Source organism: Diadema antillarum, unplaced genomic scaffold, assembly GCF_040938485.1.
Source record: "Diadema antillarum isolate AM-2024a unplaced genomic scaffold, OU_Dant_1.0 seq00001042_RagTag, whole genome shotgun sequence".
Lineage (NCBI taxonomy): Eukaryota > Metazoa > Echinodermata > Echinoidea > Diadematoida > Diadematidae > Diadema > Diadema antillarum.
This window is the reverse complement of record NW_027271873.1, coordinates 779,902-851,990: the sequence shown is the minus strand read 5'-3', so window position 1 is coordinate 851,990 and position 72,089 is coordinate 779,902. Positions and strand designations below refer to the sequence as shown.

General features: G+C 39.4%; 1 pseudogene; it reads right to left on the bottom strand.

Moving 5' to 3' along the window:
* Positions 1-32,569: 32,569 nt before the first annotated feature.
* On the bottom strand, positions 32,570-57,322 carry LOC139743024 (uncharacterized; annotated as a pseudogene).
* Positions 57,323-72,089: the final 14,767 nt, after the last annotated feature.

The following is a 72,089-nucleotide window of genomic DNA, read 5'->3' as shown; positions in this document are numbered from 1 at the left end:
AGGTCAAACTTGTTGGAAGTGTTGATTGTCTGAATAGGGTGGCGCTTGAAAGTGCAATTTCGCACCTGGTTGAATACAATAACAGCAGAAGAACAGGAGTTTACGAAATATTAAAGTTTACCATATTTCACGCATTGGTAATTCTAGTGGCTAGTTTCCCATGGAACTAAACACGAATCTCCTCTAATTTTCCTTTGTAGACATAAAATCATGAAGGACAAGATACATCTCCATCTTATAATTTGCCTTTGATAGTACTGGAGGGAGTGGAAGCTAATGAATTACAAATAAGACCAAGAGAGAAATGTAAGGGCATTGGGTATTTGTTCAAACATAATCGTTTCACTGCCGCGAAAATGGCTTCAGCTCAGTAGGATAGCTGCTGCCCGGACCCTGACAGGGAGTGTAGGTGACGTGTGTTCAAATCCCTGGCCATAGTTGCTTCTTTTTCACTTCGTGTTTTAGATGATACAGATCGAACATACGATTATATTCATGGAGACATAACAGCACACAAAAGAAACCTTTGTAAGATACATCCCTCGCATCAAATCATAATATAGTCTTATAATAACTAAGCAATAATGACTTGTAAAGGAAAGAGGTTGTGCAGTTTCAAATTAACAAATCCCACCCCCCCCCCCAAAAAAACCACACGATATGAATATGATATTTTTGTTGATAAAACCAATGGGGGATTCGTAAGATGATGCCATTATAACCTTCTCCGCATTGCGTGTACACGGAGAAATATTGTGAAAAGCTGAAATGCGACAAATTTCCTAATTCATATCAAATTTTGATAAAATTCCATCACACTTTTCATCTTTCCACACATGCACAATAAGCAGATACTTGTACCAAGTATGATTTGTCAACAGCGTAACTTCAAGAAATATATTTCACTTAAAATCATAGCGCGCGGAGTCACAGTATTAAAGAAGAAAAGGCAACTTCCATGAACGCAGTAAAAAACATGCAATATCATGATTAAAAATAGTGCATGATCTCTATTGGATTGTGACACTCACGACACGACTGTAATTAGTTCAAACGCAGATTTATTCCTATGGCTCCGAAATAAACAGAGTAGCAAAAGGTCAGTTATGCATCTAATGTGTTCATAAATCTAGAGTGGCGCAGAATAAACGATACTTGAGTTATTTTGTAAATGAAAAACATTATTTCCATGCAATAGGTGACATGTACATAAGATTGCACGACTGGCACCTTGACAAAACAACAAAATGTCATCTGCCAAGACAACAAACCGTGTTACAATGTTTCTATGTGATAAATGTATACCGTGGATCTATCGGGGGCTATTTTGTGCAAACTGGACTTGTTTTCTCTTGAAAATGTGTCATTGAAGTGTTCTGTAGGTCATCTTATCTCATACACTGTGGAAATCTTGCAAAGTCGTTTCAGGTCACGTGCCGATCACGTTGTCTGTCCCCATTTGCTTTGTTTCATTGATTGCACATATCTTTAAAAGTCATTTTTCGAAAGACTCTTCTCAATATATTGCCAAGTAGTAGGCCTACACAGTCAAACAGGTCCTGTCTATAGTGGCCACCCAAAGGAAACGAAAAAAAAAAAGCCGTCATAGACACATGACTTTTCTCTCAGGGGAATTTTTAGTGGCCGTGACGGCAGACGACCGTTGTAGACAGGTGGCCGTTGAGGCAGGAGTGACTGCATTATTCTCTTACTTACATCTTTTTTGCTGTTGTTATTGTTGTTGTTGTTGTTGTTTTTTTACCTTTTGTTCATTTGGTTGTGTGTTTCTGATGGCAGATATAAGCTGCTACCACAATGGTCGTAATCATGGTAATAGTGACCCTTCCTAAGAGATTTGCTCAAGCGTTCTCTGTCGATCTGACGACGGTAGGTGGCAGCATTCTAACTCTGTTGCTGTTGACAGTCTCTTCTTGTCATTTAGTAATCTCCCGTCCTGCACGCGGAAGGAGAAAGTTGATATTCGGTTGTGCCATATATGCGCGTGTGCGTGTGTGCGAGAGAAAGAAAGGCAGAGAGTAAGAGAGAGAGAGAGAGAGAGAGAGAGACACACACACACACAGAAAGAGAGAGAGAGAGACAGAGGGGAGGGGGAGGGAGATAGTGATTATTTTTATATGTGTTTTGGGATGGGTGGGGATGGGTGATATAATTACGATCGTTCATGACATTAGTGGAGATTGGAGAGATGATGCTGATAAGACTACATACACCTTTGAGATGATACGTATGTATTTATTCCTGCCGGACAATGACAAGCATAGCTTTTACTAGGTCGGCCATATTAAACTGTAGTACTCTTGTCCTTACAGTATAATGGTACATAAATACTGACACTCATGCCCTAATGTGCAGAGCGCATTTTTTCCCTTCCCGTCTTTTATTTCCTAACGCGAGAATCAACTCACATATTTAAGTGTGATTCCTGCAATCAAGATTCGGTAGTCGAAATGTTATCTCAGTGGCAAGTGAAAGGGTACGTAGCGCCATCTATAGGCGACAGCCTGTATAATCAGGTGATTTGCAGTTCAGTTGCAAGCAGCGTTTTTTAGGAAAATTAATCGGAATGGAATCGAACGTGAGGAATGATACATCAACTGACGAAAAATGACACATCACAGGAAGTGTGCTCATCACTTTTAGCTTGGCTTCCCCTATGCGAAGACAGGGGAGTATTACCTTTAACTTTCAAATTGATGAAATTCTGTCGATTTATTTACGTCTTTTCCGTCGTTATGATTAGGCTACGATCACAACTCGGAGCGGCGACCGACCGATTTGTAGACTGTTCGGTCCCCGCTGACATTTTGGCACCGCCCAGCAGTTTTTGGAGATGTCGAGCAGGCTATAAAACCCCAGCGATGCCCGAGCGATACCCTGTCGATGGGCCGTCGGTCACCGGTCGATTTTAGGTCAAAATGTGCGCATTAAGGGGATCGTCTCCGCGCAGAGACTAAGCAGTCACCAAGCAATGCCCCGTTGGCAACTGGACGATCTCCCACCGGCCACAGGCCGATTTTTACGAAATCGCTCAGCGACCGACGGGTAATCGATAGGTCATCTGCCAGTGTCCCGTAGGCGTGCCGGCGGCCGCCCGCCGGTCTCTGCCGGAAATTTCTCACGAGCTACCTGGGTTTGTTCGTGTACCTATGTATGTGATTTGTGACGTGATAATCAAATAATTAATTAAGATAAAACTCAAGGCTAAGGATGTTAGTTAAATGACCAACTACCAAACCTCAGTTATGTGAAACCACAGATAATTAGAAATTAGGAAATCAAACAAAAGGGAAAAAATCCAAGTTGAAACAAAGATTAGAATTAATTACGATTTCCGAAATATCTTTGCTTGCTTCTGTTCCTATTTAAATTTATATCTTATTTCCCCATCTCTTGTCATTCATGAATTCTTCATTCAATATGTCTTTAACAAATGATAAAATAACCAAACATACTAAGTCTGCATATATCGACACTAACTTTTAGTTTTCATCTCTTTTGTCCCAAAGTAGTTGTTCCTATTTTCCATGTCCCTCATGTTGGTTGCCGAGGTGTTGAGATGCTGAGATTTTGGTGAGGTTTCCTTGCCTCTACCCCCCCCCCCCTGCTTCTTCCACATTGCCATGGTTTCTCTTCCCCATGTAGTCCCTGGTTTCCTTCAGTGCTTCTGTCATTTTTATCTTTATCAGTTTTAGTCCCGAAATCGCTCGACGGCGACCGCCCGATCTATTCCCTTGGTTTTCTTCTGTGCTTTTGTCATTTTTGTCTCTATTATTTCTGTTCCCTAAATCGCTCGGCGGCGACCGCTCGATTAGGTCAGTGCCTTGGGCGGTTGCCGCTCGGACACGGAGCGTATTTTCGGCAGCGAGTGAAAACTGGTCGGTCACCGTTGAAATTTTAACTCCGCGTTAAAACTTCAGCGGCGACCGACTGATGCCCTAAAAATCAGTGGTGCCTGGTCGGTCACTGGTCGATCACCGGTCCTTGTCCGACCGATATTGGCTAAAAACTCGCCGACCGGTCGCCGAGCAGGCTGATTTTGGGGGTTGTGACCGTAGCCTTACTTACCTTTTTTGTTACCATGACAAAGTGTGCAATGTTTTTTTTTTTTATAATATCATTCGTGCATAAACTTTATATGTTGTATTCGACGTACTGTCCTTATCAGATGAATGAAAGTCAAATTGACAACTTGTACCGCTTTGAATCATGTTTTCTTTCTTTCTTCTTTGATGGAAATGAATAAACTATTGAATTGAATTGAATTGATTATTTACTTTGAAGTAGAGCAATTTGTCAACCAGTTGTATGATTAACTTACTACACAGAGATGATGGCGGAGGGAGCTGTATACACGTTAAAAGACACATCAGTCCATTACTTTGTGACGTCACAGAGGCGACGTCAAAAAATGCAAAATGTTCAAAATGAAATTATAAAAACACAAGAGCATTCGGAAGCTAATAAAATTAATTTTGTTTGTTATCTTAAAGGTACTTTCACATGAAAAACATACCAAGAACAAACATACCGGGAGAAATTTTTTTCGAAAGTTCCGGTACTCCAGTGTCTGTTTAACACAGTTTGTCTTCAGGAGTCTGATAGACACGTCATATATCATATTGACATACGACATACATGACATGATAAACAGAGAATGGACTTTCGTGCTTCCATTTTGTTCCAAATTTTGATTGTACCAGATCAACCTTTTGCGCACTCTTCTAGTACTGAACAGTTCCTGGAAGGCCTATAGTAGCTGATGTTATCTTCATCGCCATATCCCTGAGAACAAAACACAAAATATGAGATGCTTCGTAACCAAAAACGTCCATCAAAATGACCCAGTTGCTCATAAACTATCCGACACTCTCGCCATGCATGTAACAACCTCCCCTTGTGTAAAGAGAGATGTTTCCCCCTTTCTCCTTCAACATCCTTCCCCCGGCTCTCTTTCTTTGCGTGGGCTCTTTAGCGCAAGTGCCTTAACTTGTCTGGACTGTAGACTTCATCGTTTGTTTTACACTCACTTACCAAATGATTGTTGAATCTCGTTCACGCCACTGGAAGCTTTGACAAGTCAGAGACGGTAAACAGATTTAAAAACTGAGCAGGGAAACAAGAGTGTGAATGCAAAGAGAAGAAGAAGAAAAAAAGAAAGATATTAGAGAAGTTAAGACTGGAGCAGTAGCTAAACGATTTCCGAGTACGTAATTGTGGGCAGATTCGGGCGATACGAGAGAGCAAATTTGCACTCGAGCAATTAGGTTCGTACAGGAACCAAACAGCGATCTCGACACCTTAAAGGTGTGATTCATAGTACGTTGGTGGCACCTTCTCCTCCCATCTCTCGCTGCAGTCTACATGGTTGTCTCTCTCCTTTTTTTTTCTCTCCCTCTCTATATATATTCTATCTCTCCCTCCCTCTATGTCTACTCGTTACTTCCTTCTTTTCATCTCTCACTTTCTCTGTAAACTATCGTATTTGATATCTCTTCTACGATATATATATATATATATATATATATATATATATATATATATATATATATATATATGTATATATATATATATATATATATATATATATATATATATATATATGTATATATATATATATATATATATATATCTTTCTCTCGCCCCTCTTTCTCCTTGTTACTTCAGACGCTCAGTTTCTGGTGCATCTTAATTTCTACGTAAATAATGTTTGTTCATCTCATCTCTCTGTCTATCTCTTCTATCTGTTCGTTCATCTGTTTCTTTCTCTTTATAAGGCCCATTTTGTTTTCACTTAAGTTTTTGAATAAGCTCATTACTGACTCAAACCATGGATATCTGAAAACAACGGGATAGGTCTATTTTTCTCTCTGAGTGCAGAAATACAAACATGATAATATCATGTATATATTTCTCTTCATCTTTAAGATCATATCATGATCTTAAAGGTGAAGAGAAGACAACCTTGAAAGATAAGTAAATAGTAAATGAATTGCAAAGGTCTATCTCCTTCCGTTTATTCGATGTTGGCAGCAGTTTTAAACAAGTCACTCTGATTGCCAAAACTGCACAAATACAATAATCATAATGGAAATGACAATGGTAATGTTGTACATGTCATATTAACACTTTATGTTCCAAAATATTATCATATCATGCATTGGAAATAACTACACGTATAGGCGCTGTTCCTTTTTTTTTCTCTCTCTCTAAATTGTGGTGCTTGGTCCAGAGAATTGCTGTCTTGGCGTCGTTCTATCCATCGTCTGCTGTTCAGCCGATCCTTGTCAAGGCGCGGATCTTTAACGGGCCACGGGGTAAAGCTGTCTAGCGGCAAGTGGTGCGCAGTTTCTCGGGCTCTTAATACTAAAGTGTATAATGATCATTGTCCTTGTAGGTAGCGTCAATGAGCAATCGGCCATTAGCTGATCACACACTGGAGCTTATCGTTCCATTCATCCCCGGTGATAGACCAGTCCACTTCACGGGTCCTTAAAAGGCAACGGGATCCATTACATACTAGCAGAAAGCGGGTAAAACGGTGAGACTGGCGATTAACGAATTTGCCTGAGCAAACAATTTTCTCTTTTTTCCCCCTCCCCTTCTTCCTCTCCGTCTCCTACCCCTCTTTCTTTTATTATAATAACACACTAGTAACAGTGAACTTGGTAAAATTAATATTGAGGTATTCAGAAGTGAACAAGGTTAAACCACTCACCTGTGAAATGTAAGCCACAAATCAGATTGTATTAAAAAAAGTGAGCTATTGTGATACTCGATTCTCGCTCGCTCCCTCTACGTTGAAAGTGGTATAGTACAGGATTGAAAGGTTCATTTTTATATTACGTCTCCGTAGCCTAAGATAAACATGGTGGCAACATCACTTTATCTTGTCGTGCATGGATAAAATACAAAGAGGGAACGACTTCCTTCACTCAAATAGAATCTTAAAGTGTCTAAATTGATTATAGTTCTTCAAACTTCGCGCAATATTACCAGGGAGGTCCTCCCTGATATTACCAACTGAGTCATCTGAAAGCATCGGCAGCAATTCTGAAATGAAAATAGAACAACTCAAACCAAATCACAGGAGATCTATACATCAAGTACCTACCACAAAGATCAACAGTTTTGATTTCTCTTCTGGATACCATTTACCACTCCTGTATCTTCTTGTAATCATTCACCATCACCATCCTACATAACAGACTCAGAGCACTAAAAAGTTTTTCCGGTTTTGAGGCTGCTTTTGAAGAGCTCTTAATATCAAACTCTTTGTGAGAACGGAAGTCTTGTTTATTCTGTAATCATAAAATTATATAGGCTTACACTTTTGCTATAGAGATCCCACGTGACCAGCTCAAAAGTCTTAGACATTCTGATTTTTGACCTTCTACCTAGAAATTTCTTTCTTTGCTTAGTGCGTCAATCATATCAACTTGCCTTGCGGACAATTAGGACATTGTTCTTGCATTACAGCGTCCGACAACACTTTATGCATGCGAGAATAAAAAGAGGAAGAACACGAACATGAGTGACATTTACGAGTCTGCATCGAGCTCGGATATTTACCGATACCTTTTGTCGACGTCGTTTACTTAACTCCTAAGTTATCAAATGGCCGGGGAGGTCGTTTTTGAAGTGGGTGCTCAGTAAATACTGTTTTATTCATGGGGCCATCTCCGTCCATTTTGTGGTAAGCTATCGATTCTGTATTTCCCTTGTGGATTCGAAAGAAAAGTAGTCCTCGATTCTTCAAACACCTCTTTTACTCTGGATGGAGAGTTTGTTGTGTTGTTGTTGTTTTCTTCCATCGGGGACAGGAAGAGGAATTTCGTAGTTAGAAATCGTCAAATTGGAAGGCAAACTCCATGTGTCAACTTGTCGTAACTCCTTTTCATATCCAAGTGTTGGCGGCTAATTGTTAGGCGGGTTTGTTTACAGACGAGGAGAATTTACATACATTGCCACATCAGAAGGTCGCGGTAATGGTTCTTGAGTCGTGGCTAGGACCTATAGCAGTATAGCTCGGCAAAGTTCTGAACTATGGCATGGGTGCCGATTTAAGGATGATGTCATCTAAGCTATTACAGTATCATATAACTCTGTGTTCAAGTTGAGCTAAAAGTAATGTAAAATGAAGCGAAGAAAATAAAATACTTCAGTTTTCATATGATCGCCAGGGCCCGAAATTAACTCTTTCCTACACTTGTCCATTGGGCGAATGAAATCATACTTTTTTAAAATTTTGACTAGCCCCTATAGAAAAAAGAGCACTAGCTACTAAAGTGGCACAAATGTATTATATGACTTCAGGAGCTTTTGATTTTTCAAACTAAAAGTCAAACTTGTACTCGGGTAAGTAATTTTTTGCATTTTTATATTTCACTTGCCCGATAAGTACAATTTTGCTTGCTCCGGGCAAACGGGCAAGTGCTAATGTCTAACTCTGAGATCGCACTTAAGAAAGTTAATGGAATCTAAAACTTCCACGTGTTACACAAGTTTACTGTACTATCGGTCACAATCACGCATACAAATGGAATTTAGAAATGATTTTAATGCGTCACAATCAAGGTTTCCATAATTCTTCATTGAATTTCCCTTTTTGATATCAAAGCATACGAAATAAATTGCATTCCTTGCGGAGATGTGATAAATCATCATTGGAGATCTTTTAGGTGAAGAAGCTGGCAGGTGCTAAATCATTTGCAAAGAACGCGAGATTGGAATTTGGAAGATTTGGGTTCTGTGTTTAAGCCATATTTCCCCTAATCAGCGTGATTACAATCACCAATACTACTGTAAATTTGAGTGTGAATTGAAATAGAATTGGTAAATGGAATTTTCAATGAATTTGGATTGAAATTGACCATTACATCTACCGTGTGTTTTCATATTGGATTTGTTGATATGCACATTAAGACGAATGTTGCACCAAATTTTTGTATTAGGTAATTTTTGTATTTGTACAATTTTAAGTTGATTGTATGCAATTTTCTTAAGGAATATCAAAAGAAATTGAATTTGAGATTGAAATCGATGAGGTGACAACGCAGTCACGTCGTCTTATTTAACCCGTTCCATACGGGAACCTGGTGGCCTGTGTATTAAGTCTATGGGGATTTCAGAATTTATTACGGAACGGGTTAAATTTGTGGTTGCCATCCAATCTACTATTTTGTGAAAACATATTGAAACATTCAATTTCACATCCTTATCCCATGACCCAGAATCCCGACACCTCAACGATTCTGTTGGTATGGTGTTATACATTTATTTATACAGACCACTACTGACGTTTCACTTAAAAAAGTTGTAGCATCATTCTGCATTGTATAATTCTTGATATTTTTTCCTTTCCAACTTCACATATATTTTCATTGATTTCTTTTTTCTTATGCTCGCAGAGCTAGTGGTCAGAGCTCTGGCTGATAAGGTGTGGAGGTTGCTGTGAGTGTATTCACATCGACCCTCCGTCTCTCTCTCTATTCCATATGTACACTATGTTATTCATCACTGAGTTTATTTTGTACAATGCTAAAATACTACTCTGTCAACATCATACAAAGTATCCATGTATTCAACATTTATCCACTTGTCTTAGGGATTTTTTTGTCCGTTTTGACTGTAAATCAATTCCGTCTTTGTTATTTCATTATTGGGTATATATTTCAAAGTGACGAAACTTCTATTCTCATGACATATGCCTACCTGATGTATTCCTTTCCCCCTCAAATTGAATCTTTTCATTTGTTGTAATCTAATTTCTGCATTTGATCAAAACTGCAAACTGAAAATGACAAAGTACAAGAAAAGAAGATAGATGTTCACTGTAATCGGAATTGTATGTTTTTGTATAATCTTTTCATTTTTTGAGCGCATAGGGACATTATTACTTTGTGTTATGCGTTATATAAGCACTGTCAATTATTATTATTATTATTATTATTATTATTATTATTATTATTATTATTATTATTATTATCATTATTATTATTATTATTATTATTATTATTATTATCATTATTATGTCTATTATGTTTATTCCAAATGAAATAGAAATAATTAATTTCGTATCACCGTGTCAGATTACACACTGAGTAAAACAACGGAACTAATAGCATACTATCTCGTATAGGGGGTGATCTTGGAGTGAGACCCGTTTTGCAAGAAGAACATTACCTCGTTGACTGACCACCATAACATTAATTATGATCAATTAATTAAGCAGAAAAGAAATGGAATAATAACATGTACACATGTACATTCATTCACAAGACTGTAAAATCATATAAACACAGCATATGAGAAAGAAATAGTATGGTCTAATCTTATCTATTTAATGTACTTTCATTCTATATTTTGCCCTCAGGGCCAACACACTATAGCAAAGTTCTCGAATTTCGTCGAATGGGAGGTGTATACGCTAAACTGGACGTTAAACACGAAACCCAATTAGAAACCACGCAATACTATACGTGTACTTGACTTCGACTCAGTGAAAAGATGTGGGCCTGACTTCAAACAGGACTAGTGGCAGTTGGTACTCACGTTCGTGTGCCATGAAATTGAAATACAAGAGGACAGTGTCTCCTAAATGTATTTAACTCTACCACACCTAAAGGCAGCGACAGCATGAACAATAGCGATGAAGTTTTGATGGAATGGTATGGGGACTGTTAAGGGCTCACTCTGATGAGTTTGAACAACTTAAGGATGCTAAGTGTCACTTAGCCTGCCACTTGATTTAGACTCCAGCGTTGTTTGTTGACGAATAATTACGAAAAAAAGTAGGTAAACTTTATCTTCGTAACCCTTTCCGAGTTAAGAGCTCTATTGTTATTTCTGTGTGAGGAGGAGGAGGGTTGCTTGCTGTAGAGAAAGTGGAGTTTGAAAGTTTGTGACACCTGCTTTGTCTCCCTCCCTCTCTCCCCCTCTTGATCTCCCTTTCTCCCTCTCCTCTCTCTCTGTATTTTATATCTCTCTGTGTCTGTCTATTTATCTCCCCTACTCTCTCTCTCTCACTCTCTCTCTCTCTCTCTCTCTCTCACAGTTCGTATATTTCTTTCTTTCATTTTTATTATTACATTCTGCAATAATTTTCAATTCAGCTATCGGTCATCCAACATATCACATCAGCGACCAACACTGACACGGTTTAGATTGTGTGTGAGTGCATAATTGTGTGCGTTTGTCTGTCTGTTTGTCTGTCTGTCTGTCTGTCTGTCTGTTGGTTGGTCTGTCTGAATCTGTGTTGCGTTTTGATTATGGGAATTGTATATACGTGTAAATTATCACGGCTATTGCCCTTATTTTACTCTACTGCTTCTTTCATTATTACTCATCAAAGTATATTCTTACTCTCTCCATATTTAGGAGAGAATTCTCTCTAATAAAACGTAGTTGTTATGATAAGTTGCGGCTCGTCCTTCTACATAATGATGAAAAGGATCAGGTATAATCATATTAGTTGCTTTTTCGTCATGAATTTCAATCATTTCATTTTTTTTCTTTAATTCAATTCAATTCAATTCAATTCAATTTTAGTCAATTCAATTCAATTCAATTCAATTCAATTATACTTCAAAGTTTAGTTGAATCAAATGTACTGCCTTTTTGTATTTATATGAAACCATAAATGTTTTAGCATGATTTTTGTATTGTATTTTTTGTATTGCTCCTTTGTCATTTGATTATGTTTTGATAAAAGTTTTCACAACCATGTAATTCATTTTGATTTGATTTGAGAAGCAGAACAAATACGAACGAACGGAAAAAAAGTCCATCTGTTTATTTATTTTTTTTTTCTGATAATATCACGCTCTAAATACCACAATAACCTTGGAATTCGTCGACGTGACGGAACAAAGAAAAAAATAAAAATCGAAACTATTTCAAATATTTTCATGGCGTTCCATTATTATATTCGGTGGTACAGTGATATTGGGAAGTGACGCGAAATCAACATGTGTTTGTGTAAAATCAATTCATCACCGTTCGACCGGACACCGAATTGGTACTGTGTGTGGGCACCTCACGCATTAGATAATGAAGAAGTATGCCAAATCAATACCCATGACAAGATGATTATGACGATAGAATAATTCATTATCGCGGCCGGTTGCCGGAAATAGGCTCAGCTGAATAGATTGCCACGATAGTGACACCGCTCCATGAAAATAATCGTCCGAGGTGTTCGAAACTAAGGACACAGATTTCTTTTTCCTCCCTTCCAGGTGCACATGTTTGACACTTTTAAACAAATCAATTGCTTAGTATGAGATCAGTTTGACTGTCGAGCTAGGAGAAGAAAGAGAGAGAGAAAAAAATAATCTTATGAAATGTCATAATGAGCATAACATTTCCCTTGTTTGTATGTAGGCCTATCATTGTACGATTGTGTGTATGTATGTATGTATGTATGTATGTATGTAATGGCGTATAGGTGTATGTAAGGTGTATGTGTGTGTATATGTAAGTGAGTATGTATGTGGGTATGTACTCTCTAAAAAAATCGAGTGAAAATTTTCACTCTTAAAAGAGTGAATACAAAAAAGAGTGAATTTCGAGTGAAATTGGAGTGAATTTTGAGTGAAAATGCTCATTTTCACTCATTTTGGAGTGACGTCAGGGATCACTCCAAAATCTTCGAGTGATCCCTGACGTCACTCCAAAATGAGTGAAAATGAGCATTTTCACTCAAAATTCACTCCAATTTCACTCGAAATTCACTCTTTTTTGTATTCACTCTTTTTAGAGTGAAAATTTTCACTCGATTTTTTTTGAGAGTATATGTGTATATAGCCCTTTAAACAAGCCAGCATAAATGTCTCCGAGATACAACAGACATGGATGAAGAGTTTTTCATTCTACGCTTCCATCTAGCTTGCGACATTTTACCCCTTCCCTTCTGCTTCCCTCCCCCTTCCCTTCCCATTTTCTTCTTTCTCTCCTTATACATTAAATGCCAACTCGCAGATAAAGCTGTCAATCACAGTCTGAAGCGACGAGGGGAATGTCAATTCCGGGCCGTCCGGGGCGCTTGTCAGTTATTCTAAGCCGCCCATTAACACCTCCGAGGAACAAAAGAACGGGAAGAAGGAAGGGGGGCTCCAGCCATCCGAGATCGTGATGGTAACGGAAAATGGCGACTTATCCCCGCCGCTCCTGCCCCGTGGTGCGCGCGTGGAAAAATTGCAACACCTCGCGCAAACGGGGAAGGCATAGGAGTAGTGATTGCACTACAAAAAAAAATGTATATGAAATTCTTTTTTTACTCGCTCTGACTCTAATATTCCCCTCCCCTCTCCATTCCTCCCACATCCCATCCCCTCCCTTATCCCTCCGGATCATCGATCGACACATAACATATGCCAATCTGGGGAGCTTGTTATGTACAAAGAAGAAGGTTGGTTAAAAAAGAAAGTTTTATGGTTAACAGGCGGAATTGTTAGATCCATTCTCGTCAAAGCCTTGTGGGTGCTTTATCGAAGAAAAAAAAAAGATGGTGCCCTTCCATCAGTGCTAAAAATGTAAAAGAAAAAAATGATAATTCAGAGCTGGTGGCCGTTACTACTCTTAGTGATACTGCAATTAATTGCAATCTATATAACAATTATAATGTATATCATTAGAAGATAATTTCAATGTGTATTTCCCACATCACCCTACTGCACGAGGTAGTAATTTGAAAAAGATAAATACTGGTAGAAATTTGAATCTATCCAAGCATCCTTCCACGCAAGATGTAGGCCCTAATTCAATGTAATTAATCCCGTCTGTTTTAATCCATTCGACCGACAGCGAGCATAAGATCTGCGACGCTAAAGTTTATGATGCACCCCTCCCGGGTAGTATAACGTCAAAAAAGTGAGACACATCCACATTTTTCTAACTCAAAAGATTAATACTTCTTCCCATTTTGACATTTTCACTCAAAACCATGCCCTATACATATAGCCATGATTTGAAAGGATGGAGAAAATATGATTTTCTTATTTTAATCCATATCTCACATTGGACGAAGATCGCATGGAGCTGGCAACTTTTATCGAATCTGCGCGTCAAAAAGAGATGTAGAAACGAAAGGACAATCGGTACGACAATCTCGGAAGAGATGCTCGTATTTCCTATGTTGATCTGTTTTTGTTGTTACAGTTTTTCGTTGTCGTAGATGTGGCTAACAGAACTTTGGCTTGTGGGAAATTCGTTTTCCAAATATAATCTATATACGCATACTTATGTGATTTGATTTGATTTAATTTTATTTGATTTGACTTGATCTATTATATGATGCCTTCTTCCAGAAAAAAACAAACAACAAAATCAAACAAACTTGAGATACTCTCGCAACTCCGCAGTATTGTGGGAGTGGGTTCCACTGTCTATGCTTATAGTTTGCATGCTTGTTGAACCAACAAAAAGCTATCATCCTGAAAAAAGAAGAAGAAGTCGTCATCGCCTTTGAAATTTCCATTTCCTTCATCGCAGAAGACATGGAATGTAAAGGGCTATGCCAAACGTATTAGCCCCCCTCGTCAGGAATCTCGGCTCACCTTTCGTCAGATTTCACACCCAAGCCTGGTGTAATCCGCACGAAGAGTTGATCGGTTCCCTCCCGGTGTGATCGGATATGAACCCGATTCGCGGGTTAACGCTGTCGTCTGCGCGTCCACACGTATCCGCTTACGCAGGCCGCCGAGCGCGTGAGCGTCGCAGTGCGGACGGCAATCACTGAGAGTGATAAAAGCCATTTCGTACAACGATGCTCGCTTTATTTGCCTCATTTGAACCTCGTTACGCAGGACAAATATACAAATACGCTTCATTTCCATACATAAGCCTCCAAAGTGACGGTTTTGACAGCCTTATGTTTTTTCTGTTTTTACTTCTTCTTCTTTTCTGTGCAAAGTTTAAAGCGGATCAGTTTACGTGGATTGCAACTGGATTGAGAAGGTAAACATCCTTCGAAAAAGAAGAGCCTTTTTTACCCTATATCATAAATCCCATTTGCTCCTTCTTTCGTATCGTGATTAAACAACGAAGGATATATCGATTTTTCAGAGCCTTCCCAGTAAGGAGTAATATCTTTCTGTTTTGTTTTGTTTTTGGTTATTCGAATGTGATATACCTGTTACGTCCTTCTCATAGTCAAACGAAGCTCAAAATTTCCCATTTAGTTGATAGAATTTCTCCACTAAGAAAAGTCTCGTCTTTTTACAATATCGCCAGAAAGGAAAAAAAAAAGATATTATATAATAAAATTTCAAACGTGTATTGACTCCATTCAGGCACTTAGAATAACACGATGAAGCAGTCAGTAAATTGCTTAATTTTTGCTTCGCCTTTGTCAACTGTACAGTGACACAGCCATATAATAGCTAGAAACTGACACAAGTATATATATAGTTTCATATTCTTTTAAGATTGTTTTTTAAAATCCTCGAAACATTCTCTAGTCTGATGTACAGGATTCTAAGTAAGGTTTGTCCACAAAGCAGCGAAACAAAAACAACAACTCTGGAGAAAGATACCGACCATGTCAAAATCCCGAGTCTAACTGAGCAATGTTGTGCGTAATCATACCGTCCCCTCTAAACACATAGTCATGCTAGTAAGAGGAAACACACTCTGTCCCTCGGATAGGACATAAATGGCGGTCCCGTGTGTGAGAGAGTCACAACTCATGCACGTAAAAGATCCCACTTCATTCATTCATCGCAAAGAGCAGGGTGTTTAATCCGGTGAAGTAGTCAAACCTCACATCAAACTAGACCCCATGAAAGACCAGGTAGTGCAGCTGAATATGGGCTATCTGTATAGCCATCTTCTCAGATGGAGAAATGAAACAAACAAACAAACAAACAAACAAACAAACAGAGATCTTGCTATAACGATAATTTTCATGATTGTATTAATAACGATAATAGTAATGATAAAATTATATTGTCTAATCAGGGTAGTCTCTTCATTGTTATCAAAAGCTCTACCAGGTGAACGACAGAATACTGTTTCATCAAAATCAGGCCTGAAATAAGAAAGTTATGACATCTTTAAAGTCTCACATGTTTTCCGAAGAGGTGATATCAAGGGGTTCAACATACACTAAGTGACAGAGGAGTTGGTGTTATTAGCTTCACAAGTCTCGAATCGACCTAACTGTTGAAAAAAAGGTCATCCCACGAGACCGACACCCACGAGTCATCTTGCCCATGAGTTTCGACACTAGGCAAATAAGGTCCATGAATTCGACACTAGGTAAAAACAGCCCACGAGTTCGACATTACAACACTGGGCCTTAATCATGTTAATTGCTTATAGTGTTGAACTCATGAGCTGTATGACTCGTGCGTAACACTGGTGGGTTGTATAACTCGTGGGCTGTATGACATAGTAATGGACTGTATGACTCGTGGGCTGTATGATTCGTGGGTGTCGAACTCGTGACGTGCTTCCGAAAATACAAATCCTCATTAAATTCCTCTTTTCGGCGTGGAAAGCGATAACAATACTTTGTGTGCTTTGAATCATCGAAGGCTCTATATGACTATGGCAACAATGACTTTGCTGTGGAAAGATCGAGGTCAGAGTGGCTGTTTTATCGACCAAAATCATGATGTTTAAGGTATTCTTTCAAATCAATGAGTTTGCGTCGAGTTGTTTTTATTGCAGCTGATTGACGAATTGCCCTTCATCGACGTAAATAAGCACCTGTAATTCAGTGTTTCAGTAGCAGCCATGAAAAAATAATCACGATCTGGTTGGACTCGAATCAACAAGCTCATTATTTCTAGAGAAAGCGTCGTATCCATTAGACAAACGAACTTCGCCCGACAACCGGTGCTTGTTCTTATCCCAACGGATATTGCGCATTCATTCACATTAATGAGAGATTTAAGATTTGAGATTTATTTACCAAACAAACAAACATCGTCAACAAAGTCACAACAATTAATAGTTGAGATATAGTTTGGCAAAAAAGAACTGGCAATAGCGTGCAGGCTAGTCGAGGCCAGTCCTTTCAATGACATAGATTATAATATAACGTATTTACAATATTCACAGAAGAATTGTTATATGTACATAATTATTTACATGATTTCATAGGGGATCATTATTATATCGATAACAGATACTTTCGCATGAATTGCGTTAAGTTGTTTTACTGCAACTTCGAGTCCAACCTGAGTATGCATGCGCATTTTTTTTTAAATTATTGTTATTGCTACTCTTACAAAACTGAATAATCGATACTTATTTACGTCAATGAAAAAATATTTGTGTATTTTTTTAATCAGTTGCACTAATTTTTTGTTTGTTATTTCTTATTCTATTTTGGTTCTACTACGAATCAGTAGGTAAGCCACCTGAGTTGTGAGCTGATGATACCATGACCTGCTCTATCTGTAGTGTCGGGAGGCACAGTGGTATAGTGGATAAGTCTCTTGACATTGATAGGGAGGTCTAGGGTTTAAGTCCTACCGAGTGCGCACATACTCGGACAAGATGTTTGTACACACGATGTCCCTCTCGACTCATGTGTCAAAATGGGTACTTGCCTATGCTGGGGTAATAATGATGGTAGAGCCCACGGAAAGAAAAGTGTTAACACTGAATATCAAGAGGCTACCGTGGGTAAATAAGACCTGTCTTTGTGACCACTGATATTTTTTCTGTGGTCAAACACTTAAAAATTCCATAACTCTCTTAACACAAGTCTGAATCTGATGAAACCACTACCATTCTTTCCGCTTACTTTAACTTTGTATCTCTTACAGTTTACTTGAACGCCGCACCTTAAAGTAGATGCGGATACCTTTAGTAGTCAAGGAAACTTTTCGTCATTATGAAATAAGATGAAAATAAGGAAAAAAAAATGAAATGAAATGAAATTATGCTCCGCGAATGAGCTGGTATAAGTGAAACATTACTCATCCTAGTCCAAACGAGGAGAAGAGGAAGTGGGGGGAGGGGGGGGGGGGTGACGGAGCGAACATGTTGAATCGAAATGAAATGCCGCGGCAATGGAAAGGTACCATCCATCTTTGACACTTTGTAGAACAGACGGTTTCCGTGATTTCCTCTGGTCCACGAGCTGTTCAAATCATACACACATCATGTTGAACGCGATGGCCCCCGGAGGGGGGGGGGGGTCGGGTCGGGGCTCCTCGCTTTATGCGTACTCGCTTTGTCATGAAATAATCATCGTCAAATTTTATGGAATTAAAATAAAAAAAAGGAATTGATGAAACGGAGAAAGTATGTTATTGTGGTTTTGGCTGGTACACATCGTGCACATTCGTACAGAGCTCAGTAACTACGCGAATTACGTACACACCAGTTGGGTCACTACTGGAGTATGATTGATTCCAATCTAGCTAATATCCGTCGCAGAAAATCTGCGACATTGTGAGCACGACTTCCACATGGCAGATGCAATCGTACGTGATCCTCTTCCCGGAAAACGAGGCGCTGATTGTCCGAATGACACTTTCAGGCGATATTTTAATCCTCTCGCTAGCGATGAAATATTAATGCTCTTCTCACACACTTCGAATTCCACATTTGTGCACCCTTTTTTTAATTTCAAGCTACTCACCGTTGTAAGAGCTCGGCATGATGATAATGATAATGATGATGATGATGATGATAATGATGATGATGATGATGGTGATGATGATGGTGATGATGGTGATGATGATGGTGATGATGGTGATGATGGTGATGATGATGATGATAGATGATTATGTCTGAAAATAGCGAATAATCCGATGAAAGTCCTTCACAGACTCGTTTCACTTTTGGAGATGCAATAAAACAAGATGTTTGACCTACGGAAGGACATCAACCACTGACAATCTTTGAGAGGAATTCAGCTTCATGAATTTGAACATAAGTTTACACATCTAAATCATTTTAAGATTAGCAATCATGATCTTAATTTTGAGCCATTCATTTTAATGACAACCATGTCAAAGCGTATAATCGGCAAAGACTTGGCCATAGATTCGGATTGAAGACATCAAACCAACTCTATTCAAACCTGGCTCACCTCGGGTAAATGTTTTCCCCTCTTACCGGTATTAGCTCTAGTTTTCTCTATGATAGAGAACAGAAATAGACGAAAGAAGGCAAAGAAGAATAATTTTCCCATATGTCGTACATACGACGGTATCAAGCTTTTCGCTGGTACACTGACAAGGCATCAGCCGTGAATTTGTCGAAGTCTCATCCGGAGGCAAGAGGAGGCGTTTTGTGACCAGCGAAATGAGCATGTTCTCGCAAACGTGCAAGTGGCGAAGTAAATCCAACAAACAGCGCAAGTAAATGGTCATAATTTCATACGGTATCAGGTTACGCGCATATGGACCCGAACTTGTCGTCCAAAATTGATCAGTGGAGTAAGAGTGAGTGGGTCCATAGAAACGTAGCGGAGGGGGTTGGGGAAAGGGGTGGGGTAGAAATAGAGATAGACGCAGAAAGGAGAAAGGAGAACAGCGTTGGTCAGTTCGAAAGGAGTGAAGAGGGGTGTAGGAAGGGGCATTATGAAATCGGAAACAAGTGCTCACTACAGGATAAGGAAAAAAAGACACTCTATTGGTTGAACCTCATAATTATCTCTGATAAAGCAGTATTCCAGGAGTATAGAGGGTGATGTATTACCCACTTTTCCTGTTATACTGATCGTGATTTCGGGGGAATTATCAAGTGTCTACCAGGCCTCCTGTTCAGCCACTTCCTTCGTCCCCAACATTTCTCTTTCTGCTTCTCCTTCTTCCTCGTAGTCTCCGTTCTTCTTCTTCTTCTTAATATTCACTTTTCTATATTTCTTTCCTTTCTTCTTTTTTTTATTTTCATTTGTTGTTGTGTTTCTGGACTCCAATTTTCCATTTTCTATTCTCTATTTCCCTTTCTACTTCCGCCTTAAAGGTTGTTCTTCATCACTTCTTGATTTCCTATTCTTCTTCTTCCTCCTCCTACTCCTCTTCTTCTTCATTATCATCATCTTCTTCTTCTTTTGTCCTTCTCTTTTATTCTTCCCCTTTATGATCTTATTTCATTTGATTTATTCTCAATTCCGGGGTCAGGCAGGTTTGTGATTTTCTGATAACTGCTGTTGATTGCATTGCACAATTTCAATACAGGTGATTGTGCTTGCCTTATAGCTTGCACTAGTACCTGTATAGTGAGCTGCTTGTGATATCCTGAGCCTGTAATGGTAAATATTTCAAACATGAAAGATTGAAATGTGAAATCGCTTTTGCTACCAGTCAAATTCTTATTCTAAGAGTTTCGGTTTCTTGTTATGGATGTATACTTTTCGTTTTCTCTCCCTCGTCACAAATTAATATGCACTTCTTTGTTTCTTATCTGTTTGTTTGTATGTCTGTTTCCTATGGTGATATTTTGACTAAATCTAGAAATATTCGAGATTGCATGTGTTGGAATGCCTTGGTGAGACATCATATTTGCAAACATTACTATCTATTCTCTCTCTCTCTCTCCCTCTCTCTCTCTCTCTCTTCTTATCACAATAAACATGATAAATAACACCACAACGGTTATAATCATTTTCATCATAATCATTGTTGTTGTTGTTACTATCATTATTATGATTAACGTTATGATTTTAATCATCGTCATCATCATAACTGTCAGGATCATCCTCTTTCTGGCAAAATGAAGAAGAAGAAGAAGGAGAAGAAGAACTTGAAGAAGAAGAAGAAGAAAGAAGAGGAAGAGGAACAAGAAGGAGGAGGAGGAGAAGAAGAAGGTAGGTTTTCTGGGCTGCTACGTGTTCAAGCAACCGCCTATACCATAGTGGCACTCCTTCTGCATAATTTCTCAGTTAATTTATTATTTGTTAATACAATTTGGTAATGTAATGTAAATTTTGTTAATGGAATTCATGTGCTCATTTATTTTCTTTCTTCGAATCACGTACATTGTAATCCGTATCTTGATGTTTTATGTGATGTTACTGAAAAGAAATTTGATTTCCGATGAAATTATTTTGAAGAACATAAAATCAAACAAAATCAAACGAACAAGAAGAAAGCAACGACTTAAAGTAACAAGCGCACTCCGTCACTAGAGGGCGCCCAAATTCTGTTCTCTCATTTGGGGACATAGATATGATTATTTCATTCATTCGTCACACGAGTTAACAAAGGAATCGATACCCGGCGTTAGGAACTCCCTGCATGGCACGACAACTCGCACGAAAACGCTTCCTCAATGTCGACCAACTCATCACATTTTAAGCAAACATTGAGATGAAAAAAAAAAAAAAAAAACTCTCTAGGAATGAAGACAGTGCAGAGATGCTTCCCTTGATAATTCTCTCCCGAAGCTGTTGCACCTGTTACCATGTTTACTCTATCCCTGTGTATTGTCAGAGGCGGGAAAAAAGAAAGAAAGAAAAGAAAAATCACTTCACTCCAGAACGTACGTGCTAAACATTCTCTCATACATTCGTACTTTCGTGTGCGCTGATCCCGTCTTTACTCCTTCGTAACGTATTAGAATCCATTACGGACGCTTATTGACAGAAATCGTTCGGATCAATGAGCGACTAATTAGAACTCCTCATGTGCTCGCCAACGACCTCACATAGGGCTCGTTCCGCGCTGTCGTGAGCATTTGCTTTTCCTGCTTGTGTGCGTACGTGCGTGCGTGAGTATTTTCATGTGTATATTGTAAGTGTCCAGTTTAGCTGAATTTCAAGTAAACAGAGAGATGTGCAGGGCAGACAAGCTATTAAGATGTGGTACTTGACGCCTTCGAGTGTGCTTGTTTTCTTTTCGTTTTCTTTCTTCTGTCTGGATGGGGACGGAGGGACGTTGGTAGAGTTCATTGTTTACACTATGATTGTTCGGACCTCCGTTGTCTACTTCTTGTATTCATTCATGGGAAGGGGGTGGGTGAAAGGGTAGATTTCGTTGTTTACATGATGGTCGTTCTTGATTAAGAGAGATCTTCTATTATCAAATCATTTTCATTTTCATTTTTTTTTTTTGGGGGGGGGAGGGTTGGCGTAGAGAGCAGTTTTGTGTTTACATAACGGTTGTGATATTGATTAATTATGATCTCCTCTCCTTGATCTGAGACATCGTCATTTTCTACTCCAGGAATAAAAGCCTCTTGCACCCTGGCTGGAAGGGGTTATGTAATGACTGTGTAGTACTTGTGTGTTACTTTATAAAAGCTTTCAATACACACTGATGAATATCATTTGGAAGTAAAAAGTGATCATAAATGTAAATAGTTAACACACGCACACACACACACGCACACACACACACATATATATATATATATATATATATATATATATATAGTATGTATATTTTGATAATTATAAACCTGATTTTTACTATTTTTGATATTATCGTTATCATTATCATAATTACTTGAATTTCTCATACAGAATTATTCTAATATTTGAGGCACGTCGTGAAGAAATCAAGAGTTGAGATGGAAGACTGTCTTTCCCATCAAAAAAAAAAACAATTGCATCATTTCTCGAACCAGCAGCTCTGCCTCCCAGCTATTTCGATTTCGATTTCTACCTAATCTCCGGCAAAGGGAAGGGGTCTATAGTCGATCCCGTCTCCGCCGCAAATAAACCCATCCAGATGCATCCGACAGCTCGCAAAAGGGGTTCATAAAGAGAGCAAACGAAGAGACAAAATAAAAACCAAACAACCTCCAGCTCATTTGTGTCTCAGACATGTATAATATTTGGTTACGGTCACAGATGTTTCCCGATTGGCATTCTAAAACAACGGTAATTACGCAAAAGTTAATATGGGCTGCCGTAGTTCAAATAGAGACGGTCACGTTGTGTATATATATATATATCGACGAATTAATCCATGGCGTGATTTTGAGGGCAATGATATATCCCGGGGCTAATTATCGTTGTACATGATAATTGACCGGTTAAGGATAGAATGGCTCGTTTTGCGTGCATTAAAATGTTCAGCATTAAACTCTTCTCAACACTGACTTCAACCGGTGCCAAAAATCATACATGATGCATTTCACTATATAAAAATATATATATATATATATATATATATATATATGTATAAAACATCATCCATCTGATTGGGAGCGGAATTTTGTATTGTCTGTCTATTCATCTATTCATTTGTAATGCATGTAAATATCATATGCATATATGTTTATATATCCATTCATTTATCTATTCATTTTATTCACTTATTGTTCTAATATCTATGATGATCTTCATTTATTTCTATTCATTTTTATGTATGTGCATACGATTTTCTTTAAATGTTGTTATTCGTTTATCAACTTATGTGTTCATTTTAACAGAAATGTTTTCAATTATCAGTCCGTCTATGATTCATTCATTCTTTACATCTGCCGTAGTTTTTAACCTTCAATATATCTCAACTCTTTTTTTCTGACTGCTCGTAGGATGATAAATGTTACCAGGAGTTGAGATATTATCGTGTTTTGAGTATTGTAAATTGTAAGGTTTTATTGGACAAATTGTGTACTAGCTAAAAAGTAATTTCTTGACCTTAAAAACAATTACCCAAACAAGAAGCCTTTGCTACTTAATTTTCCATGAGCATTAAGCATTAGATGGCACGTGCATGTCGATCTTTTGCTGTATCTTCAAACAAACGCAAAACTACCAAAATTGTTGTCTCACGTCCCACGTTTACATTCTCTGTCTTAAGAATGAGGGAAAGAAATCAAAGTGCGTCGAAAGCATTTACCCGTAAATCTACTAGAAAACTTAAGTTCTAGTAAAGTGGAAAAAAATCAAATCAAGCATTCATCGGATTCTGGGATTCTGGCAAACAGCTGTGGTGCGTTTAGCAAATATCAACACTTTTGTCATATCTGATCGATTTGATCACGATTTTCCCCCTTTTCACTATCGATCAATGGTAACAGGGGCCACTGGGAAATCTCCTGAGCGACAAACAACGTGACGATGATTGTGTATATTCAAAATATAATTATCTCGCTCGGATCGATGGTGTTATATACTCCCATCAAGAGATAATGGAGGTTTATATACCATCAACAGCTGACGAAGAATGAAAGGGGGATACTGAATTTAAACAGGGGGTAATCGTTCAGTCACTCAGTCTGTTCATATATTTGTTAATTAGCTCACAGCGACTGCATGTTGTTAAATGGATCACCCTGGATAATGAGAATTGGAACAAATGAAGGTAAAAGTCTGATCAAATTAACCTCTACTAGGTTAATTCACTTCGGCTGTTTACCTTCATACTTCTATCTATAGACCAACTTATCTTAGCAATTGATCACTCTCTTTTTTTCTGGTCTTTATTTAGTTGCATAAGTATATATGCATATATATATATATATATATATATATATATATATATATATATAGAGATATGAGAAAGGAAGGAGAAATCGGTGCGTAGCTTTGACATTATTATTCCTCTTACTGTTCCTCCTTTTCGGAAAAGCGCAAGAGTTGACAACTTGGTCTCCACGGGAACCGAACCCGGGTCTTTGGCTAAGAACATATATACACTGTGTTATATATGCATATTTTTTTTTTTTGTAAATCATTGTACATTTTGTTTTCTTGGAATCTGTATTGATAACAAACATGTGTTATTGGAAATGAAATTCCATTTGAATTGAATTGAATTGTATTGGTGTTATTGAGTACTTTAATTTCTGTAAAGGGAGAGAAAATAAAAGAGAAAAGGCAAAGTGACAGGAGACAGAGAAAGATTGAAAGAGAGAAAGAGATTTCAATTTAAATTGTCTTTTTTTTTTAAAGAAAAGAAAATACTCGACACCTGTCCGGTAATCAGAAGATCATTGGTTCGAATCCATCCTATGTATGTATGCCCAAGATTTTCTTTTTTATTATCAATCATGGTTACTACTTAAACACTAAATAATAGGCAGCGATAGGTGCTTATTTACGTCGATGTAGGGCAATTTGTCTATCAGTCGTCAGTTGCAATAGAAAAAAACAACAACACACATACATCGAGGCAAGAATTCATCAATTTGAATAAATACGCAGTACCAGCTACACGCTATAACGAATGACAACCAGCAATGGCTGTCGGGATAAGACGCTTGTCCAGCGATCAGGAGGTCGTAGGTTCGAATCCCGCCCGAGTATGTATGCCCATGATTGTTATCATTGCTACAAAATAAAACACTGATGAATTCGTTGGATATTTACGTCGCTCAAGGCTTTTTGTCAATCACTTGCAAAAAGTTTCACACATTGTCATTAAAGAAAGAAAGAAAGAAGCGGCAGTATCAGAGAGGGTAATGGTGCCATCTTCCGCCTCAAGTCTCCCAAGACCCATGTGCAAATCTCTCCAATTTCTCGTATTTTATGACATCAAAGAGAGAAAAAAAAATTGTACTCTTCGCATCAAATTATCGTACTGTTGTAGGAAACGAGCCAGTAATGACTTTCAAGAGACAGGGGTAGTAGTTGATAAAGATTTCACCAAAAACCACAAAAACAAAGGGGACAATCGTCAGATGATGACATAGCTTCGTCAAAGTTGCGTATAAAAGTTGACGAGCGCTTTCGGGCGGTTCAGTCACTAATAGGATGACCGTCACATTCTACTGTTCTATGTTCGATTCTGGTAAAACCCTCACCGTTTTTTTCGTCAATTTGCCATTATTTTATGAAAGTCATTTTGAGTATGTTGTATTAATGCTACGTTTGGCCATTTTCCTTGTGCATCGCTCAAAATAACATTCAAGACCGTTTTAATGTGACTTTTGTTTATCAAGACCTCTGTATGTTTCTCAGCAATGCCAACTACTTTTACAGTCACCTCATGTCATCCGCCTAACTGGCAGCAGCAATGTTTTTAGAATTATTAAAGCGTCTAATATCTATAATTATGTATCAATGTATGAAATTTTGATATTATGAAACTCATGTAGAATTCTACCTCTGGTTGCCGTGTATGATCTGAATAACGTTCCCTTCTATCTATCTATCTAGCTAACTATCTACGTAGTATCTATCTATCTATCCAAAACTGAAAAGGAGGAGAAGGAAAAAAAAGAGGGAAGAGGAGAATAAGAAGACGAGGAAGAAGAGGAAAGAAAGATACGAAAGAGCAATGACCTAAGACTTCTAGCGACTAACAAGTTTGTCATAAGTTCGCTGCAGTTGGAGTCTTGTCATACAGGAATAGATGAAGAGATCGATTAAGTAAAGCCATTCCAATCACATCTGGGAACATGGAGATGATTGATAGTACTTGTGGCGTCAACATCGCTTAACCGGCTTCGATTTTAGTGATCAATGAAAGCTCGTCGTACAGACTTTGAAGTTAGATACCGCTCCCAGTTCAATTTAACTTTGACAAAAAGAAATAAAACGGATAAAAGATAACAGAGCAGTAAGGGTTTTCTTAAAATTAGACATGTATTTTCAAAAAAAAAAATCGATGAAATTCTGGAAGTGTTCATGCAGCATTGCCATCAATCGCAACTTTGTATGCAATGACACTGCATACTATTATGGAGTGTAATGAACATTTATGTTAAGCACACATTCGTCACAAGTTTTTGTGATTCTAAAGATGTGCCCCAAGCTAATTCAAATTGACCGCATGCAGGCATGTTACTTGTTCTAATATACGTATATACACTCAGCAAAAAAAAAAAAGAAAGAAAGAAAGTAAAAATACATTTTCAGGTTCATATTTCTCATTGAATATTTGGCTAAATATTGATGTTTCATATACCATGTAAAAGGTAATTTAATTGGCTATCAACCTGGTAGGTTATCAAAAATGGAAACTTTACGCATGAGTGAACATATTTGTTTTTCTCTTCTAAGGCACAAAAGTAAAAATTGCAAAAACGGACAAGTTCTCATTCACGCGTACTTATGTGCTCTTCTATATAACAATGAGAACAAAAGAAAAATTTCACACAATAAGACACACAACTCATCTGCAAAAATCACCGACTGATCTCTATAATGTCTCTGTAGCCCCCGAAGGTAAAGAAAGAAAAAAAAATAACGGAGAACATAAAGAATCTTCGGTCGAATCAAATTCAAATGACGTTAGAGAAAAAGCAATATCATCAAAATTGGCAAAAAATTGAAATGATATATCAAATTAAGAAAATTTGAAATGATATTTGGTTCGTGAATTTGTCTCATGAATTCTTAAATTCCTAAATCATAAGAATGAATAATACAGAAATTCTTACCATCTTATCAACTTTGCGGCTGATTCTATAGGTTATTTGAATTTGAGTTGACAAAAAAAATCTTACTTTCTCCCTTTAGTTACCCACTTTGTTTTTGTTTGATATAAAGAGATACAAGGGAACAAACGTTATCTTTGCTATTCATTCATGTCTCTTATTGTGCTAAATTGGTCTTTTGTTATCTATGCCATCTTGAAGGACATTCGCAAATGAACGATAACATGTCAATTTCTGCAATTTTTACTTTTGTGCTTTGGAAGACAAAAACGAATGTGTTCACTCATGCATAAAATTTCCCATTGTAGCAACCCACCTGGTTGATAGTCATTTAAATAACCTTTAATATGGTATATAACACAAAGATTTTACCGAAATCCTCTATGAAAAATATGTAATGGAAAAAGTGTTTACTTATACATATATATATATATATATATATATATATATATATATATATATATATAGAGAGAGAGAGAGAGAGAGAGAGAGAGAGAGAGAGAGAGAGAGAGAGAGAGAGAGAGAGAGAGAGATTTGCTGGAAATAAATATAATTGAACCTGAAAAAAAAAGAGTACACGTTTTTTGGGTCCAATATCCGTGTTATCATTTTTATACATGTATAGTCGAAGTTGATACCCCTGTCTTTGTTTCTGTTATTGTCTATGTGTCTATCCCTGTCTTTCTCCTTGTACTTACCTCTGTTTTGTATCTCTATTAACTATGATATTGTATAGTATGGAATGCAATACTCATTAATGTTAAGGGCACACTCGTCACAAGTTTTTGTACTTCTAGAGATGTGCCCCCAGCATTTTCAAATTGGCCGCTTGTTACCTGTTCTATATGTATTCATGTTTGCTGGAAATAAATGTCATTGAACCTGTATCTTTTTATTATACCCTCAGTGTTTTTCTCTTTGAGACATCTATTATTTTTTTCAGATATTATGAATACCTATGTGGTTTCATTAGTTTATTACTTATCGATTTTTTGTACTGGTGTAATTTTAGTTGGTCAAGACAAACATATCCGTTCTCCGTGTAAAATTATATGCCTATGAACTCGGGAACCTACAGTTTTACAAGCTTTAAAGCTTTTATGTAGGCCCCATCATATTTCTTATGCTTATTAGTGACATTTTCACACGATATGACCATGTACATTTGTGTCAAGTATATTTTCTTTTTCTTTTTCTTCTACAATCAAAAGACATGATTGTATATATTTTGTATTCTTGTTTTGCTGTCAATAATTTTGTAATCTCATCATTGAGAAAATGGAAATGGAAACATGAAAATAAATTTGAACTTTGAACTTTGAATGTAAATGTACAGATAAAGGGGATAGAACTGACGTGGTTACAGTTGTGTAAACTGTATATGATATTTTCTTATGTTCGCTTTATAGTAATATGTCGTTTGGTGAGAATGGAAGATTTAGGATAAATGAACGAATAAATGAAACTAATATTTTTGGACTTCTTTGAGCTGAAGAGCTAGGGACGCAAATTCCGTCTGAAATTTGCATGCCTCGAAATCAGACAACAAGACGAAACACGGCGACGGGCTCAAAGACAGATGTAGATGCCGTAGCTCTCCTTCATCTTCCTACGCCTCTTCTTGTCGGTACTGGGCCGCGGGACCTTGGCTTTCTTGTTGAGTTAGCTCAGTCGGTATAGCGCGTCTGCCTCACGACCCAAAGGATTCGATTCCCGAGTCCCACTGAGCAATGTTGTGTGTAATTATACCATCCCCTCGAGTAAGAGGCAAAACACTTTGTCCCTCGGATAGAACATGAAATGGAGGTCCCGTGTGAGAGAGTCACATCTCATGCACGTATCAAAAGATCCCGCTTCATTTATTCATTTAAGGCCATTCATGGTCTGGCCCCAGGATACCTGTCTTCCCTAATCGAGCGACGGCAGCCTCGCCCTGGCCTTCGTTCATCTGGCCTCACTCTCCAGGTGCCCATCACACATCTCAAGGGATATACGGAGACCGAGCATTTTCCTCTATTGCTCCTCGCCTATGGAACTCCCTCCCATCTTTCCTCCGTGAAATTGACAAACTTGATCACTTCAAAGCCTCACTCAAAACTCACTTTCTTCATGGGACATTCAATTGCTAACTGTCTTGGAGGAGTCTGCGCCTTTGAATGTTTCTGTGACAGATATATGGCGCCATACAAATGCTGTGGATCATCATGATCATCATCGCAAAGAGCTGGGTGTTTAACCAAGTGAAGTGGTCCCGCCTCACATCCAACTGGACCCCATAGTAAAACAACTATATTGCAGCTGAATATGGGCTATCCAACCATCTTCTCAGATGGAAATGAAACAACAAACAAACAAACAAACAAACAAACAAACAGTATGGAGAATATATCAAAATAAACATTCGGTTTCTCTGATTTTTATTCGCGAAAAGTAGATGATTGGCGAGAAAACGGATTCAGCAATATGTACACGATGTATAATACAGTCAATCTATTTCAGATAGAATACAGCGATCGAAATTCACCACCAATCATTGCTGTAATAAGTCTGGTAACACGACAGGTGAATAATGATTTTGCACTTGCGCCAGTACGGATGAAATGAAAACACGATACACAAACATATATCAAGAAAGATCCACGCATTTAACTTACGCAGAATACATTCGAAGTACAAGCATACCCCAGTGAAATTTAACGAACACTACAACACAAACAGAACAGAAATCATTGCACTCATAATAGAAGGAAAATTTTCTATCTGACATTTGCCACATAACTTAAATCCCAGATAAGAACTACAGTCAAGGTCATCGTTAGCTGAAAATTTGGCTTACAAAATTGCACTAAAAACACGCAGAGGAGTTTTTTTAAAAAAAAGGTATAAAGCAACGCAAGAAGGATTTAAAGCGAAGATATCAATCCACACTCCTATTGAATTATCAACCCGTACATAAGCAATGTGGGTAATCATATCATGATTTGACCATCCTTGTTGATATTGCATCATTCGTATGACATCCTGGATAGAGTGTACATTGTCCCCCCCCCCCTCATAAAAATGAATAAAATAAAAAAAAAAACACGCTCAATCTGGTTATTACGCCCTCTCTATTGTACCTTTCGTCTTGTGAAATTTTGCCGCTTTTTGCAGTACCGCATTGTAAATTGCCATGGAGCAGAATTCACCCCTACCCTAGCCTTTTGCAAAGGCAGCTCGCAATAATTTGTGGACGTACACAGCCACAGCGAGTGTACCGACCTGCGAGCGGAGCTGAGCTCGCTCCGATAGCTGTGTACGAGTCCATTGCGAGCTGCCTTTGCAAAAGGATCTGACCCTACCCCTTAAACATTCGAACTATTGGGCCTTGTTTGCACAGCGTCTGACACATGGGCCTGTTTGCCTAATTTTGGACTTAGTGGCCTTGTTTACCTATTGTCGAACTCATGGGCCTTTTTTACCTAGTGTCGAGTTCATGGGCTGTATGACTCATGGACCCTTTTTCAATGTTGAACTCATGGGCAATATGACTCGTTGGTGTCGGTCTGGCGGGATGACCCCATTCAATCAGCTTTAACACCCGGACTTAAAACGAAAGTTTATCACATTTTTCATACACTCTCAAATTATGAATTTCTGGAATATTAAAGTGGCACACGTTTTCACAAAGTAGGATGCGTCCCAAAATTTAGACCGTGAATAAATTTCGGTGAAAATGATGACTGGAAGCGTCAAAGAAGTAAAAATTTACTGGTGAGAAAATTATCACAATTTTTATTCAGAGGTGGTGGTGGTGCCAGACATTGCTAGAAAGGTGATTTAGCATATGGTGTCATTTACACACAGATATAATTATAGTCAAGTAAAAAAAGAATTTTTGGCACATTTTTATATTCTTGAATGCATGGTCATCCACCTGTGAGCATCCCTATACACCTTTGGTCAGTAAAGTCCCAACACAATGTTAACCCTGTGTGAGCTTTGAGTGTCGCTTGGCACAGAAACCCCCTAGCGCTGAACACAAAGTCCCTGGCACAAAAAGAGTTAAAGATAATCAAAGTTTTGGTACCTCAAAAGTTTCCCTGAGTTTCCTTGTCTTAGTTTGTGTTTCAGATTAAAGTACCTTTCATATAACTAACACTGTGAGACTTACTCGCCCCAAAGTGCTCTCATGTCTTAGTAATCATGCAATAATGGTTTCGTACCAGAGCAGAGCGGGCTCTGAAAAATTCGAACGAGCCGTTAGTTTGACTCGACGCGGTACCGCGTTAATCAGTATACACGTATTGTACGAAACCATTATTGCATGATTACTAAGACATGAGAGCACTTTGGGGCGAGTAAGTCTCACAGTGCTAGTTATATGAAAGGCACTTTAACCTGAAACACAAACTAAGACAAGGAAACTCAGGGAAACTTTTGAGGTACCAAAACTTTATATTATCTTTAACTATAAGGACTAAAATATAGGCGAGTAAATGATGAGTGACTTCCCGCATTTTCTATGTTCACCATCCAAGAAATTGTGCAACACTTCACACGTAAAGCTATTGCAAACTGATTGCGAAATTCAAGCTTACATTTCATAACATTCAAGACCATTATATCTATAGAATGTATTCTTTTTCTCCACTCCACCACAATATATTATAGTTCAATTTTGTTTAGAAAATAATATATACACGATTCGTAGATAAATAGAAATGTACAGAATGGAATGTTGATTAAGAGGTCTGAAAAAGAAGTGACATTTGAAGCTTCTTTCCGGAGGAACATGAAACATCATTACCAAATTATTCACTATTATTGACACAGAGTGGCCCTAACCCACTGAGCTCTACAAGATGTATCTGGATATCTCATAGGTCGATCGCCTTGAAGCCACTGCGCCGCCATCTTACAAAGCACAGCGCTCATACATTTTGTGTACGAAGCTCAGGACATCACGTGATCTTGGTGACAGTCTCTGCTGGAAAATGCATGCAAATTCCCGTAGAGCGTGCCCGGTAAGATGGCGGCGCGGCGGCATCCACGAGAAACAAAAGACTGATAATCAAAACATCACAAGCTTACCATAGATAAGAGTATTTTGATACACGGACGTTTTGATGAATGTAACGTCAAATCATTTTGTCTGCAGCATGCCATGCTATCTCAAAAGGCGAAGATTTGATGATCGAGGGAAACACTAATCAATTAATAATGTTTGTCAAATGTTTGAGTTTCCTGATATGTCGGATTTAGAGCGGAGCGACAGAGAGAAGATTGGGGGGTAATGACATGGAGGAGGTCTTCGTTCACTCCCATTCTAGTCGATGTCGATTTCGAGATCTGAGTCCTCATCTACTTCGGCCACCTTCGGGCTTTTCCCGGCGTCGCTCGCACCGTATCCATCGGCGTGGCCGAGCTGACTCACCAGCTGCAAGACGCTGCCCTGCCCGGGGTGCTGGCCCGCCGAAGGGCTGGTGCAGGGGCTGCTGAGTGGGGTATCCAGCAGCTCCTTCTCGCTATCCGAGCCACAATCCGGATTGGCCATGAGGATAGGGGTGCCCGGTTGTCCTACGTCGCTGAGGTCCGGATTCGGATTGGACCGGTTCGGCAGCGTTGACTCGCGTGATCCGCCTGTGGATAGCAGTTCTCGTTCCTTAGAGTTGCGCCATTTCATCCGTCGATTCTGAAACCAGATCTTCACCTGTTAAAATGATAGTAATTAAATAACGATTACAGTAGTGGTAATAATGATAATGATAATAATAATGATGATAATAATGATAATAATAATAATAATGATAATAATAATAATAATACTTCTACCACTACAACTAATTGTAATGATAATAGGCACCTATTGATGATGATGATGATGATGATGATGACTGTAGAATGATAAAATAGTGAAATATATCGTATTCTGGTGTCATTTTTGACGACATTTGGACAAATAACGCGTGAAGGACAGAGTTGGTCCACTAGGAACGGGTATTATAATGGGAAAGGGTGACGGAAATCTGAGATCTCTGATTGGTGGCACAGGGGGGAAGGGGAGAGCGCCCCCACCTCCTTGGTTGAAACTTCACAAAGTGATCTCAATAGAGATCTTGCGATAAAACATAATCCCAATAATGGTGATGATAAAGGAGATAATCATTTAAATTGGTATTTCGTTGTACTTTGTAACTTAACAAAATACTGCAATTATAATAAAAGACAAAAGTACAATTATGACTAGTGTTATGGAAGAAAACATGGTCAAATAGTTTATCCGTGTATATATCAGTGTACTGTTAAGAGACCCGATACTTAGTCTCATATTTGAATTTATGAAACAAACAAACAAAAAGCACGGACATCTGCTCCAAATGCTCTCGAGTGAGCCATTTCATAATGCTCTCATGGGGAAAGGAATGTACACGCGCGCACAAAGTGGCAATATAACCGTCAATGTAGCTTTTTAGTAGTCACTATAGACATGATAGAGCTCTATAATGTGCGACTTCAAAGATAACAAATGGATAAGTTGTCCACACCATTACGTTTGAAAGCTGGCTGCATTACTTGGGCAGGCCCCACGCCTTGGCGTTTGTTCGTCAAGCCATTGTGTTAACCACGTCTCATTTACTTCCGACTGTCTATAACATCGGTCAGTGGAAATGGTATACTCGCTGGACCATCGAAATCAATAACATTTGCATTCATTTGAACTTGTTTGCGGACCATGAATATGATATGGGATGAAGAAGCAGCTAGCAACCGCAAAAGAGAAGATAATCAGTCGTTATACTATGACGATCGCGATGAAACGACGATAAACAGGGAACTAGGTCAACTCTTTCAGCATACGGCCAACGGCTTAGCCGCCGGGATTGTCGGCCTGGCCAGGCTGACAGAGGACCGTTGCGCACTCGAGCCTGATAAATCTCGCGCACAGACTGAAGATGAGCGAGTAATCCATGTGAAATCATGCTGTATTTCGCGCAGATATCAAGTGCCGCTCGTCATAAACTATAAAGTCGCCATGCGAAAAACAACAACAACAACAACAACAACAACAACAACAACAACAACAACAACAACCAAACAAATATACCCGAAAAAGAATCCTGTACCCTGATTGAGAGAGAGAGAGAGAAAAAAAAACCACCCCAATACAGATTAACGAAGAGCTAGCTTGCGAATCGTCAGTCAAGAGAAATCCATTTGCACGACGTTTACGATGAGCTACACTTTTTTTTTTGTAAGCGACATAGAACAGAATAAACTTGAAGTAGGCCTAGGGCTCACCAAGGAACAAATGATTTGATTAATTTTTTTTTACTGATTTTGTTGAGGCTAATTCAGTCATTTGTATCTTTTATTGTCGGTGTGACAAAAGGGCAGACAAGATCGCACCAGGAAAAACAACGAAATCAATTTAGCGGCTCTTATCAGTACAGATTTTGCCTTTATGGTCGAGTATTTATTTCCTGTCCAGTAATAGCAGAGGCGGGCGATCGAGATCTTCTCGGATAAGCCTTTGTTAGGCAGGTGCAAATTGATGCCCTCCAACCTATTCGAACGTAAATTGCTATCTGTATACATTCGCTCGCCAACGATCATTTGACGATTTGTTACATTATACGCGCACGGCGCTTTGAATGTGTAAGGATGTACATTGTCATGGTTCGTTTTTGTTATCATAACGAATGTGAAAAGGAGACAATGGGTATGTGACCGTCCATTCGGACGGGGGTCATCACCGATGATCGCTTCCAATTGACGCTTTTGTAAGGAGGCGCAACTCTCGAGGAATGCCGAGGATCCGTTCGGCGCACGTTCGGGTCTGTTTCGGCTTCTCCTGTGAGCCTCACGTCAACCAATCAAAAGACCTGACCCTCGACGACAAACCCTGAATTGCACACGGCACTAAAGCAGATAAAGGGATCTATTCATAATGGTTATTGGTGGTGCGTGACGAAAGGTGAAGTTTTTAATCACACTTTGTTTTGGGTATCTTCGTTTCATTGGGAAAGATAAGATGATAACAGTTCAGGCAAATTCTTGTCCCTCCTCTCCTTTGAGGCATGAGGAGTATATACACCTTTACCCTCTCACGTCAAAACAATATCTGCATATTGAGGTGAGGAATAGAACGCATTCTTTAGAACGTATACTCTTAGAACAGGGAGGTGGATTCTTGTACCAACTCACCGATTAGAACAACTGGCAGACTGGCGAACAATCAAAGCGAGTGGCATTCCGAGATTGTGAAACAGATAAATTTGGCTCACAATAGGCGTTTTCACATCAGCCCGATGTTTCGAAATAGCGCGCTATTTTCTGACTTGGGAAATTGGAAACTCGAGATTGGATTTTTATCGGGCTGTGAAAACGCCTAATGTTTTGCAAGCTTGTAATGTGTATCAAATCGAGGGTGAAAAGATATCGACATCCATGCTTAAAGCAAATTGAGCCTTTCTTCTGTTCTGTCGGAATTCTGATGAAGCAGTGACTTCGCGTGTCCTGTCCTTCGTTACACGGTTATGTTACAGTATTGAGTCGGCCAATTTAAAAGCAATATCTAATAGTGTTTATATTTTGAAAACCTGAGCTGCATGCTCCTACGTTACTGTCAGGGTCTCTACTGCTTGTGTTAGAAATGAAGCTACAAAAAGTGCTGCGACATGAAATTCTGCTAGAATGTGTCAAAACATGCACAAGGTGATTTAAACAAAAAAATGTACATGTTATGAATAACTGGATTAACCATGACCAGTTTCCCCTGGGACATATCAATTTAAGAGAAGACATTTAAGTTGTACTGGCATAATGACGTAAGTTATTTTTCATGCAAATCTATGTTATTCACATACGTGGCTGCCACTCACACGGCTATTGTTTTGTGAAAACATACGAAATATTTCATATATTTCCTCTTTCAAGTCTGGCATTGATGAAATCTCGACCTACTGTGTTGCTTGATTTCATTGTACGCTTTAAGGCCAACGTAGATTTGCTGATATGGGAATATGAAATACACTTTCACTCCTTAATACCTCATCAGATCTTTTGTGCTGGTCTGAGTGGTAGCTGTACCGTGCGCACGGCTTGACAAACCATAATAATGCATTACTCAGATGTATATAAGTCTGTATATAACTCTACTGATAAGATCAACAAAAATAGGATACAGGGAGGCATTTTTATTTCATCAAATTCATGGGGAAAGTGAATTGGTATTCTATGAGATGAGCATGATGCAGTATCACAATCATAAGAATAATCCATTCGCTCTATATGGAGGTCGCGAAAAGATGAATAAAAATTAATGGTTTATGACTGATATCCAAGGTCTATTTAGACAAAGCGACTTGCGATGTTGGCCAAGCGTATCTAATGACAATGGTGCACAATTGAGGTTTTTATGCCCAAAAACTTTAGAACGGCTGCAAAGAAGAAGGTCGGCTTGTCGCATTAATTTTTCGCTTCCGTAATTGAAGCGGGTTCGGCAACCGGCCTTTTCGATTCTGGTGACGAAACAAGGGCTAGAACTGTCATATCCTGTATAGAATGTAATGAATGATACTATGACATTATGTCGGGCAGAATACATCCGAACAATCCTATTCCATGACTGCAATCGTACTGTATTTCACATGTCGTCGAGCGTAATGTGTTTGTCTTTTTTTTTTCCATGCGACTGCTCGCTTGGGAAGCATTGCGTAAACGCCTGTCCAGCAAAGCCTAGGCGTAGCGATCGCTCCCATTTTTTTTTTTTTTTTTTTTTTTTGATCTACAGACCGATAATCAAGAGATCGTTATCACACTATCTGCATCTGCGGTTTGAATGAACACAACAATCAATAAAGTAATGTTGAGGCGCTGCTTTCTCGCTCGTCCCCATTGTCATGGAGGGGAAAGGGGGATGTTAGAGCAAAGATGTGATTCGCGATTTTCGAGATCGTTATCTGTCCATCAATGCCCCGCTATATACAAAGACATGTTTCAAACACAATAGAACCCAGAGTTTATACATTTTAGTGAGTTGGTTTTTTTTTTCCCCGCTGTCCTTTTGCATTTTTTTTTTTTTTTTTGGTTGTTGTTAAAAGAATAAAATCATTGCGCTTTCGTTTGGGTTACAAGCCGGTCCAGGCCGTCATTGTGTTAATATGATGTTACCGCGTGCAATTGCAGGCGCAAAGGGGAATTAAAATAACAACACGCTTCCCTCTATGATATCATTTACTGTATATTCTCATTCCTCAAAACACTTTTACGTTCGGCGAAGGACATGCACAATTATTACCATTAAAGGGCTGCATTTCAATAAAGCTAATTTCGCACAACGGAGCAATGTCAACTTTAGGCTACCCTCAACAACTGTCGGCCCACTCATTGCCTATCCATCATCCCAGAAAAAAAAAAAAATACCAGTCTTATCTCTAAAAATATCTGTTTCACCGAGTGGTTATATGCAACAATCACCGCCCTTTTCATACAATTCTTGCTATGATCCTATTTCGTTAAATTGGTCTATTATCATCGTCTTAAATTCATCCTCGTTACCCGAATTCTTCCTTGAAGAAAAAAGAGAAGACTGTCATAACTTTATTGCTATTTTTTTTCTCTCTCTATATATATATTTCTATCATAACAAAGCGGACGACTGCCGGAAGAAATCACGTGGACATTACTTTCTGTCATTCAAAGCGCTATCAATACAATATTACTGACATTAGTTTCAAACCAGCCAAATAAATTGCTTTTTATTGTGTTGGAACAGGTTTCGGAAATTCGGCATAACCGATGCGATTATTCACGTAACTTTACAGTTAACGTTACAGCTATAGGACCTACATTATTTTGACCCCTGGACAGATTTGGATCTCAAACGGTAGTTTACGACAATGGGATGTGTGTACAAAGATCCAAGACCATGCAGTGATCGCCGTTTAAAACCAAAATATGGTTCTAGTAAAGCCATGCAAACCTGCCGTTTTTTGCTTTAAAATGTATATTATGCATAAGACATTTGTAAAATAACTACCAAAAAAAAAACAACAACAACAACAACAACTCGTTGTCTCGGTAAATCGCGTCAGCCAGACAAGTTCTGTTTGTTAGTTGTTTTTGTTTTTTGTTTTTGTTTTGTTTTGTTTTTGGGTTTTTTTGTTTTGTTTTTGTTTTTTGGGTAGAGTTTTCCGATTATATTGCAAGCAAATTCCAAATTATGAAAGACGATTTTTGAGCTCTTCCGAGTGCTATGTTTTAGCTTTAAAGGGATGGTATAGTTTTGGTTGAGATGGGTGAGTCCCAACTTTCATTAGAACCACTTTGTTTTTGGATATCTCAGCCATTTCAAAACCAAAACCGATTTTCATCAAATTAATTTTGAATTCCTCTTAGAATTGTACGCTCTTTCATAATTTATAAGCGATTCATTTGATAAAAATCGGTATTGAAATGGCTGAGATATCCAAACACAAAGTGGTCCTAATGCAAGGTGGGACCTATCCACCTAAACCAAAACTGTATACCATCCTTCCAGTCTGTTTTTCAAAGAATCATGTCTGTGAGAGGGAGGGGGAAGGAGATGCCTGTGTTTTGGGTAATATCAGTGTCAATGATGGCTAAATCATTGACCTGCTGGATTATGATTATTATTGTGGCGACTTTATTAAAGGTATTGTTCACCATTGGGAGCTGTGATTTAAAAAAAATGTTCGAGTTACAATTTCCAAAGACCTTTTGCCGATGAATTGCGTAAAATAGTGTTTCATTTAATCTTAGATCACGTGGATTCCAATAAATTTGATAGCAAGTAACTACACACGATAAGGACGTCATAATTAAGGATATTAGGTACACATTGGACAAACAAGAGTGTATTTAGTGAATGATACGGCTCGCTCGGAAAGAACGGACAAGTAACGTAATGATTAAACGTCTACAACAATAACGACAACGAAGACGATATACTAGACAACTAATATACCAGCAATCCACGTGACACGGAGTTAAACTTCGATAAACAGCAACCCCGAAAAAAGAAAAAAGACAAAAAGGAAAGAAAAATCTATGAAGGCAGCCATTGTTTAATACCGTAGATGATTATCTTTGTCAATGACAGAGACGCCTCCCTAACAGTTGTCATTGGCCAGGATTTCTATATTTGTTTGTTTTTATTTGTTCAGAGCTATTCTCTCCGCAAGATCGAACTGTGTGATTAATGCGGCTTGGATGGTTTGTCACCTCTCATTGTCTACAACACCATTCACTGTTTTGTCGCGTCTGAAATGGATGCTATCGGCGTAAACCATCTCCGTAGATAGCCATACCCTATCTTCTCATCGCAGTAATATTCATTGATCTGTGAACAGTTTGTTCGCGTAGATAAGGACGAACTGATTCCGTATAATCTATTCATGATTTGGTTTTTCTTTTCATGGTCAATAGACACGCATCAATCTATTAAGGATGGCTCTGATGCCATATTATGTGTACGATATATGCTATATATGCCAACTTTGCGATAGTATGTTTAGAATCTATCAACAGTGCTATTCAGCACATTTAGAGTCTTGCGTCTACATCACCATGATCACAGGCATTTACACTGCACGTTAATACGATCAGAGTGATTATGAATAAAAAAGGAAAAACAAAGAGGATTGGTCTTTCAATACAAACCAAGGCGAGAGAACGAGCCTGACTCTTTGGTCGTGATATAGCTCAGTCGGTCGCGTATCTGCATTGTAATCGAATCGCTCCGGTTCGACTCTCAGTGAGTTGTCTTCACAATGTTGTGTGTTATCAAGTCGTCCCCTCTAGGACAGGCAGAACACTCTGTCCCTCGGATAGGACATAAAATCGAGTGTACAAACCTATTTTTATTTTGATCTTAAAGGGAAGATAAACCCCAATAGCAATGTGGATTGAGTGAAAGCAGCAACATTAGTAGAACACATCAGCGAAAGTTTGAAGAAAATCGGACAATCGATGCAAAAGTTATGAATTTTTAAAGCTTTGGTGTTGGAACCGCTGGATGAGGAGACTACTAGAGGTTATGACGTATGAGTGGACAACAATACCAAGAGAATATAAAGAAAATTCTACAAAAATCCATTTTTCATGAAAATTACAAATTCCATCAACTTGATATTGACATATGTTAAGGGTAGCAATTATTCCCCCTGCTTTCTGAAAGAGGTTGGTCCATTGCTCTTTCATAATTCAAGAAAAGTGAATTTTTGTTGAATTTCCTTTATATTTTCTTTGTATTGTTGTCCACTCATACGTCATATCCTCTAGTAGTCTCCTCATCCAGCGGTTCCGACACCAAAACTTTAAAAATTCATAACTTTTGCATCGATTGTCTGATTTTCCTCAAACTTTCACTGATGTGTTCTACTAATATTGCTGCTTTCACTCAATCCACATTGCTCTTTGGGTTTACCTTCCCTTTAACCTCTGTCGGCACCATTAGCAATTCATTGATACACAATGTTAATAATATTTTTACTTGCTGGATGTTAGAGGCTTAATGTCAGTGACATCATAGAAGGGGATCGGTTGTCCGCGTGATCGTTGTGGCCATCACAAAAACTTTATGCTGCCAAAGCTAAAGTGCGCGTAGACGAATAAAAACACTAATAAAATAACGACTGTCTCTATCGATTTTCTGGGAGTACACGTACTGTTGATTTAGTAAGCGATAAGACGATTGCGGAGAAGAAATCGATAGCATGAGCCCGATATCGCATTCATCAAACACTCCCTTTGGTTCTTTTTAGCCATCTATGAAGCACGCATATCATTATAAGGTGATGATAATCTGATTGATCTTTTGGTTCTCTATTTCCCTTTTTGTTTGTAATGTCAGGGATGATTGGTAATTGCCAAGCGATCGATTCATTTTCTTGTCCGTTTGCGATGAATAAAAAGATAACCTGGAATTCAAAACGCATTACAATTATCTCAGCATCAAAATAGCAACTGTGAGACACTGGTTTCATTTCAACTGATTTGACTTTATTCGATATGATTTTAATTGATTTATAATACAATTTTATCTGATTTGAACTTGATTACATTAATCCTTGTCAATTTTGTCGAAATGTAACATATCTCTCAAGAAAAATAATGTGAAGTAAAATTAGCATGTGGCCCTGAAATGGGCCTACACACTCTCGTCGTTTCGGCAAGCATGCCGTTTTCGAGAGAATATTGTTTTCAACAGAACGGCAAGAACATGCCTGCCGAAACGTCGAGAATGAGTAGGCCCTTTTCAGGGCCCCAGACATACCCAAGAAAGAATATTTGGTGCATCGTTAAGCATTCTATCACCCATCTTTCTACCTTCAAAGCCTTCAAAGATTAACAATATCGAAATGAAATTAGAGACAGTGTATTTTTTTTTTGGGGGGGGGGGGTAGGATGCATGAATCGTAATTTTCAACATTTTATCAAATGCACGTCTTTATGAACTGCACATAGCATGAAACCATGACCTCTAACATATTTGCACTGTGATAACAAACAACAACAACCAACAAACAAACAAATACAAAATTTGGACAAAAAAAAATACAAAATTAGCCTCCAGATGTCCCAACAAGGCCGGTGATTGTCGAAGATGTAGGACGCTCGTCTTGACCTTCTGTTGGTAGCAGAAGCCTCTAAATGTATTTTGTAACACTCATGTTCTCCCTCAAGCCCCCTCTCCCCCCCCCCCCCCCCCCCACATCGTCTTTCGTTTCTTAAGCTGCCCTAGTTTTGATTCCAAGGCCTTTCTGCAACTCCTCGCTTCTTCATCTACTGACCTACATCTGCTTGTTTTCCACCCGTAACACACACACACACACACCCCACCAGACATGCGAGTTTCGTATTGTGCGTTTGGCGAAAAGGAGTTGATTTTGTGTTTTCGAGTCCATTTCTGAGCGATACGACTTAAAACATAAGCCGAAAAGATCAAAGCATCGACGTCATAAAAGCAGGATCTCCGAAATTTGATTATATCGATATATTATAAAATGATTCTTTTGGTCCGTTACGTCGCGTAGTTAAAGATACTACTTTATACTGACCTGTAATGAAACGTTGCAACTCATGTGGTTGCGATATAATATATCGTTCATCAAACTGGCTCGCTTTTCCTATAATGGAACAGCGATCGAGTCAAGTGTGTGATTGTACTGCGTGGTTGCGGATTAAAATTTTTGAATCTCTGACACCTCATTGATTTTACATCCGTGAAACAGATGACAGATTTCAAAAACGCATTCTGTTATCTTATTTGATTATGTTATACGTTGTATTAAAAACAGAATGCAGAAATGAACTGAATTGAACTGAACAATTTAGAAGCTCAAGATCCTTAAGAAAAGACTCCTTCTTTATTCAAATTCGAGGTATGTTTCCTCCAGTTCTTCGACAAAACTTGTGGTTGACTTTTAGGAGATTTATTAAATCAGTTTTTTCAGAATCAGTTTGATACACAATGGTACCATAACCAGGCCATAATGTTCACGCCCTCTATCCGGTCTCGGGCGTCATAATTTTATGCTTAGCCAGCTGCGTAAGCAATCAGATTTCGAACGGAAAACCGCTCAGGCTATACCTTACTTTTTTCTTTCTTTCTTTTTAAGCAGAGTCAAAACAGCTATAAATAGTAGACAAAGCTCGAAATCATTTTAGCAGTCACAGACGAACAGACGAACAAATAAGGAAACAAATGCATGGGCGTATTATACGTCCAATACTATCATCTTAAATCAAATATAAAATATTCTCTTTGTCAGGTTTTGGCCAGCAATGGATGGAAACCTAGGCAAAGGCACTTTTCTTTACCTGTTTTACATTCGTTTGACCACAGCGCGGCACCAAATGGCAGTACCTACATCTGAGCATGCTGAATGAAACTTTATTTTACTTCACTCAAGAGAACCGCTGAATGCTATCTATTAACTTGCTGTCAGAGCTGCTATCACTTCCCCTTTCTACTTCTGCAACAGCCTTTCCTTCTTTACCCATCTCACCAAGCACGCGTGATGGTACAAAGCCAACGAACAGGGGACAAAATAGTGCTGATTGTGCGTGGATTAGCGCTTGATACCAAAAGCGCGTGGGTGATGAATACAAAAGGTCATTAAAAAGCGATTTCTTGTGGTGGGCCTGTGTATACATTTGTGCTGTCTGTCCGCTCCAATGAAAGTCCGCATTAAACTTGAGCGACTCACCCATTAACCCACTGGCTGTTTGGAGAAAGTGGGTAATGTGCGAAGTCTACGGGAGTTTTAGGATCGCGTCAAGAACTATGTAGGGTCACTACAAGATGGAGCGCCAACGAAAGGCGGGTTGCAGCTTCTCTCGCCCGCTCTCGCCCGGCGCGCCAATTGCGTTCGCAGCCGAGTTGTAACAAGCCTGTCGTAAAGTTTTATAAGCAGCGCTTTGGATCGAAACCCCCAACAAAAAACAACAGAAAAATAAAGGAGAACTTTGTTTTACTTCTCTCAATTGTGCCCTTCATGGTTACATCACAAAAGCACAATGTTTTCATAGGTCCTTGGTTAAACGACCGCACTTAAGCTAACTATGAGTGTCAGAGAAGAGCCTAAGTGCGCTTTGTATTCCGCTGTTATAGTTACCATAACAATTAACTCTTAAAGTGTAATATCTTTATAATGATCGTATCTGTGACGTGCACGCGTGAAATCGCGTTGCGGCTTCTCCTCACTACGAGCTGTATCATTGAGCAATGATCACGACAGAGCCGCACGCGCAGCTGTTTCTTCTATAGTCTAGCTTTTATTCTCGAAGCGTGCTTATTTTTCCGAGCGACGTGACTTTTCTAGTGAGCGACTGTTTCGTGCCCTCGTCTCTCTTCTATTTTTCTCTTTTTGTTTTATAGCACTGGTTTATCCAGACACAATGCAAATTCCTCTCAATGCTTTGGGAATACGATACTCTCAACATCCATTCTATCTTTGTGGTCGTTTAAATTGAGAGAACTGATGAATATGTATAGTATTATGACTGCAACATTGATTGACACCCAAATTATTCATATCTTGGTCTTTGAATTATGCTGTAGATTTCTATGAACAACCTCCAATATGCTAGTTAACACTTTGTTTATTCGGAAACTAGAGACCATGCTTACGTGAAATCCGATCTCTTACAGACTTCTTTTAATCTCCAGCCCCTTTTCCGTAGCATTTAAATGATGATTCTTAATCACTTTTTTATTCTATGGGGGTGAAGGGGTTCAGAAATACACTTTTAATTAACATTATGAGCTCTGCTGACAGAATGTTTGATTAGTTATTTATCTTTAATTGTAGTAGATGCCAAACATTGGTATCAGTGCGGCAAACTAAAGATGAAGGATGTTTAGATAACGTCGACTAACTTACCGCAAACATGGCGGTTTCGACGGAGTATTGCATTGGATCACGTACACACTTATTGCAGCCACGACGACAGTTGGCCCGTTTTCGAGAGAGCTGCACCCGCTTCTTACAACTATGACTATAAAAAACAACCGCCAGATACAACCATTGCAACAAACACCATGAAAGAATCTGTACGCCGCATGAAATCAGATTGATGAGCCTTGATAGCCATGACAAAAACAATAATTGTATGCTAATCACTTTCTTCTATCAGGAGTTTCTCAGTTAGAAAAAAACAAAACAAAATATGTTAGCTTATGATTTACCGCAGTTTGGCAATAAAAAAACAAGAGTAAATCACAAACACCAAAAAAAAAAAAAAAAAAAAAAAAAGGTAATCATCATGGTCCTTGACCTCTGTTTGAGTCCAGGACCTGGATCCATAGCTTACCTGTGAGTCTTTTAGGCCCAGCTTCGCGGCAAGTTTCTTCCGATCGGGCTTGCTAATGTACTTCTGCTGCTGAAATTTCTTTTCAAGCCCCTTGCGCTGCGCGTCTGAGAACACGGCTCGCCTCAGCATGCCTCGCCGAGGTTTCCCCCGGGCTGCTCCGGGCCAGGGAAAGGTACCGGGTACCGGTATGACCGACGAAGGTGCCACTATACACAGATAAAAGACAAGCAAACGTAAATGTGAGTCTTTAAAAGAAAGACAAACAATCAAACAAATATTGAATTCAAAAGAGGCATTTTAAGTGCTTTCTCTGAAAGTAGATACCTAAAAACGGGGAGGGCCGGTTCTCAAGGGTAACAAACATTGATGAATTGAGCAATTTCCTCTGGACATTCATCATGTATTCCTGTTTGCATCATGCGTATAAGGTAACAATGTTAGATATTGTTTTGAGTAAAATTAAGGTAAATTTCACTTGACAAAGGATGGGAAGATACGCACTTCAGCCCTCTCTGGGAAACAAAAGATCAGTTAAGCAATCATTGTATTCCAGTGTAGTATTCTAACTTTGAAAATAAACACCTAGAAAGTGGACATTTTTCTTCTTATCACCATCACTGTTAGTATAATCATCAATGTCTTTAAGTCGTGAAATCAAGTTCATAATCATTACCAGGTAGGAATGGGTTCCTCGGCGCCGAATTCGGCGAAGGGTGCAGCGAATTCTCGTAGAAGCTCCGGTGTAACGTGCCCAGTGACGCAATCACAGGTCGAAGGTCACTGAAGGCGCTACTTCCGATGCTCGAGGTGCATGCTGGGGAGACTGCAAGAAGGTAAGGTGAAGGTGATTATAGATTTAACGAGATTTCTCCAGGTTTCTTCTCAATAATAGTGACAAACTTTTTTCGCTCTCCTTGCGGAGAGGCGAATACCAGTAAATGAAAGTTGAAATACCGGTAGAATTTAACTAGATGAATTCAAAAGAGCGCATTGTGTTTTCAGAGAGATTTTTTTTTTTAAAATCTGTAGAATTAGTTCATTAACGCAGGCAGCGCTTGACAATCAGCTGCTTCTTTAAATGACGGAATATAAAATAGGGTATCCAAAGACAACAGTAACTTCAAGGAATCTTCAAGTCAAATTCGAGTGTTCACATTCATGAAAGTCTTCCGTCGATATATTTTCATTGCAACTGATTTACGTCGTCGTATCATAGGCCAATTTTGTCAATCAGTTGCAAATTCGAATTTTGTCTGGAAGATGATCTGCCTATGAAGAAGTGTAATTGCTTGCTTGAAAACTTGACTAGTGACAAGTACTTTTAAACTTTTATTCCTTCTGATTGCACCAATCTCAGTAACGGACAAGGATGGAGGAATAAGTCGCGCAAAAGTTTGCTAACGACATCTCAAGCTATCTTCATTTGCATCTGACGAAAGACAACACAATTTCGCGCTTACTGCGTGAAACTTCTGCGATTGTAAAATGCATGCCCTTGCGTCTTGTGTATTATGCTATGGTAGGAAAAAAAAAAACCACATTATTTCAATTGTCGCGCGGTAGTGTTTGTATTACGTGCCCCGCGAGATGTATTCATGGGGCGCAGTTGAGATTTTATCACAGGTTTAAAACAAACTCCCGACACCTTTTCATGTTTGTTTAGTAAGGTGAGAAATATCAGCGATGCAATGGAATGCAATCCCTCTCCTTCCCCCGCCCCTTTCACAATTTCTTTTTCGTCTATAACTTACACCTCGAAAATGTTCTGTTGGTTTGAAATGGTTGTTAACAACAGAGCAATATCATGACTTTAATCTACATCAAGAGTCATGTTTTGTCTTTCTTTCCGATATGACCTAAATTTCTTCTAACTTTAACTCACATTCAAAACAACCGATGATTAATTTTCGACTGGAAAATAAAATGGCATCATTTAACATCGGTAAACATTTTCACATGAAATCTTAACAAAACATCGTTTTGTACCAAAATGAGTACAACAGATACAAGTTATTCTTAATAGCATTGTTATTCTAATCTGTAAATACTATTCTTTATCGTTATTGTTATTGTTATTATTATCACCGTCATCATCACCATCATTGTCATAATTCTCCTCGTCTTTAAATTGTTGTCTACGCCGCACATGAAAAAAATAACAACAAGTCAAAGTGGAACTGATTGACAAATTGCCCTACATTGACGTAAATGAGTACAATAGATATACCTTATTCGCTCGAGTATGTAAGCCCATGATTTCTTTTATCATGGCTACTACTAAAACACTGATCAATTCAGTGCGTCGATGTAGGGCAATTTGTCCATCAGTTGCAATGAAAACATCTCGACGGAAGAATTTCATGAATTTAAATAAAAGTGGAATCAAAGTGGCTGACAAATATCACTCCTCAGTCATAACCTTACTTTGATAGTGTCAGCTGAACGTTATAAGGAAATAAATACTGATAGATGAATATATAGAAGATAAAAAGTCCGAGAAAGATAGATTGACATAGAAAGAGAAAGAAGATAAGAGCACGAAGAAAATGAAGAACATCTAATTATAGAGTTTTGCAAATCAGAAAGCTGAACGGCGAAATTCAAGAGTCTACAACAATCAACCTTTACTGCTATGATCATGATTTAAAAAAAAAAGAGATTAATATGACGTGAAAGAGGAGGCGGAGAGAGAGAGAGAGAGAGAGGAATAGAGAGAAGAGAGAATAGAGAAGGCTAAACAAAAAGTGTGTGACTGTAACACATAGCCACACGATGGTCGTGCTGGTGCCCTTTTGTTCAAATTCTGTGTGCACTTATTCAACTATTCATGACCACTTGAGTCGTGTCAGTCACTGCCACACTATGGGGGACCGGGCAGGGCCACTCCGTTATGAAGTTTGGCTTCTTCAAACACCACCTCCCTTGACCAAACCTTCATCATCTGACGATTATGATGTCCATTCGCAACAGATGCAGAATAGCAAGCCATGTTTCGGATCCAATTGATCATTATAAGGGTTTCCATCCAAATTCAGCTCAAAATGTACTCGCGAAAAACGCTTTTGCAAAAAGATTCGAATGCATCCGTTAACTTGCCCACTTCAATAAAATCAAATTGAGTTCGTTGTAACATTGCGGGAAGACACAATGACACAGAATATGGAAAAAAGAACTACACGTACACGGTTTATGCAGCATAATTCCATTGTAGAATTGAATCTGTGTCTGAACTGCGTGGATGAAATGACTGAATTACTCTGATAAATTATTCCAGCGGCATAAATCACAAACATGACGAACAAGGCCCCAGAACGTCAACAGTACGACAGTACAATGTCATGGACGGATCAAGCAACTTCAACCCGATGCTATTTCTTTCCAGGTAAAGCTATGAATCGAGATCCCTATTTCAATCAATCAGTCCTTTGGCAAGGTGTAGTTTGAGTAATCGCACTAAACTTCTGCTGAGTGTGATGACGATGTGGAGGCGCTGTGGCATAGTGGATAAGACTCCCGACTCCCAATCGGAGGACCCGAGTTCGAATCCCGCCCAGTGCTTACGTCCTTGGACAAGATGTTTTTACCCGCCTTGTCCCTCTCGACCCAGGTGTATAAATGGGTACCTGGTAACAACGCTAGGGTAATGATAATAGCAAGGCCCTCTGGTAGAGCAGTGGCAACACTGAAGAGGCTACCCTGGGTAAATTATACCTTATCATTATTATCATTATCATTATTATTATTGTTATTATTATTGTTATTATTGATATCAAGGTGAATTGATAAAACAACGCGTTAGAGTCCCATACTCTCTGCAATTCAGATCCTCAATTGCCAATTATTTTAGGAATGAGAAATATATCGTTACTTTGAAAGGTTATCGCAGCAGTTTTCGCAGAAAATGAAGTGGTTTGGAAAAAAATGCTTGTTTCTTAATGATCGCAATATCATGTATATCCTATGTTAATTTGCTAGCGACAGTTCATTATATCGATAGTACTTGTTTGTTTAAAAGATAATTTATGTAACTATTCATGGTTATGTTTACAGTCATGTTTATTGAAATGTATTGATTTGCTTACGAAGAACAGCAGAGAAATTGATAAATTCCCTGTGGAGCGGAAAATGAAATACCCCCCCCCCCCCCCAAAAAAAAGAAAATTAACTCGCACACAAGTAACAACTCAGCAGTCGAATGCATTATAAATTCTTGTCTGAGATCCCAATTATGTACGGAGGAGAAGGGGGGGGGGGGGGCGGCGGATTGCGGATCTTACGGAATTATGACCAACCAAACATGGAATTAAAACTGTGAGGTTGTTGTCAATGTCTGTTTTAATGGTGACGAATGTAATGAAAGCAAACGCGATAATAGCGATGATGACTTAAACGAATTTCTTGATATAGATTTTGATGATAGACACGATAACAATAATGATACATGTACATACGATGGATTTCAAATCTTTGAAAAATAACTGGCATGCCATCACAAGGTATGATATTCAATTGCCATAGCCCTTCTTCTTGACGGAAAACCAGACTGATATTTTCCGTGGCCTTGTGGTTTTTCTTTCAAAGACAATTTCATTTTTTTTACTGTATTTTACTGCTATGATCGTGGATCGACATTATACTTGTAGCCGCCTTGTGAACTTTACAAGACAAATATTTGTCCCCGTGACAGAAGTATTGAATCTCTTCATGTCTGCTTAAAAGTGTACGTGGATGATGTTTAGTCAAGTAGCTCACTAAACAACGTTGTAATGACAGAACAATAGGCCGGCTTCTCGTCTGGATATTATGTTTTACTCTATGGCTAAAACGATGTCTAGAATATAGAGTATAGGCATGTTCACTTCATCATGTCCTTGTAGCACTGCTCATAGAGTTCTATTCCTGTCATGGTATTTTCCCTCTGTACTGGGTCATTCCTTGCTGTATACGACGGAAAAGTCAAAGTTATGAAGCAATGTTTTTTCTGGTTTCCATGATATGCGTAAAATTATTGCATTGTTATGGTTATTATCATTGGTATAGCGGGCGGACGCTGTGGCATAGTGGATAAAGCCCCCGACTCGCAATCCGAGGATGCGAGTTCGATTCCCGCTCAGTGCTTTACGTCCTTGGACAAGATGATTTTACCCACCACGTCCCTCTCAACCCAGGTGTATAAATGGTTGCCTGGTTACCTATTGACTCTAGGGTAATACTAATGACTGAGCCCTCTGTTAGAGCAGTGACAACACTGAAGATGCTACCCTGAATATGATAAAGAAGGTATTATAATGATGATGATGATGATGATGATGATGATGATGATGACAACGACGACGATGACGACCGTGGTGATGATGATGATGATGAGGATGGTGATGACGATGATTTCTTGTTCGTAGTTGCTTAGGAAGTGATTAATATTTGTAAGCAAACAACCACGAGACCGACGGTTGTAAGTTCCCTATACGAAAGACAAAGCGACGAGGACAATAAAGTGCCTGGTCTAGGGACACAGCCGCTGCAGACATGGGATTCGAACCGGGAACCTCGTGAAACGTCATGGTCTCTTCCACAGAGTCACAGCATCTCCTCATGTCATGAAAGAAGGAGTTCGTTTTAAACCTGTTATGAAATGTCCCAGCCCGCTTTCAAACAAATCTGGAGTCCGATGTATGTGCAATGGCTTATTATTATCATTCATTTTGTTTGGTTTATTTATGCATACTGCAAGATTGGTCTGTTCAGTTTTGTAAAACTGCCTTCCAAAAAAACGTCCTGCAATAATAACAAACATGATTCTACATGAAAACACAGAATACAGTTAGGTACCCCTACAGGTAAAATTGCTAACTATTGTTAACATCGAGACTGAGAGTGTATTAATGATGAATAAATATGCATAAAAACATGGATATACAGGTATATTGCACCATTACAAATCAATTGAATCACTATATAAGGCTTTGCATCGGTTTTTCTATAACGGGATGTAATTGTTTGAACGGTACAGCTGGCTCCAACGTAATTATGCAAAAGAGTTTCTTTTATATTCTGTTCTTGGGCGGGGAAGTTGAAGGAGGTGCACGTCACGAGACCGACACCCACGAGTCATACAGCCCACGAGTCAAAGAGTTTGACAGTAAGCTAACAAGGCCCACGAGACCGACACATTAAGCCCCGTGTTGTATCTGTCGAACTCGTGGGCTGTTTTTACCCAGTGTCGAACTCATGGGCTGTATGGCTCATGAGCTGTATGACTCATGGACCTTTTTTCAATGTCGAACTCGTGGGCTGTATGACTCGTGGATGTCGGTCTTGTGGGATGACCCCGTTGAAGGGGGCATTTCAAAGAATACCGTGTCCTATAATTTACAGTTTGTTTACATATCAAGTCGGTAATAGATTAGGCCTATTTTGAATTCAAATAAACAAGAACACAATATTGATATTTTATACGTTGCTCAACTGATTGCCATTTCAGCGTAAGTAATAAGTTTGAGCTGTATGATAATCTTTATTCAAAGTCATCCTGACATGTCTATTCTGGAGTTTTTCGTATCTTCATCCCTATGGATTTTTGTACAGCTTTCCCAAGATGTACTGAAAATACATCATCATCACCACCATTTTCTTTTTCACTCGGAGTGGGGACCGATATGGGTCGTAAGGCGCAATATACGAATACGGAATAACACGAATCTGAGTTCGAGTACGTCAGGTGACGAAGAAGCGGTCCCTTTTACAGTTTGTCTAGCTATCCAGCCGAACAGTTGGCCGACGGGATGACCGCAGACAATGATTACCAAGATAAATTTCAGACGATATGATTTACTTGGGAAAATCTAATCATTTTCATGAAAAAATGACGAAAAAAAACATTCATGATACTCTCGCTAAAGTTTCTGATTACCGTAAATTATTTGATAATTTCTCAGCTCATGACCGACAAAATTGAATCACATTAATGTTCTGATTTCCAATTACCGGTTCAAAGGAAAACGAAGTCGTCAAATTGGTAACAATTGTGATACCACTTTCCTCACTAATTGAAGGTCTGATTCTATAAAGATTGGAGAAATCCGATGTTACCATAATGTGTGGTTTGCAGATGTTTGTTTTTTTATATGGAAATTAATTTCTGTTGTACTACATGTGCACTGCTCACTAATGTTGTCATATTTAAATGAAGTAGACGCGAATAAAAAATAACTACTGGAAACTGATTCATGCTATTCATCTTTACAAAGTACTGCACATATCAAAAGATGATTGATAAACAAACTCTAAACTCTCATTAATGGCAGCGATTCTGGCGATGGAAAACATATAGGCATCGGTGACGGTTTGGATACATGGTTGTAACTTATGTTGCCTTTATGCCATAGAATTGTGATGAGATAGAAAGTGGACGGTGGAAAAAACAACAATTATCCTGTCGTCATGTTCCACTGCCAGCAGATTGAACATTGAATGAGCAAAATAAATGTGTCACGCGAAGTTAACCGCGCAACCGCTTCCTATGCGCGATTGCTTCGGACGAGCTAATTACACGGAACGTTATCAAAGTTTTCCCGAGACTTGCCGCTGCCATATCGATGGCTTTTTCTACGCACGGCCCAGTGTCATACCAGTGCCGAGTCGTACTGGACAATGCTGCCCTCAACGGCCTAATAAAAATCACTTCTGTTTTTTTTTTCTTTTTTCTTTTTTCTTTTAGTATGGCATTTTTTTTGATGATTCTTACTGGACATGCTGGAGATCAGCCTCTACTTTAACATGTTTAAGAAGACATGAACGCAGCAGTAAAAAACAACAACAACAAATGTGTGACAACATGGGTAAAGTTTGATACATAGCATTCATAGATAGACAGTTTTACTCTCTGACGGCTTGTCCGACATTAAAACTTGATATTTTGTTTCAATCTCCATCTGAGAAGATGGCTGGATAGCCCATAATTCAGCTGCACTGTCTGGTCTTCCATGGGGTCCAGTTGGGTGTTAGGCGGGACCACTTCACCGGATTAAACACCCTGCTCTTTGCGATGAATGAATGAAGCGGGATCTTATACCTGCACGAGTTGTGACTCTGTCACACACGGGACCTCCTTTTAAGTCCTATACGAGGGACAGAGTATTTTTGCTTCTTTCTAGAGGAGACGGTGATAGAATAGCACACATCATTGCTCTATTAAACTCGGGAATCGAACCTGAGTCGTTTGGATCTGGAGGCACACGCGCTACCGGATGAGAAAAATCACCACCGCCCTCACCGTTTCCTTAAACTAGAAGTCCAAGTCTTTGATACTCTTGAGACAAAGAATTAAGCTTATAAATAGCCCACCTCCCCATCGCGTTATTCTTGTTTTAGCACAAGACATCACAACCATCAAATTTTTACTCAATAGATCTGCGTCCATTTGCCACTATGCTTCAAATACACCTATATGCACCCATACGGCAATCTGCTGTTTTGTCAATTCATTTAAAAAAAAAGCCTTTTTAATGATATGATGATGATAATAATAATAGCTAGTTTCTATATAGCGCATTTCACACTTGTCAAGTATCTCAATGCGCTTTATAGACTATCATTGCCCCGGTCACTGGATACATTATTTCCAACCAGGACTGACAGCGCTCACTCTCCACTCCCTGGGGAGCATTCCAGCCAGTTGCCATCTTGAGGGTGCGCACATGATGATCAACCAACATACACTTTCTCATCCTACTGGGTACCCATTCATACTCCTGGGTGGAGAGCAGCAATGTGGACAAAGTGTCTTGCTGAAGGGCAGACATGTCAGACTTTGTTGGGCTCAAACCCAGAAACCCATACCACGCTCATGCCATTCAGAGACGAGCACTCTTATCCACTCAGCCACGACACCTCTAAGATATGACATGGTAAACGGAGTAAACTTCGACGGAGGAGAGAGAGGAAGAGGGGGTGGGGGGAGAATGGAGAATGAGGGTGAGGATGTTTGTCTCACATTGTAACCATGACAACGTGCCAAACCTTTTTCAAGTTACTCGTCGAATTATTCGGACATTTACAGGCGACTCCCATTAAAACGAAGTCCTTGGTAACGACAGTTTTCTTTCGTTTTATCGAAATTTCGTTGTAGCCGAACATTTATAGGAATGTATACAATGATTCTGGGAAAGACATTTTACTTCGTTGTAACACGAGTTTGGTTATAACCGTGTTCGTTATAACGGGAATGCACTGTGTTAACAAAGACAGCTCGACGTCAGCTTTTGTATGAGAGAAACGAATTGATGTTGGACAATAAAAAAGAATATATAGTTACACTTTGTTCCCTCGGCCCCCTTAACACTTCATTTACTCCCCATTAGGTATCCACCGGCGTTCTACAATTCATACCTTGCGTCTTCTTCTCTTCTCCCCCTCCACCCCCCCCCCCCTCTCTGTCTCCATCGAATTTGTTCTTCTTTTTCTCTCTTCTCGGTCTATTCCATCCAGCGATTAACGACACATTTTCTCCCCTGGTCCCCACACCGAGGACAGCTTAACTCACCTCGACACCACGTCGTTAAATCTACCGGCACGCCCCGCAACTTCCTCACGCGGACGGGTGCGTACTTGCAATATTATATTCGCATTAGCGCCAAATCGGCACCACGTCCGCCCTAGCTCGGCGGCGTGGTGCGGCGTGGCGCGCCGGGTTGGGACGGCGTAGCATTTACTGGCGGTTTTGCGGGTGTATATGGTGCGGTATTACGACCAGCAATATTACAGTCACCCCTTAATTCAACTAAAGGCTTGCACACAAATATACACCGACACTGTAGACCATAACAATAAACAGCGTAGTTTTGACATCATCAGATAAGTACTACGACCGCCGAAATATCCATAGTTACCTCCCCTAAAATTTAAGACACGTGCAGAGAGCGATACCACGGTCAGCAGAGCAGAGTGATTTCTTGATTGGCAACGTGAGAAAGGACAAAGAAGGCAACAATAACAACAAAGTCAAGGCAGTCCGAACAGAGAACAGTGTTTACAAAGGTCGGACTTCTTCGGGGGAATGGAACCACATCTATGTGATTGGTTATGTTATTCTTCTGGTATGTTTCAAGAGTACCTGAAATAAGCAAGTGTCTTAGAACTCGTGATGGTCTGAATGCCAAAAATGCCTGCAGGGTTATGTCAAATAGCTGAGTGTATAAAACAAGAGAAGGAACCTCGGCAGTCAAAAATTGCTCTTACTTTGTGTTCTTTACTTTTTGTACAAAAACATTCATGGTAGATGATACTTTATATAATACAATTAGGTGATATAAGACTCGTCATCACAAACTGCCGAGAGAAATAAAAAGATGAATAGGTAAAGATTCTGCTTTCTTGGAAAAAAAAAGAAATAAGGGATCCCAGATTTGTAAGGAAAATATGTCATCCACCAAAACTGCGCACTGTTGACCGCCGTCTTTAATAGCATAGAGATAGACGTCGGTGAGTTTCACGAAATCAACAGCTATAAAGTTATACTTGAGCAAGAAGACCATTGACATAATATTTGGCGTGACTATACAGACAATCAAAGACGATGCTTACAATCTGAAAACAAAAACAGAGAATCGCAAAGACATTTATACCTGTAAAGGTTGAGGTCACAAGCCGCAACGTTGACGGCGACATGTTGTTAGTGAAAGAAGGGCGCTAAGAACCTTGACAACCTCAACGGCATTAGCGTGGTTTTGGGGCTCACACTACAGGCTATATGGACTTTTTCTTTCCGATATGATTGACTGGGGTAGTACCCTTGTTAAGTAATAAATAAGAAGAAGATGGGTTGAGCCATTTTGAGCGAAACAAAGTATTCTGCCCCTTCCCCGTACTTACAACTCAGAAAGTAAACAAAGTCAAAGTAATTTGGTCACATTCGAACAAAAAAGTGAATAGTTGGTGGATGCTTCAATATTTCAAATCACTTGGATCCCTCATCTGAGGAAATTGTTTTCTTTTATCTCTTTGTTTGTTTGGTTATTTTTCCCCTCATTTAGCAGTATTACTTTCTCTTTTTGCTCTTGTGCTGATGGCCTGGTCATAGTTTGAACTAAGCTTCAACGCATACAGAGTTCATATCACATCGTCTTCCATCATCTACAGATTAACACGATGGAAATTTAGGGGACTTAATGCGATGATTTGTGAATATTGGGCGATGTGGATGTAACACTACTCACATCAAATCATGCTAACACAAGTGGAAACAAAAGCGGTGTGGTAGGAGAAAAAGACTGGTCAAGGTGTGAGGAAAGTGAAAGAGATGAAATTAGATGGAAAGAAGGTTATGCTGGTCTTACCGTGTGGTGATAGGCTGTGTGGAGAGAGGAGGGAATTAACCCCAAATTTTTAGGAGGCTGGAGTGGGGAGCCGGATGGTTTCCGGCCACGGGGGAGCCCTGGGGACTCGGAGGTCTGGTGTCGGTGGTGATGAGGATGGGAGTGGTGATGAATGGGAAGAGGTTGGACCGAGGCGGAAAGCGGTGCGGGGAACGAGTGCGGAGGCTGGCCGCCGCTGGACGAACACGCCGGAAGATGGCTGCCGTGCGATTTGCGACGACGACGACGAAGATGAGGAGGATAACGATGGCGGAGGGTGAGGCGACGAGGGCGACGTTGAGGTCCGCACCGGGTCCATGGTGGTGGTGATGATGCTGGTGGTTGAGGTGGTGCGAGTGATTCGAGGGAAGTGATGCCTGAAGCTGCTGGTGACTAGAGTTGTTATTATTGTTGTTATTGTTGCCGGTGGCAGGACTCTGGGTCTGTTGTTGAGTCTTCTGTTGACGCAAGCAGTTGCACGTGGTACAGGAGGAAGGGTGGCGGGGGATGGGTTTGTGAATTGGAGTCCGATTCGATAAGATGTCCTTGACCAAAAAGGAAGTTGTGGAGTTGGCGACACCAACCACGGGTGGTGGTGGGCCTGGCGGAGGGGTATCAGGGTGGGACGAGGACGCGACGTTAGCGACGGACTGCTGGATGGTCGGTAAGTGTGGACGGAATATGCTCTGGTACATGGGCGTCGGGGCGAGCACCCCGGAAAAGGAGGACTTGTCGTCGGAGTCGAAGCGAGGTTCGAACCTCCGGATGAGGTGTGGCAGGGGGAGGCCTCCGGGATGAGATAGTCCAGACATGGCGGGTATTGTCGGCGCGAGAGTAAACGGGACCTCAGCCGGCATAGTCCGGTTGACCGCTTCGAGCGCCGTCATGGACCCGACTCAAATCAAATCAAATCCAATAGTTGTAAATAGCGGCCACTGCGGCAATCAACGCTGCTCTGTGCCCAATCATATAAAAATATCGATGATTATAGTGGTGGAATTGACGAGGTCGATTAGACTTGATTATGTATGACCGACGTTAATCAATGCAAACCCGTTTATGGCTGCCACGGCCGAAAACCCCCCGCACCTTTGGGACTAACAAGTTGATTTCGCGTCTCGAGCCAGTGAAGGAGCCGTGATTGGCGTGCGCGGAGCCGCGCGGTGATTGGTCCATTGATCCGCGAGCTTGCCGGTTAGGGGCGTGGCCTCTGCTGCTCAACGGGACAGGGAGAAAGAAAACGAGGGCGGGGTTTCCTCGCGCAGAGTTATTTGCGCATGCGTTCTGTGCTGAGCTCGAAAGTTGAAGGAAGAGTTTTTACCCAATGCTTCGTGCTTGCGCAAACACTTAAAAGTGTAAGAACTAATTAAAATCAGAACCTGACATTTGCCGTTCTCCCTCGCGGGACTTTTTCCCCCTCTCCTCAATGAAAAGAAGCCTTCAAATCATGAACCTTTTTATGTGGCCATCTGAAAAGACTCTATCCATATAGAGCCATGCCTAATTAATGACAGGGAATAATTCACATACGAATGCATTTCAAAAGGCTACTTTTTATTTAAAGAGCAGATTGTCTGGAAGCGAAATGGCTCGATGGGGAAGAATATCGTGGCAGAAGAGGGGCGTGGTCATGACTTTGAAATGGACGAAGAAAGGCGCACGTATTTGAATGGACAGTGAGGCAGTGTCGATGACGCAGTTTTATGCCGTAATCTTATTGGGTTCTTCAATTCATGGCCATTTTACATGACCCTTAATATTTCTCTGTCTATCGGTTTTTTTTCTCCATTTTCAATTCTTTCTTGGTTTCTTTCTCTTCTTCACTCTACCCCGTGTGGTTGCTGTGTTCGGCAATTGGTGGGCACATAGATGGAGATGCTTTGTTCGATAGAATTACAGCAGGGAGCGAGGCAGTGACAGGAGGCACAGTGAAATGAATGTAATGAGAAAGAGAGGGAAAAAGGGAGAGGGGCAGATGACGTGTTATATGTATATATATATATATATATATATATATTTAGAGATAGATAGATAGATAGATAGATAGATAGATAGATAGATAGATAGATAGATAGATAAAGATATATTTATATATGGATGGATCAATAGTCAGAAAATAGAAGGAACGGAAAGTGGAGAGAGCATGGTTATGAATAGACAGACAAATTATAGCTGTATGAATAGAAAATTCTCGATTTGTGAGCTGTGAATTTGTCTTTACTGCTCCTAATCTACTAGTGTACCTATATCTAGTCAATAGTGCAATCTGCCCTTTTGTCTCGCTCCTTTTCTTTTCATATTTGTCTTTGTCTCAGTGTCTTGCATAGTATACTGTGGACACATCTTCTGTCAAATATGTTGAGTGTATATGTTCGCGTTGTTCTAGTGCATTTCGCAGAGATATTGGAGACTGATGCAGATAGTTGATGTAGTCAAGTATTTTTGATTGTTTGTTTCTAATGTAAATTCTGTAATTCCAATGATAATTGAAAATTGGAAATAAATGAAATGAAATAAAGTGAAATGAAATGTTGTACTATGACAATGTCATTGCCTTTGACTTTCCAGTTTGATCCCCTTGAAACGTACAACTCGGGTTTGTTCTTCACCTCGAAATGCTTGCAAATCGCTTACATGATGTAATAGGCTGTAGACTTTAGGTATCCCTCCGATTACAGCTTTAATTTTCTATTCTCCTTCAGAAGGGGGAATTACTCGTTGGAGAAGTTGATAATTCTCGGAGAGATGTTACAGCGCCACCATTCGCCGTGAGTGAATGATAATGATAATAATATGCACATCCTAATTCACATTTGACCACTTTCTTTAAGGACCGTTAGAAAAGACGATTCCTCAGATAAGGTAACACATAATGTTGCGCATGTATATCCTTTGATCTATTGTTCACTTCCAATACTTGGACAGCTAGACGCAAACTGGTGTTGGACACGTTCCGTCAACCCCCCGTAGATGGCGCTCTAATAAAACGTCGGGGACAAGTCGCAGTGACTCGTTCCCCCACCGTCGCTCTCACGCCCCGTAGCTGTACAGTCGAGGCGGAAATCATTGATGGAATAGTCTAAATGTTCCAAAGGGGAAAACCAAGTCATTGCCATAGTTAACCTCGATGTCCCTAATCATGATATGCTTAGGCCGCATTCTTTGACATTAACACGACACGTTTTTTTTTTTATTGATAACATGATACTCACCGTTAACCATGTCCCAGTAATACTGACCATAGAGTTCCTGTTGTTGTTGTTGTTGTAGTCGTTGTTTTAACAATTACCTATTTTTCGGAAGGCAAATATCTGCCAGGAGGTCCTTAGTCTTAGCAGAATTTTTTTTTTTTTTGTGTGTGTACCATTCTTGCTATGTTAAAGCAACATATCACGACCTCTTTCATGATCCGTCAACATTAGAACATCGAGGCAGCCGACAAATATACGCCGGTTCAATATGGAGTCTGGCGTGCTTGAGAAATGTGACAACTTAGGACTCACTCTGGTTATACAACATTTCTTCCGAATACATAGTCTTTGCCAATTCCCTCGGAATAAATTATCCAAATGTACGAAGCCTTTGGATGTTCATAGCGACGCTTCTTGTTGGAAAAAAAAATGGGTGATGGGAAGGCGCAATAATCATAACGACAAATATTTTTTTTTTTCGAAATTTCGAAAACATCAGGCGAAGGAATTGATGTAACAAGTATATTGATCATGACAATATTCATTTGCAAGTTAACTGTCATGAAAACAAGGAGAAGGAGCTACAGGAGGCAAAGGATGAGGAAGAAGAAATTAAAAAGGAACTTGGCAAGGACAAGAAGAGGAGGAGGGAAGGAAAAGAAGAAAGAAGAAGGAGACAAAGAGATGGGAGAACTGTAAGATGATGATCATGAAGAGGAAGACAAGAAGAAAACATTGGTGCTGACAATGAACACATTCGGTCATGTTTTTATGTTATTGTTTGCTTGAAAGGACGCTGCTGTGTCATCTGTGTCCGAGCATTAATGTGTAGCGACACCAGGAAGATAAACCAGTGGGTCGCATCGAGGCAGCCGTTGTATCGCCGCCCCTACTTACCGGCATCGGTTACGACGAACGCCCATGTCGCTCATGTCGATACGCAACGACTGGTGTTGTCCGAGTGGGCCGCAGCTCGCGAAGATTGTGTTTCAGCGGTACCTCATCAATCTTTGCCGGGGTGCGCTCGGGCATTCGCGCAAGGGGTGCTGGGGGAAAGACTCTCCTAAGGCCCACGCGTTATCTTGTCCTTGAGTTGTGATGGTGGTGCGCCTTTGGCCAGTTGTTTGTGTCTTACACTTGCTATAATGTCTGTTTTTGTTGTTGTTGTTTTTTTGCAAAGATGCATGCTTCTTTATATCTGCTTCACTTCATTTCTTGAGCTGTACCATCACTACTGGAGGTGGCGCGTAACGCGTTCTATGAATTCTGTTACCATTATCACTACTGACAAACGACGACGCTGAAAGTCACAGAATGTGATCAGCAGACGGACCTCCTGACTTCTCTCCTTCATTACTTCCCTCTTTCTGCCTCTTTGACCTCTCCACTTCTTTCTCATCATTGTCGCACCCATCATCATCCCGATCATCATCATCATCATCGTCGTCGTCGTCATCATCATCATCGTCGTCGTCGTCATCACATCAATCATAATTGTTCTGGTGTTTGTCCTCGTCATCGTTTTCGTAGCCCCCATTGTCTCAATTCCTTTCCATCAGTACATAGAAGCATTGCTTGTAGGGTGTAGACTGTAGGGTAGATTGTAGATTGTAGGCTTGTAAGGGTGTAGGGTGTAGATGACACCAATAACTAAATACCCCCAAATTATGATAAAGCCCTTCTAGTTCTCAGCCTACGTTAATGCTTGTCCATTTGAACTGCCAATCCATGTCCAAGTTGCATTCACATAAAGAGTAAAATAAAAAGAGTTATTAATTCAAAGCTCTACCAGGACTTTACTTTACAGCGATATCGATCACACAAACCCATTATTCAAAGAGCATAAGTTTTGACGATATCAGGACATCACTAGTCTCCCATTATCTTGTAAACTAATCCTCCCTGGTTGTGCTTTCTTGAAATGGTATAAGAATAAATATTATAACAATGATTCGTTTCCATCGCTCTGATTATTGCAGAGTTGTGATAACCTGGCACTGGTTACTTAACCCTCTGAGGGCCATATTAATTTTCTTTATATGCATATGTGTGTAAAATTTGTGCACATTTGGCTCTTCGGCACAAAAAGGGTTCACTCCGTATACTGGCATACTCAGTGATCAGTTACAGCAGCTCTGATAGTGTAGTGGCTATCCGGTTGACGAAATGAATTCGATATCCTGAAACGTGTGTTCTTCTGGAGGTACGCTTTCGCCTATATAGCACCATTTGCAGTAAACAGCGTTCGATGTCACAATTCTTGTCAGCGAGTAGGTCTGATGTCTCTTCGGGGCGTGTCTGTCTGTCTGTCTGTCTGTCTGTCTGTCTGTCTGTCTGTCTGTCTGTCTGATAACTGTCCAGTTTATCCCACCGCCAGTTTCGCAAGACCCTCTCTGTATTCTCTCTTATAGGAACATAAAGTACTGTAAGCGTGTGTCTGAGTGTTAATTTAAGTGTTAGTGCACGTTTGTGTGTGTGTGTGCGTGTGTGTGTGTGTGTGAGTGTGTGTACGGTTTGTAGGTCTGATGTATATCAATACATGTATGCATGTGTGATTGCAAATATGTGTGTATGTATGTATGTAAGCATGTATGTATGTATGTATGTATGTATATATGTATGTATGTATGTATGTATGTATGTATGTATGTATGTATGTATGTATGTATGTATGTATGTATGTAGGTGAGTATGGATGAATGCATGTATGTTGCGTGCACGTATCTAGGGACCTCTTTATTTATACATCTATATCATATCTGTCTATTCAGTCACTATCTGCCCATCTGTTTATAACTATTAAATCCATCTATCTTTCCATCCATCTATCATCCTCTGACTCTGCTCCGTAATCTTGTGTCAACTCACACTCTTATCTACCTCTTTACGTTCCATTTATTGGACATAGATTGCTTCTCTTCTGGGAAATTATCATATTTGATCTGTCGGCCAACTTTTTGTCTGCCTCCAACGGGCAATGTTTGCCCTCCAAGATACCTCGAGTCTTTTTTTCTACTTGACAAAAAGTGCATTTATCACTGAATCCCGCTCAACAATCAAACATCGGGATAGTGCGATCGAACTTGTCTCTTTTCGCTCCCCCCCCCCCCGCTTTCTATCAATCTTTTTCTTTCTCTCTCCATCTCTCCATCTCTCTCTCATTTTCGCTTTCTGAATTGATTTTATGGGTGTGTGTGTGTGTGTGCGTGTATGTGTGGGACTGTGTATAGCGAAATCACCCTTTATAATAAGACCTGTACTGATTGATACTACTGTCAACAATCACAATAGCAAACCACACAAAAGCCGAAAATAACGAACACCCCCTGCGCTCCCTCCGTACGAAAAGAAAAAGAAAGGAAAAAAAAAATTGCGGACTCCGAGTGAGTTTTGCAAGAAGTTGAACTCTTTTTTTTTTCCTACTTGGGTTATTTTCTGTGGTATTGTATCAATGATGAGCTTTTGCTCACGATCTCATTTTTTTCCTCTTGTCGTTCGTGAGTATAATGAAGCAATGAGGTGTACAAAGGAGGCAAAAAAAAAGAAGAAGAAGAAAGGACACGGGTATCTGAATATAGCGGTGCGGCACGCGCGACCTACCCGTTAACTACAGGTAGGTAGTGCTCGCCACGTGGCGCTCGTAACAATACCTGTTCGACTACTCCTCTCTAAACACAAACTGTTCGCATTCATCGGGAAAGGAAAATATTGTTTCGGGAACAAATCGCCTCGCGCTATTGTAAACAAGAGGTTTTTCTTTTCTTTTCTCTTTTATTTGGTTGTAATTTTTGACCCCTCTCCCCGTCCATTGCTTCTGTCCCCTTTACGTTCTTTCCCCTCTTTTTATGATGTTGTTAAAACACGCTCTCTCCACTATGACTACATTTTCCCAGCTATCATGATTACACGGAGACGAACTCATTAGTTCGAAGTGACAGCTATTATGGTCCCTGGTGGGTGAAACGGTCATAATCACCATTCACGTTCTCATCTCGAGGCCATTTTCCTGGTCCGTCGACAAACACACAAGCCAAGCAATCCCTGTCCGGTGTGTAATCCACGCCTCGGAACTGGTTTGCCCAAACAACTTTCACCCGATCGCGCCCATACCTCGTTACCCCATTACCACACCCCTTTCCCCCTTTTTTACCCCGTCTCCTAATTTATTTCGGCCTCCTGAGTCAACGTGTAGACTATACTCGTACTTAGTAATGGGTTGTATTTCTTTTAAAAACAATATCCCCTCAGGACAGTGGACTATACGCCACCCAGGTGCACGTAACTTTTTTCTTTCTTTCTTTCTTTCATTCTTTTTTTGTCCTGCTTTTTTATTCCACTCATTTCTTTCATCTTTCTTTTCCTTTTCTTTCTTCTTTTTTTTTTTGGTATTGCATACCGTGATTTTTCACCCGTTGTGTCTCCAAACTACATAATCATATTCATCCTTAGACACCATAAACAAAAACTCCAATTATATTAAACTGTGCTCCACAGGTTTACGATGCAGCGCCAATCGTTCGGAATTTAGCTCTCGTGAGATGGTTATGAATACGGTTGCCATGGTTTCGTAGAATGATAATTTCACTCACTTAGTGATGTAGATTTATCTACTCCAGCAAAGTAGATCGTCATTCAATTAACCCTCTCTGTGTCAGTGAGTCAAATGTGCAGAAATCTCACACACATACAATGGACAGGAATTAATATGGCAAGCAGAGAGTGAAGGAATGAATACGGAGAGGGAGATCGGGAAAATACGACCTCTTGTAATGTGAAGGGGAATTTTGAACGGATATCAAGCAAAAATCAGTTTGAAATTCAACATGTTTGACTTAATAATCAAGCACATGCTATAGAATCCGTTATATTATTGATGACGACACGCCACACCTATAAAACTAATAGAGCATAGAGTAGCAGCAGTGTATATTAATCTATTGTACCACGAGGAGATTGTACTGTAATGACACTATGCTGCTACTGGTGCTGATGATGTTGGCTATTCTATTCTCTTTTCACTCTTAGTAACAAAAATAACAAAAGCAGCAACAGCAGCAAGAACGACAACACGAAAACTACAATGCAGTACGTAGAGCGTTACATTCCCGTAGGAACATCACATTCATCAACAAGCCGAGACAGAGTGAATAGAGGGGTGGACAATTTTAAGTCCGAGTCGCGACTCATACGCCCTCTGTCGTCACAAACTGTCTCAACGCCCCTGGCGGACGTGGTGCCTGGAGCAACCAACCTCATGCACGGCTTTATGTGAGCTCCACCCGTTTCTGTTACCATGCGTCTCCAGTGTGCCTCACGATTCTCCCACTGACCTACACACAAATCTTCACTTAAGCAGGGAGGCGAGACAAAACTCACCTTCCCGACTAAAGCAACATTCTTGACATGAAAATCACATGAAATTACAGCGACACTACGTTTGTTCCCGCGATAATTGCTCCGGTGCTACTTTTCTCCTATGACTTAGGGTTAGGGTTGGGATAGGGTTTTAGGTTTAGCTCGACATGAGGATTAGGATTAGAGTTAGGATTACTTTTGTGGGTAGATTTTTTTTTTCTGGTATTTCATGGGAGCAATATTGTCGCAGGAGCAAATGTAATTAGGAAAGGTGTTGTAGTCTGTAAGATGCCGTGTACCTCCAACATGATTCTGTTTAGTGTAGTAGTAGTATAGTAGTAGTAGTATGTAGTAGTCGTAGTAGGTGTTGCTAAACATCGAGTTTCGAGTTTCGAGTTTCGAGTTTCGAGTTTCGAGTTTCGAGTTTCGAGTTTCGAGTTTCGAGTTTCGAGTATCGAGTATCGAGTATCGAGTTTCGAGTTTCGAGTATCGAGTATCAAGTTTCGAGTGTCGAGTATCGAGTTTCGAGTTTCGAGTATCGAGTTTCGAGTTTCGAGTTTCGAGTTTCGAGTTCGAATCTCAAATTCAAATTTCAAGTTGCAGATTTTCGTTAATTGGTAATTGAAAAGCCAGCGATAAGTCGGGAGCCTGTGTCTCCTTCTTTGTCATTGAATACTTCAAGCCTTACAGCAATAGCTTTGGAATCTGCGCTATTTTGTTATTGAATTACACTTTTACTGCAATTCCATATCAAATTTGTGTGATTGAGTTACGTAACAAGTGTACTGTGCAACCCTTAGCATTTGCAGCAAAAAAAAAAAGAAAAAAAAGAATAGGGCCCATGTCATTATAACGAGATCATCGGTCCGACTAATTTACTTCATTATGTCGAGACAATTGTATCCTGACACATGGAATACAACCATAATTGTGCATTTATTAAAATGCCCTGGTGCAAACTGGTTACATGTATAGACGGATAATATGACGCGATATTGATGAACAGAAAAAGTACATGTGACGGGGAAGTGCTGACCGTAGGGAATTTACTCGCGAAAAACAAAGCAAACTGTTATTTTCTAGGCTTGTTATCAAATGTTTTAGATTTGACGATGCCGTAATGATATCGCAGACGGGACCTGCCTTTCGTTATACGATTACATAGCTGCTATACCTTGACCGCCGCGTAAAGCACCCGACTTTAAAAAGAGAAGGAAAAGAAGAGGATAAAAGAAGATGAAAAAGAATGGTGAAACAGAGTTGTATCGCTCTAACCCTCCCGAAGCCGGTTGGAAGAATACTCTTTATGTTCGGCAATTTGCTTAAATGTCTTTGGAGTTCAGGTCTTTGTCAGACATCTTCATTTATTCTGAGTATATTATCATTATATTTATGATCGCCCTGCTCTTCCTGCTGTTATTATTGTCAGCGACAAAGTATTTGCAATCGAGCAAGAAAGAGGTAATTAATTTTTTTCCTCATTGTCGATTCAGGAGATTCAAGCATGGCACAAATTCGAGTTCAAACTTTGTCAGCGAATTGCTGCTTTCCTAAAATAGCAATGTGACATTTTGTGATTGAATTATAAGTATGTAGCCCTTGTCTGGTGCAACATTAAATAACATGTCATTGTACTGTGTTAAAGTTTAAATAGTCTAAACTACATTGTGTAGGATTGTGACAAGAGAAAGTGGGCACTAGACCACACATTCCTGAGCACTGTGGTCACTACTGGTCATTCAAGGACTCCTTCAAGCACACGCCCTGTGTTCTGACAGGTTCCGAAGTCCAGACTGTGTGGTTGTCATGGCAATGCACATGATATATGTATATACCAACTTCTGGTAGGAACCTGCGTCATCACCCTTCTCTCTCACTCTCTCTCTCCCTCTCTCTCACCTCCCCCATGCTTTATTCACTCCCGCTCTTGGTTCCAATCTCCCTCTGTCCCTGTCTCCCCTTATTCTTTTAACCTAGACCACTTTCTCTCCCTACCCCTCTCTATCGACGGATCGTCTTTTCTTAGAATATATAGGGTTATTCATTTCATGCGAAATGGTGTCTTCCATCTGATGAAGCAAAGTTATGCAAGTATTAACAGTATGATATTTGAAAGTAATTAGTTTTAGAAAATGTTTCGTGTATTATGTGTATGAAAGTGTATTACATTGTGGTAAAACCAACCAAAAAATACGCTTCAACTGAAGACTCCACAAAACCTCAAACTGCAGAATACCGTCCATCTAATTGAGCAAGATGGTACGTCTACCTCATGTTGCATCATTTTGGCTCAAACTTTCTCTTCTTTTGCTTCTGCTCTTCAAGGTGCGAGGATGTGTTGAGCATCCCAACTTTTGACAGTCTTCACAACTTTTGGTATTTCAGATCAACCCAACTACATTGACGTGACACAATGGCACGTCGAGAAAAAATGTCTGCAATAAAATCAATTTCTTGTAATGGCTCAACTAATGCAGAGGATGTACAAAATTTCGACTTTATTATAGGAATTCCTTTGGCAAAACTGAACCATATTGTAAGTAATGTATGATATTTTTTTTTTATTAGTACCATTAAAGCAAGATATACATTTCCTTCAAAGACAGTTGTCTACGTAATTCAGCAGTCATGGTAGGGAAGTTATTTAACCACTCCTTGTCAGCATTCTGTGTGGTGAATGTTGATGTTACACGCATGTATTTTCTCTGTAGACCGAAAGGTTTGGATTGTGCTAAGTCAGTGTAAAAGTCAATTCTGTCTTGCATCATAAGTTTGTCTTTGTCATTGAATTGCAGCTTTCCTACCATAGTAATGGAACATTTTTTGATTGAATTGTGAATAGATTCCCCTGGTCTTTATAATCTCAGCGAAAAAAGGTTTGAAATTGGGCAAGAAAGACTTGACTCGAATTTTGGCCATTTTCAAGTCTAGACTCGAAAATGGCCAAAATTCGAGTTAAGTCTTTCTTGCCCAATTTCAAATCCTTTTTCGCTGTCAATATAAAGATAAGGACAATCTATTCACAATTCAATCACAAAATGTTACATTGCTATAGTAGGAAAGCTGCAATTCATTGACAAAGTTGAAACTCGAACTTTTGCCATTTTCGAGTCTAGACTCGAAAATGGCCAAAATTCGAGTTAAGTCTTTTTTGCCCGATATCAGATCCGTTTTTGCTGCCAATATAAAGATCAGGATAATCTATTCACAATTCAATCACAAAATGTTTCATTTCTATAATAGGAAAGCTGCAATTTAATGACAAAGTTGAAACTCGAACTTTTGCCATTTTCGAGTCTAGACTCGAAAATGGCCAAAATTCGAGTTAAGTCTTTCTTGCCCGATATCAAATCCGTTTTTTCTGCCAATATAAAGATCAGGACAATCTATTCACAATTCAATCACAAAATGTTACATTGCTATAGTAGGAAAGCTGCAATTTAATGACAAAGTTGAAACTCGAACTTTTGCCATTTTCGAGTCTAGACTCGAAAATGGCCAAAATTCGAGTTAAGTCTTTCTTGCCCAATTTCAAATCCTTTTTCGCTGTCAATATAAAGAGCAGGACAATCTGTTCACAATTTAATCACAAAATGTTACATTGCTATAGTAGGAAAGATGCAATTCATCGACAAAGTTGAAACTCGAACTTTTGCCATTTTCGAGTTTAGACTCGAAAATGGCCAAAATTCGAGTCAAGTCTTTCTTGCCCGATATCAAATCCGTTTTTGCTGCCAATATAAAGATCAGGACAATCTATTCACAATTCAATCACAAAATGTTACATTTCTATAGTAGGAAAGCTGCAATTCAATGACAAAGTTGAAACTCGAACTTTTGCCATTTTCGAGTTTAGACTCGAAAATGGCCAAAATTCGAGTCAAGTCTTTCTTGCCCGATATCAAATCCGTTTTTGCTGTCAATATAAAGATCAGGACAATCTATTTACAATTCAATCACAAAATGTTACATTGCTATAGTAGGAAAAATGCAATTCACTGACAAAGTTGAAACTCGAACTTTTGCCATTTTCGAGTCTAGACTCGAAAATGGTCAAAATTCGAGTCAGGTCTTTCTTGCCCGATATCAAATCCTTCTTCGCTGTCAATATAAAGATCAGGACAATCTATTCACAATTCAATCACAAAATGTTTCATTTCTATAGTAGGAAAGCTGCAATTCAATGACAAAGTTGAAACTCGAACTTTTGCCATTTTCGAGTCTAGACTCGAAAATGGCCAAAATTCGAGTTAAGTCTTTCTTGCCCGATATCAAATCCGTTTTTTCTGCCAATATAAAGATCACGACAATCTATTCACAATTCAATCACAAAATGTTACATTGCTATAGTAGGAAAGCTGCAATGCAATGACAAAGGTGAAACTCGAACTTTTGCCATTTTCGAGTCTAGACTCGAAAATGGCTAAAATTCGAGTCAAGTCTTTCTTGCCCAATTTCAAATCTTTTTTCGCTGAGATTATAAAGACCAGGAGAATCTATTCACAATTCAATCAAAAAATGTTCCATTGCTAAAGTAGGAAAGCTGCAATTCAATGACAAAGACAAACTTACGATGCAAGACAGAATTAACTTTTGCACCGACTTAGCACAATCCAAACCTTTCGGTCTACAGAGAAAATACATGCGTGTAACATCAACATTCACCACACAGAATGCTGACAAGGAGTGGTTGAATAACTTCCCTACCATGACTGCTGAATTACGTAGACAACTGTCTTTAAAGGAAATGTATATCTTGCTTTAATGGTACTATTAAAAAATATCATACATTATTTACAATATGGTTCAGTTTTGCCAAAGGAATTCCTATAATAAAGTCGAAATTTTGTACATCCTCTGCATTAGTTGAGCCATTACAAGAAATTGATTTTATTGCAGACATTTTTCTCGACGTGCCATTGTGTCACGTCAATGTAGTTGGGTTGACCTGAAATACCAAAAGTTGTGAAGACTGTCAAAAGTTGGGATGCTCAACACATCCTCGCACCTTGAAGAGCAGAAGCAAAAGAAGAGAAAGTTTGAGCCAAAATGATGCAACATGAGGTAGACGTACCATCTTGCTCAATTAGATGGACGGTATTCTGCAGTTTGAGGGTTTTGTGGAGTCTTCAGTTGAAGCGTATTTTTTGGTTGGTTTTACCACAATGTAATACACTTTCATACACATAATACACGAAACATTTTCTAAAACTAATTACTTTCAAATATCATACTGTTAATACTTGCATAACTTTGCTTCATCAGATGGAAGACACCATTTCGCATGAAATGAATAACCCTATATATTCTAAGAAAAGACGATCCGTCGATAGAGAGGGGTAGGGAGAGAAAGTGGTCTAGGTTAAAAGAATAAGGGGAGACAGGGACAGAGGGAGATTGGAACCAAGAGCGGGAGTGAATAAAGCATGGGGGAGGTGAGAGAGAGGGAGAGAGAGAGTGAGAGAGTGAGAGAGAAGGGTGATGACGCAGGTTCCTACCAGAAGTTGGTATATACATATATCATGTGCATTGCCATGACAACCACACAGTCTGGACTTCGGAACCTGTCAGAACACAGGCGTGTGCTTGGAGGAGTCCTTGAATGACCAGTAGTGACCACAGTGCTCAGGAATGTGTGGTCTAGTGCCCACTTTCTCTTGTCACAATGTCCTGATTATCCTACACAATGTGATTATAGTTTAGACTATTTAAAGTTTAACACAGTACAAAGACATGTTATTTAATGTTGCACCAGACAAGGGCTACATACTTATAATTCAATCACAAAATGTCACATTGCTATTTTAGGAAAGCAGCAATTCGCTGACAAAGTTTGAACTCGAATTTGTGCCATGCTTGAATCTCCTGAATCGACAATGAGGAAAAAAATTAATTACCTCTTTCTTGCTCGATTGCAAATACTTTGTCGCTGACAATAATAACAGCAGGAAGAGCAGGGCGATCATAAATATAATGATAATATACTCAAAATAAATGAAGCTGTCTGACAAAGACCTGAACTCCAAAGACATTTAAGCAAATTGCCGAACATAAAGAGTAATCTTCCAACCGGCTTCTGGAGGGTTAGCGCGATACAGCTCTGTTAGTTTCACCATTCTTTTTCATCTTCTTTTATCCTCTTCTTTTCCTTTTCTTTTTAAAGTCGGGTGCTTTATACGCGGCGGTCAAGTTATAGCAGCTATGTAATCGTATAACGAAAGGCAGGTCCCGTCTGCGATATCATTATACGGCATCGTCAAATCTAAAACATTCGATAACAAGCCTAGAAAATAACAGTTTGCTTTGTTTTTCACGAGTAAATTCCCTACGGTCAGCACTTCCCCGTCACATGACTGTACTTTTTTCTGTTCATCAATATCGCGTCATATTATCCGTCTATACATGTAACCAGTTTGCACCAGGGCATTTTAATAAATGCACAATTGTGGTTGTATTCCATGTGTCATTATACAATTCGTCTGTTGAGAATGAGAAGGGCGTTAAGTTGTCTTGAACACTATGGGTTTTGTGGCAACTTAACGCCCTTATCATTCTCAACCGAAGCAATTGTCTCGACATAATGAAGTAAATTAGTCGGACCGATGATCTCGTTATAATGACATGGGCCCTATTCTTTTTTCTTTTTTCTTTTTTGCTGCAAATGTTATGGACTGTACAGTACACTTGTTACGTAACTCAATCACACAAATTTGATATGGAATCGCAGTAAAAGTGTAATTCAATAACAAAATAGCGCAGATTCCAAAGCTATTGCTGTAAGGCTTGAAGTATTCAATGACAAAGAAGGAGACACAGGCTCCCGATTTATCGCTGGCTTTCCAATTACCAATTAACGAAAATCTGCAACTTGAAATTTGAATTTGAGATTCGAAACTCGAAACTCGAAACTCGAAACTCGATACTCGAAACTCGAAACTCGATACTCGAAACTCGAAACTCGATACTCGATACTCGAAACTCGAAACTCGATACTCGAAACTCGAAACTCGATACTCGATACTCGAAACTCGAAACTCGAAACTCGAAACTCGAAACTCGATGTTTAGCAACACACGTAGTAGTAGTAGTAGTAGTAGTAGTAGTAGTA